At 37.3% G+C, this 72,089-nt stretch overlaps 1 long non-coding RNA gene across 1 annotated transcript; it reads right to left on the bottom strand.

Annotated features, from left to right (window-relative positions):
• Positions 1–30,369: 30,369 nt before the first annotated feature.
• LOC122439212 lies at positions 30,370–60,011 on the bottom strand. Its single transcript, XR_006268827.1, has 3 exons — positions 59,904–60,011; positions 45,244–45,330; positions 30,370–30,417 (listed from the first exon to the last, which is right to left on the bottom strand). It is a non-coding gene; the product is annotated as an uncharacterized LOC122439212 (long non-coding RNA).
• Between the last annotated feature and the right edge of the window lie 12,078 nt (positions 60,012–72,089).

Here is a 72,089-nt window from a genome sequence, read left to right as displayed (position 1 = left end):
CTTAATTTCTGTGAGTTCTTTCTCACCCAATGAAGACTACTGTATCACACCTAAACATACACTAAAAATATCTATCCACAGACATGACAGAACTTCCTAAAGAATGTGGGAAAATGTGGTAAGAAGTCTGAACAACAAAGCTAATATTTTATTTTAAATGAAATAAGTGCATTTATATTTTGAATTGTTAAAATATACAATAAGTAATTTTATTTCAATTTAAAATAGCAATTTTGTCTCCCTAAAATGTGGTTATCAAGCCCCTTACCTCTCCAAAGAAAGGCTTCTTAAATGGTCACATGCTTAATTAAATGCATAATCTTTTAGCTGAGACCCATCTATGTATAAGAAAAGAGGAACAGAAAGGTTAGCTAAACCAGGAAAGAAGGCTTTAAAGAAAAAAAAAAAAAGGAAAATTAATCTCATTAAAAATAAACAAAAACTGATTTCAAATAGTTTTTTAACCTAAAGAGAATTTTTCCCTATAAGAAAATTACCCAAAGAAAGTGAGTATACATACTGAAATCGTATTAATTACTGCATAGAATTTTGATTTTGCAAGGTTTGTTCTTGTTATTAACCTTATCTTCAGGCACCTCATGTAACATCAGCCAGTTCTTCTGTCACAAACTAAACATAAGTTTACTTCTTATGTGCTAAATTAATTCAGTTGTTCTTTGTCGTTTAGTCACTAAGGCATGTCAAACTCTCTTGCGACCTCATGGACTACAGCCTGCCAGGCTCCTCTATATATGGGATTTCCCAGGCAAGAATACTGGAGTGGGTTGCTATTTCCTTCTCCAGGGGATCTTCCCGACTCAAGGATCAAACCTTAGCCTCCTGCATTGCAAGGGGCTTCTTTACCGCTGAGCCGCCAGAGAAACCCAGGGAAATTGTTGTTTCTTAAATCCTATAGGAAAAGCTGTCCTAAAAGTCTTAATCATTAGAAATGGCTTTGCCACTATACGTAGCATTATTTTCTCTTATGTAGTTGATAATCTTATCCATTGGTTAATTTTAAGCACAATAATATACATGACAGCATATCAATGATGGTTCTAAAATGAGCTAAATTTTTTTTTGGCTTGTGCACTAAAATGCTTTTATTTCAGAGAAGAGGAGCTATTTTTTTATTGAAATGTATAAATCAAAATCTCTATGTCAATTGATGCAGATAAATCAATGAACAAAATTCTATAGGAAAATGTCCCTGTAAAGAGTAAATGGGACAAAGGGGAGCATCTCTCTTAGACAGTGATTGAATGAAACATTAGAGAAAACTAGGAAGTTAGTAAGACTATATTAAGTGGAGCAGAGGTAGAAATATTCCCCAACCCCTAAACTCATCATAAGAATAGATCATAAAGGGAAAGATTATTTCAAGGAATCAAAATAGATTTGTAATAAACTTCTATTACTAAATCATAAGTTGTTTTCTAGAGTTTATATAGTAACTGAAGGCTAAACTATTTAGTAGAGACAATTTCCCAAAATTTCTGCTTGAGCATACATATCAAAGATCATGATATTAATCAACATTAAATGTATGATTAGCTTAAGGAATGTTATGAAGATAAATCTGGGAACAAATATAAAGCTAACTTTGGGTTAAAGCTGAGTTTCCTAAAAATTCTTATCAATTTTTTGAAAAAAATTTTACATCCTTACCAAAGATATCGATTAGGTATCAAAAATCAGGAAAGGAATACGTCAAAGCTGTATATTGTCACTCTGCTTATTTAACTTATATGCAGAGTACATCAAGAGAAATGCTGGACTGGATGAAGCACAAGCTGGAATCAAGATTGCTGGGAGAAATATCAATAACCTCAGATATGCAGATGATACCACATTGATGGCAGAAAGCAAAGAAGAACTAAAGACCTTCTTAATGAAAGTGAAAGAGGAGAGTGAAAAATTGGCATAGAAGTCAACATTCAGAAAAGATCATGGCATCTGGTCTCATCACTTCATGGCAAATAGATGGGGAAACAATGAAAACAGTGACAGACTTTATTTTGGGGGGCTCCAAAATCACTGCAGCCATGAAACTAAAAGACACTCACTCCTTGGAATAAAAGTTATGACCATCCTAGACAGCATATTAAAAAACAGAGATGTTACTTTGCCAACAAAGGTCCATCTAGTCAAAGCTATGGTTTTTCCAGTAGTCAAGTATGGTTGTGAGAATTGGCATATAAAGAAAGCTGAGCACCGAAGAATTGATGCTTTTGAACTGTGGTATTGAAGAAGACTCTTGAGAGTCCATTGGACTGCAAGGAGATCCAGCCAGTCATTCCTAAAGTAAATCAGTCCTGAGTATTCATTGGAATGAGTGATACTGAAGCTGAAACTCCAATACTTTGGCCACTTAATGAGAAGAACTGACCCCTTGGAAAAGACCCTGATGCTAGAAAAGATTGAAAGCAGGAGGAGAAGGGGACAACAGAGGATGAGATGATTGAATGGCATCACCGAGTCAATGGACATGAGTTTGAGTAAGCTCTGGGATTTGGTGATAGACAGGGAAGCCTGGCATGCTGCAATCCATGGGATTGTAAAGAGTTGGATGCGACTGAGCAACTGAATGGAACTGACTGAACTGAAGTATATGATAATACACTAGGTTTAAAAATCTAGTTTCTCAGAAAAAAAAAAAAATGTGAGATAAATACCACAATTATAATGAACTTCTATTATATTAAAACTTAAAACATTTTAAAAAGTAACCTAATAGGTAGCAAAATTGTTAGTATTGTGGCTTTTTAATATTACTTTGTTGCATTCAGATCTTTTTCTTACACGTTAGATAAACTTAATATTTCATATTTTCAACCCGAATTTTAGGACACTTAGCCCTACTGACAACAGAATCCCCCAAGGATTAAGGTTGACCTTTTGCTAGTATTTCAAAAGGAATGCAACTTCCTAAATTCAAAGTATCAGCAATGAGTCAGACACAAATCAGTAGAGTCAGTATGTTTAAAGCAGAAGTTGCAAAATTTGCTTTGTTGAAAGATTGTCTGTTATGTGTGAACAAGTATATTCCACTTTGCTTCATTTTTATAAAAATAGTATCCAGAAGCTTAGAGAATGCTAAATTTTTAATTTTAAATCTTGCAAATAATGTCTGTCATTTTGAAAAAGCTGCTGAAGCAGGGTTTTTTTTGTTTTGGTTTGTTGTATTTATATAATTCTGCTTTGGTTTGTGTCCTCATAGATTTTCAGAATAATAGAAAGGGGAAGTAGAAAATATTAGTTTTATACAGAAGACACACATTCAAATGGAAAATAATTACTGACCATAAATAAAAGATAAATAAAAAAGGAATAACAGGAAAACTAAATAATTTTATTTTTTTGCTATATTCTCTTTTTTGCCAAAGCCACTGTTCCTATTTCTGCATTCTGGTTGTACGAGAAATGTTAGTAAATGTTAGGGAGGCTTTGAGGATGTGATAGCACCAAATTTAGACTTTCCCCTTGATATAATTGCCAGGGGGTTAGAAGAGAATTACATAAAGGTATGAACTCTTTGATTAGAAGTTCATTTGTATAACAATTAATTCACCCAGTGAACAACCAGGAAACATTGCCCCCACTCTGACAACCAGTGATCAAGTCCTCTCTCTTCTTTTTAATTTCTACAACTATATTGTCATATATATATCACATGTGTTTTGTACGCAAAATGTATCTTTGGTGTTATTTCTTGTTATTCTGGTCTTTTTAACTGAGTTTGAAGACTGCTTAAGAGAAAAGACCATAAACATTTTTTAGAATTCCAAATTGCCAATCAGAGTGTGTTGCACATAAAGTATTCCTCATTAGTATTTGTTCATCAAGTGGCTATAAATCTGCCTTGCCAGCGTGCACAGATGCCATGAAGATATATTATTAGTTATGCTTGAAGCAGTCTATATCATAAGTAGATTTATTTTTTAAGATTATTATTTTTTATTTTTTAATTATATTTATTATTATTTTTTTATAGATTAGTCTTTATCATAAGTAGATTTACTTTTTAAGAGAGATCCAAAAGACCCTAAAATACATGCATTTGCTCAAATAGAGCTGACAGATTTGATATATATATATGTGTGTGTGTGTGTGTGTGTGTGTGTGTATGTGTATGCATTTGTTTGTGTATATCTACATATACATATATATGTATATGTGTATATGCATATATTATGCATTTGCATGTATTCATATATATTAATATATATGTATAAATATACATATTATAAATGTTATATAAGTATGTTACATCTATATACAGTATTATTTATATACAATAAAAAGTATCATAAATTCAATATATAGAGCATTCCCAGTAATCAAAAAAATTCCCTCTTAACTCCTTGTAGTCATTGATCCTATCCTATCCCTAACCCTATGAAACTGGGCTTCCCTGGTGGGTCAGTAGTAAAGTACCCACCTGCTGATGCAGGAGACATGAGTTCAATCCCTGGGTTGGGAAGATCCCCTGGAGAAGGAAATGGCAACCCACTCCAGTATTCTTGCCTTGGAAACCCCTTGGTCAGAAGGAATCTGGAAGGCCCAATCCATGGGGTCTCAAAGAGAACTGGACATGAATTAGCAAATAAACAACAGCAACAACCCTGTGAAATTACTGATACACTTTCTGTTTTTCTTAACTAGTTAAGTCTTTTTCTAGAATTTCAAGTGAGGGGAACCATATATTGTATACTTTTTCATTTCTGGTTTCTTCTACAAAAAATGTTGCTTTAAAGATTTATTGGTATTTTATGTGTCTCAAGTTCATTCCTTTTGTTATTAATATTACATTGAATGGATGCAATACATTTTGTTCATTTATCACTTGTTAAGTATTTGGTTTGTTGTTTTGTTTTTTACCTTTTATCTTCTATGAACATTTGTGCTCATCTTTATATGTATATGTCCATGGATGTATGTATTTATATCTCTTGAATGTATATATATAAGAGTGAACTTCCTGAGTAATGTAACAAACATCTGTTTAACCATGTAAGGGATTGTCAAGCTGTTTTCCACAGTGGTTGTGCCATTCCACATTCCCATCAGCAAGGTAGGAAAGATTCAGTTGTGTGACTTTACTACTTCTCAGACCAATAACATTGTCAGTCTTTTTAATTTTAGCATTCTGATATGGTATCTATTATATATTGGTATCTATCTCATTGTGGTTTTAATCTGAATTTCTCTGATGACCAGTAATATGGAGTATCTGTTTATGTGCTTACTCATCATTTTTATATCCTCTTTTGGTAACGCTCAAGGACAAAGAAGAAGCCCAACCAAGATGGTAGGAGGGGCGAAATCACATTTAGATTCAAACCCCATACCCAGCAGAGACCCTTCAGTTCAGTTCAGTTCAGTTGCTCAGTCGTGTCCAACTCTTTGCAGCCCCACGAACCGCAGTACACCAGGCCTCCCTGTTCATCACCAACTCCCAGAGTCTACTCAAACCCATGTCCATTGAGTTGGTGATGCCATCCATCTCATCCTCTGTCATTCCCTTCTCCTCCTGTCCTCAATCTTTCCCAGCATCAGGGTCTTTTCAAATGAGTCAGCTCTATGCATCAGGTGGCCAAAGTATTGGAGTTTCAGCTTCAACATCAGTCCTTCCAATGAATATTCAGGATTAATTTCCTTTAGGATGGACTTGTTGGGTCTCCTTGCAGTCCAAGGGACTCTCAAGAGTGTTCTCCAACACCACAGCTCAAAAGCTTCAATTCTTTGGTGCTCAGCTTTCTTTATAGTCCAACTCTCACATCCATACATGACTACTGGAAAAACCATAGCCTTGATTATGTGGACCTATGTTGGCAAAGTAATGTCTCTGCTTTTTAATATGCTGTCTAGGTTGGTCATAACTTTCCTTCCAAGGAGTAAGCATCTTTTAATTTCATGGCTGCAGTCACCATCTGCAGTGATCTTGGACCCTTGTAGGGCTCAAAAAAACCCTGGGCACACCAGGATCCAGACACCCCACAGAGACTAAGACAGAACTGTGTTTGAGTGTCTCCTGTGGGGCATGGGTCAGCAGTAGACTCCTGCAGGGTCAGGGGCTCTGGGTGCAGTAGACCTTGGTATGGCATAAGCCCTCTGAAGGAGGTCACCATTATCCCCACCATAGAGCTGCCAGAACTTACACAGGACTGGGGAAACAGACTCTTGTAGGGCACAAACAGAAACCTGTGTGTACTAGGACCCAGGAGAAAGGAGCAATGACCACATAAGAGACTGACCTAGTCATGCCCGTGAGTGTCCACAAGTCTCTAGCAGAGGCATAGATCAGCGGCGGACTGCTGCAGGGCTGGGGGCACTGCGTGCAGCAGTGTGTGCATGGGACCTTTTGAAGGAGGTCACCATTATCTTCATTACCCCCACCATAGTTTGGCCTCAGATCAAATAATAGTAAGGAAACACAGCCATGCCATCAACAGACAATTGGATTAAAGGTTTACTGAGCATGGCCCCACCCATCAGAACAAGACCCAGTTTCCCCCTCAGTCACTCTCTCCCATCAGGTAGCTTCCATAAGCCTCTTATCCTTCTCCATCAGAGGGCAGACAGGATGAAAACCACAATCACAGGAAACTAACCAATCTGATCACATGGACCACAGCCTTGTCTAACTCAATGAAACTATGAGCCATGCTGTGTACGGCCACCCAAGATGGACAGGTAATGGTGGAGAGTTCTGACTAAACATGGTCCACTAGAGAAGGGAATGGCAAACCACTTCAGTATTCTTGCCTTGAGAACCCCGTAAACAGTATGAAAGGGCAAAAAATAGGACACTGAAAGATAAACTCTCCAGGTCAGTAGGTGCCCAATATGGTACTGGAGATCAGTGGAGAAATAACTCCAGAAAGAATGAAGAGATGAAGCCAAAGAAAAACAACACCCAGTTGCATATGTGACTGGTGATAGAAGTAAAGTCCGATACTGTGAAGAGCACTATTGCATAGGAACCTGGAATGTTAGGTCCATGAATCAAGGCAAATTGTGAACATCAACATTTTAGGACTCAGCGAACTAAAATGGACTGGAATGGGTGAATTTAACTCAGATGACCACTATATCTACTACTGTAGGCAAGAATCCCTTGGAAGAAATGGAGTAGCCATCATAGTCAACAAAAGAGTCTGAAATGCAGTACTTGGATGCAGTCTCAAAAATGACAGAATGATCTCTGTTCGTTTCCAAGGCAAACCATTCAAATTCACAGTAATCCAAGTCTATGCCCTGAACAGTAGTGCTGAACAAGCTGAAATTGAATGGTTCTTTGAAGACCTACAAGACCTTCTAAAACTAACACCCCCCCAAAAAAGTAGAAAGTCAGGAAATACCTGGAGTAACAGGCAAATTTGGCCTTGGAGTACAGAATGAAGCAGGGCAAAGGCTAATAGAGTTTTGCCAAGAGAACACACTGGTCATAGCAGATACCCTCTTCCAACAACACAAGAGAAGACTCTACACATGGACATCACCAGATGGTCAACATTGAAAGCAGATTGATTATATTCTTTGCAGTCAAAGATGGAGAAGTTCTATACAGTCAGCAAAAACAAGACCAGGAGCTGACTGTGGCTCAGATCATGAACTCCTTATTGCCAAATTCAGACTTAAATTGAAGAAAGTGGGGAAAACCACTAGACCATTCAGGTATGACCTAAATCAAATCCCTCACAATTATACAGTGGAAGTGACAAATAGATTCAAGGGATTAGATCTGATAGAGTGCCTGAAGAATTATGGATCGAGGTTCATGACACTGTGTGCCAGAGGCGGTGATCAAGACCATCCCCAAGAAAAAGAAATGCAAAAAAGCAAAATGGTTGTCTGAGGAGGCCTTACAAATAGCTGTGAAAATAAGAGAAGTTAAAAGCAAAGGAGAAAAGGAAGGATATACCCATTTGAATACAGAGTTCCAAAGAATAGCAAGGAGAGATAAGAAAGCCTTCCTCAGTGATCAATGAAAAGAAATAGAGGAAAACAATAGAATGGGAAAGACTAGAGATCTCTTCAAGAAAATTAGAGATACCAAGGGAATGTTTCATGCAAAGATGGGCACAATAAAGGACAGAAATGGTATGGACCTAACAGAAGCAGAAGATATTAAGAAGAGGTGACAAGAATACACAGAAGAACTATACAAAAAAAAAAAAAAAATCTTAATGACCCAGATAACCACGATGGTGTGATCACTCACCTAGAGCCAGACATTCTGGAATGTGAAGTGGGTCTTAGGAAGCATCACTACAAACAAAACTAATGGAGGTGATGGAATTCCAATTGAGCTAGTTCACATCCTAATATTTGATGCTGTGAAAGTGCTGCCTGCAATATGCCAGTAAGTTTGGAAAACTCAGCAGTGTCCAGTGGCCACAGGATTGGAAAAGGTCAGTTTTCATTCCAATCCCAAAAATAGGCAAGGCCAAAGAATGCTCAAACTACGTCACAATTGCACTCGTCTCACAAGCTAGCAAAGTAAAGCTCAAAATTCTCCAAGCCAGGATTCAAAATTACGTGAACCGTGAACTTTCAAATGTGCAAGCTGGATTTAGAAAAGGCAGAACAACCAGAGATCAAATTGCCAACATCCATTGGATCCTCAACAAAGCAAGAGAGTTCCAGAAAAACATCTACTTCTGCTTTATTGACTATGCCAAAGCCTCTGACTGTATGGAGCACAACAAACTGTGGAAAATTCTGAAAGATATGGGAATACCAGACCACCTGACCTGCCTCCTGAGAAATCTGTATGCAGGTCAAGAAGCAACAGTTAGAACTGGACATGGAATAACAGACTGCTTCCAAATCAGAAAAGAGTGTGTCAAGGCTGTATATTGTCACCCTGCTTGTTTAACTTGTATACAGAGTACATCATGAGAAATGCTGGACTGGATGAAGCACAGCCTGAAATCAAGATTGCTGGGAGAAATATCAATAACCTCAGATATGCAGATGACACCACCCTAATGGAAGAAAAGTGAAGAAGAACTGAAGAGCCTCTTGATAAAAGTGAAAGAGGAGAGTGAAAAAGTTGGCTTAAAGCTCAACATTCAAAAAACTAAGATCATGGCATCTGGTCCCATCATTTCATGGTGAATAGATGGGGAAACAATGGAGATGGGGACAGAGTTTATTTTTGGGTGCTCCAAAATCACTGCCCATGGTAACTGCAGCCATGAAATTAAAAGATGTCTGCTCCTTGGAAGAAAAGTTATGACCAACCTAGACAGCATATTAAAAAGCAGAGACAATACTTTGCCAACAAAGGTCCATCTAGTCAAAGCTTTGGTTTTTCCAGTAGTCATGTATGGATGTGAGAGTTGGATTATAAAGAAAGCTGAGCTCTGAAGAATTGATTCTTTTGAACTGCAGTGTTGGTTCAACTGAAGAGAACTGAACTTGAAAACTCTCAAATCTTTCCCCATATTTTAAAAGCATTGTTTTTCTTCCTACTGTTGGGTCTTGTATATATCTTCACATAACTCTTTTGAAAATGGGTATATATTTTGTGAATATTCTCTTCCATCTTCTTAAAGGTGTCTTTGTAAAAGCAAAAAGTTTAATGAAATCCAATTTATTGATTCTTTTCGCTTACAGGTCATTTTTTAAATATGCTATCTAAAAATCTTTTTTAACGTAAGGTCAAAATGATTTTCTCCTGTATTTTTTTCTAAAAGATTTGTAGCTTTAACCTTTACCTTTAGGTGTATAATCCATTTTAACTTTACTTGTATGTGTGGTAAGAAGTAAAGATTAAATTCAAATGCCCATACCATCTGGTGAAAGACTAACTTGTCCTCATGGAATTATTTTGCCATCTTTGCCAAAAATCAAATAAATATGTATGTAGAGTTTATATTTAGACTATTAACTCTATACCTTGGCCTATATAACTATACTTTGCCAATGTCATATTATTTTCATTACTGTAGTTTCAATGTAACACTCAAAATCAAGTACCCTAAATCTCCCAAATTTGTCGATCTTTTTCGAAAGTTCTTCTTGTGTCACCATACAATTTTTAAATAATCATGTCAATTTCTACCAAAAACACAGTGAACTTTTGATTGAGATTATTTTAAATCAGTTGATTAATTTGGAGAGAATTATAATCTCAACAATATTGAGATTTCCAATCCCTGATTAAGATGTATCTCTCTCCAATTTTAATTAGCCTTACTTTTTCTCATCAATATTTTATATTTTTCAATGTACATGTCTCAAATACATTTTATCCCATTTATCCCTCTGTATTTCATGATTTTAGATGCTATTTTAAATGCTACAGGAAATCTCATTTTATTTTTCAATTGTTCATTGCTATTATATGTAAATACAATTGGTTTTTTATATTGATTTTGTCCTGCAACCTTGCTAAACTCACCCATTAGGTCTGGAAGATTCTTGTAGATTCCTTAGGATTTTCAATATCCTAAGGATATTGAAAACTAAATATTTTTTAGGACCAGGACCATGGCGTCTAAGAATAAAGACAATTTTACTTTTCCATTCCAATCTGTGTGTTTCATCTTTTTCTCTTTCTTTCTTCCTTTGTTTTTCTTCTTTTGTGACTTTATCACACAAGCTTGTTTGGAACCTCAATACAATGCTAAATAGAAGTGGTGAGAGTAGTTATCCTTGTTTTGTTCCTGATGTAACGGAGAAAGCATCCTGTCTTCTATTATTAGTTATATGATGGATGGATGGATGGATGGATGGATAGATAGATAGATAGATAGCTATCTTTCATACTGTAAAAGTTTTCTTCTACTATATGTCTGGTTTTTACAGAGTTTTTTGTTTTTTGTTTTATTCATGAATGGGTGTTGAAGTCTGACAAATTCTCCACAGTTACTAAAATTAGATGTTTTCTCTTTTGTTCAGTTACATTTGTTTTTGAATGTTAATCAGCTCTGCAATTCTAGGATATATTTCACTTTGCCATGATGTATTTTCCATTCTTTCAGTTGTACAAATTGCTGCACTCAATTTGACAATGTTTGTTATGAATTTTGAATATATGTTCATAGTCATCTTTAGTTTTCTTTTCCTGTGATATTTTGTCTGGTTTTTGCTCTCAAGGTAAGATTGAACTTGTAAAAATGAGTTTTGAAGTAGTCCCTATTCCTTTATTATCAGAAAGCATTTGCATAGGATTGGTATTATTTCTTCCTAAAAGTTTCGTAGAGTTCATCCATGATGCTATTTCAGCCTGGTTAGAATATTTAGTTTCTTTAATTAAATAAAGCTATTTAGAGTTTCAATTTCTTCTTGAATTGGTTTTGGTCAGTTATGTTCTTCAAGGAAATTGCCCATATAGTCTACACTGTAAATTTATTGACATATAATTATTCTTAACATTACCTTGTTATCCTTTTAAGATCTGTAGAGTTTCGAGCAGTGTTCCAACTTTTACTACTGATATTGTCAATGTAGTTCCTTTTGGAATTTTCATGAGCAATATAGGTAGAGATGTCAAATTCATTGATTATTTGGGGGAAAAACAGGTTTGAAGTTCATTGATTTTTCTCTGTTTTTTTTCTGATGTTAATTTCTTTGATTTTTTTAAATTTATTTTTTTTATTTGCTTTCTTTTTCCTTGGATTTAATTTGTCACTTTGTGATTTCTACAGTCAAATTTGAATCAATAATTTTTAGACAGTTTTTCTTTTTAATACAATCATTTAAAGCTATACATTTTCCTCAAATAACTATTTTAGCTTTATCTCATTTATATATGTATATGAAATGTAGTTTAATTATCATTCAATTCAAAACTTTTTCTAATTTCTCTTGTACTATGTTCTTTGTCTCATGGAATGTTTAGGTCATTTACATTTAATGTAATACTGCACAATATAATATTAATATGTTTAAATCTACCATCTTTTTCTTTGTTTTCCATTTGTCCCATCTGATCTTATTCTTTTTTTCTTATCTTTATTTTGGGTTGAGTATCTTACTAGTACTCCATTTTTATTTTCACAATGACTTATTACCATGCCTACTGTAATTTTTTAGTATTTTTGCTAATAATGTTATCAAAATACACCTTTAGTTTATGATAGTGTATCTTCAGATAATATTATACTACTTCATATGTAAGAAACTAACAGTAATATACTTCCATTTTCCTTTGTTCTTTATGCTGTTGTCATTTTGCATTTACTTCTACATACATTTTACTTCCACAAGTGTTGCAAAACCCACACATATTGTCACTGTTATGTTTTGGGAAACGAAATATCTTCTGAAGGATTTAAAGGTAAGAAAACTCTATCTTTTCTATTCACCCATCTGTTTTCCTTTCCCAGTGACACACAGATCTCTATCAAGATCTGAGATTCCATCTCATATAATTTTTCTTCTGCCCAAAGAACTTATTAGGACATTTCTTATAATGCAGCTCTGCTGTCAAATGATTTTCTAAGCTTTGTTTTTGTCTAAAAATTCTTTATTTTATATTCATTATGAAAATTATTTTCACTGGATGTCTTAGTCCATTTGGGCTGCTATGTAAAAAATAATAATAATAGTAGATCAGATGTCTTTTAAACAACATAATTTTATTCCCCGCAGTTTGGGGAACTGAAATCCAAGATCAGCGTAACAGCATGATAGAGTTCTGGTGAAAGTCCTCTCCAGGTTGCAGACTGCCAACTTCTCTTTGTATCTGCACAAGGTAGAAGAAGTGAGGCTCTCTCTAGAGCATCTTTTCAGTTCAGTTCAGTCACTCAGTCTTCTTTGACTCTTTGTGACCCCATGAACCACAGCATGCCAGGCCTCCCTCTCCATCACCAACTCCCGGAGTCCACCCAAACCCATGTCCACTGAGTTAGTGATGCCATCCAACCATCTCATCCTCTGTCATCCCCTTCTCCTCCTGCCCTCAATCTTTCCCAGCATCAGGGTCTTTTCAAATGAGTCAGCTCTTCGCATCAGGTGGCCAAGTATTGGAGTTTCAGCTTCAACATCAGTCTTTCCAATGAACATCGAGGACTGATCAGCTTTAGGATGGACTGGTTGGATCTCCTTGCAGTCCAAGGAACTCTCAAGAGTCGTCTCCAATACCACAGTTCAAAAGCATCAATTCTTCAGTGCTCAGCTTTCTTTATAGTCCAACTCTCACATCCATTCATGACCACTGGAAAAACCATAGCCTTGACTAGATGAACCTTTGTTGACAAAGTAATGTCTCTGCTTTTTAATATGCTGTCTAGGTTGCTCATAACTTTCCTTCCAAAGAGTAAGCGTCTTTTAATTTCATGGCTGCAGTCACCATCTGCAGTGATTTTGGAGCCCAAAAAAATAAAGTCAGCCACTGTTTCCACTGTCTCCCCATCTATTTGCCATTAAGTCATGGGACCGGATGCCGTGATCTTAGTTTTCTGAATGTTGAGCTTTAAGCCAACTTTTTCACTCTCCTCTTTCACTTTCAACAAGAGGCTCTTTAGTTCTTCTTCACTTTCTGCCATAAGGGTGGTGTCATCTGCATATCTGAGGTTATTGATATTTCTCCTGGCAATCTTGATTCCAGCTTGTGCTTCTCCAGCCCAGCATTTCTCATGATGTACTCTGCATGTAAGTTAAATAAGCAGAGTGACAATATACAACCTTGACATACTCCTTTTCCTATTTGGAACCAGTCTGTTGTTCCATGTCCAGTTCTAACAGTTGCTTTCTGACCTGCATACAAGTTTCTCAAGAGGCAGGTCAGGTGGTCTGGTATTCCCATCTGTTGAGGAATTTTCTACATTTAATTGTGATCCACACAGTCAAAGGCTTTGGCATAGTCAATAAAACAGAAATAGATGTTTTTCTGGAACTCTCTTGCTTTTTCAATGACCCAGCAGATGTTGGCAATTTGATCTCTGGTTCCTCTGCCTTTTCTAAAACCAGCTTGAACATCTGGAAGTTCACGGTTCACGTATTGCTGAAGCCTGGCTAACTAAGCCATGCCGTGTGGGGCCACCCAAGACGGACGGGTCATGGTGGAGAGGTGTGAAAGAATGTGGTCCACTGGAGAAGGGAATGGCAAACCACTCAGTGTTCTTGCCTTAAGAACCCCATGAGCAATATGAACAGTATGAAAAGGATATCTTTTACAAGGGCACTAATACTATTCATGACATCTCTGCCTCCTTGGATGTTATGTTTTCAACATGTGAATAGAAGGGACACTAACTTTCAATCACAATATGTATCACAAACAGTATTGGATATAAAATTCTGTACCCTCTTCTTCAGCAATTATATGTCATTCCAGCTTGGTTAGCTTCTAATAAGAATCATGTAGTCATCCTTTTTAATTCCTCTGTGCATAATGTGACTCTAGTTTTTCTTCCAGTTTTCTTTAAGACTTTATCACTAGGTTACAACAATTTATGATGTGTCTTGGTGTGTTTTTCTTTGTGTTTATCATGCTTGGGTTTGTTTGAGCTTCTTGGATCTGCAGGTTTAATTATATCTATTGTTTAATTGCTAAGTCAGGTCTGATGTTTTGCCATGCCATGAACTGCAGCACACCAGGCTTCCCTCTCCTTTTCAGTTTCCTGGAGTTTGCTCAAACTCATGTTTGTTGAGTTGGTGATGCTATCCAACCATCTCATCCTATGCCACCCTCTTCTCCTCCTGCCCTCAATCTTTCTCAGCACTGGGGTCTTTTCCACTGCGCTGGCTCTTCAAATCAGGTGACCAAAGTATTGGAGCTTCAATTTCAGCATCAGTCCTGCCAGTGAATATTCAGTGTGGGTATCCTATATGATTGACTGGTTTGACCTTCTTGCTATCCAAGGGACTGTTAAGAGTCTTCTCCAACACTACAGTTCAAAAGCATCAATTCTTTGGCACTCAACCTTCTTTATGGTCCAGCTCTCACTTCATACATGACTACTGGAATAACCATAGCTTTGACTATGTGGACCTTTGTCGGCAAAGTGATGTCTCTGCTTTTTAATATACTGTCTAGGATTGTCATAGCTTTCCTTCCAATAAACAAGTATCTTTTCATTTCATGGCTTCAGTCACCATCCACAGTGATTTTGGAGCCCAAGAAAATTAAAATCTCTCACCGTTCCTCTTTTTCCCCTTCTACTTGTCGTGAAGTGATGGGACAAGATGACATGATCTTTGTTTTTAGAAAGTTGAGTTTTAAGCCAGCTTTTTCACTCTCCTCTTTCACCTTTATCAAAGAGGCTCTTTAGTTCCTCTTTGCTTTCTGCCATTAGAGTGGTATTATCTGCATATCTGAGGTTGTTGATATTTCTCCCAGCAATCTTGATTCCAGCTTGTGATTCATCCAGCCTGTCATTTCACATTATGTACTCTGCATATAAGTTAAATAAGCAGGGCGACAATTCACAGCCTTGACATAGTCTTTTCTCAATTTTGAACCAATCTGTTGTTCCCTGTCTAACTTTCACCAATTTTGCAAGTATTTGGCTACTATTTACATTTTTTTCTGTTCCACTTTCTTTGTAGGATTTGAACTGTGTATGTGTCTATGGCTCTGTGTTAGGTTGCTTTTGGTCACTGAGACTGTTAACTTTTATTTTCAGTCTTTCTTTTCTGTGTTTCATTTAGAATATTTATATTACTATCACTTCAGAATCTTTAATCTTTTCTTCTGCTGTGTCCAGTTTGTAGGTCATTCTATCTTATGAAAGTTTTCTGTTTAAAAGTTCCATTTTGTTCACTTTTAATAATTTCTTTTTTCTCATGTTATTCCTGTTTTCCTTTAGATCATTAAATATATTTAATACCCACACACACATATGTATGAGTATGTGTGTGTATAAAATTATTTTAAAGTCATGTGTGTAAATTCCATAATTATTGCTATTCCTGTGTCTGCTTTAATTGACCAAAGTTCCTCCTGGTTAAGGATCATATTTTCCTGCTTTTATTAAATGTTTAGTAATTATTCTTTGGATGTCAGATGTTATTAATTTGATGTTGCTGAGTGCTGGATTTCACTGCATGAAATTTTAAAGAATGTTTAAAGAATGTTAGGCTTTGTTTTTGTAGGCCATTAGATTACTTCAGATCAGCATGATATTTTTCAAGGTTGTTTTCAAATGTTTTTAGAGCAGGTCTAGAATTACCTTTGCTTTTGGTCTAGCTTAGCCCTCACTACTAACGTAACTTCTGGATTTCTTTTGAATGTTCCATGTACTCAACGAGATCTCTACTCTGGCTAGTAGGAACTCAAATCATTCCTTGCCTTGTGTAAATTCTGAGAGTTGTTCACCTTATAGTTCTCCATTAATTATTCCTTCCCTGACAGTTTTACTTTACCTCACCTGATAAAGTTCCAAATTTATATGCACAGATATGTGTTTGGCCAAAAACTCTAAGGGGGCTCATTTACAGATTTCGGCAGCAATCTCTTCTCTGTGAATCTTACCAGGAGATTCTAGTCACCTTGACTTTCTAATATCTAGACTTGATCCCTTCAACCCATTAACCTGTTAGGACTCTCCACTTTCTGCCTCCAAATGGAAAGATGAAGGCAACCATGGAGTTCATCTCGTTTGCTTTCTTCCTATCAGGATTCATGGTGCTGTGCTGTCTGTTAACCAATATTTGAAAACAGCTGTTTTCACGTATTTTTCCTATTTTCTAGTGTTTGTCAAGAGGGCAAATTCCATAGTGGTTTTCCATTCACAGTGGAAAAGCATATTCCTGTTGTAACCTAATTGTCTTGTATAGGATACTGTGTATGACTTTTATTAAGGAGACATTTGAGGGGGGAGTAATTTTGTTGTCAACTCCCTTTAGGGTTAAAGTATTCACTGGATTCAGAGCAGATTTCACATTAGTTTCTTGGCTTAGTTTCCACAAAAATCATAAAGGCTCAAGGTTTTGCGATTACATTTCCATGCACAGTCCAGGATTAATGACTATAATCTACATCCCTTCCTTGGATAAGAAGGAAGAGTATTTCCAAGAGGACTGTATATTTGCAGCACCTGGTTTTATGCTGCTGAGGCACTGAGGACTAGCCTCCTCTATCCATTATCTACAACCTTGAATCCTGCTGCTGCGTTGCCATTAAAGCCCCAGCTTCTAAAATATTCACCCTTGTGGACCACACAGCTTCAACTCCCTCCTTTCACCGATCATTTCCACTTGCTTTCTAGCACTTGAAAATGTAACTTTTTTCTCCTGAAACTCAGCTATGTAATTTTACATGACTTTAGCAATTCTGTATATTTGTGCTGAAGAAGTATTCTTTCCAACATCAGCTAACCCTGCCATTTTGACTATAAGTGCTCCAAAATTTTTACATGCTGAAACTGCAGGTCAAGAGATTACAGTATCTGAGCAGGATAGAAACTGATTACTAGGAAAGTAGGAAAGTGATGCTTTATAAATCAAGAAATATTTTGTTGCACTTCAGATAATCTTGAATTAAAATTTTTCATTTGCTGCCTCCAAGCAGAAAGTAAGTCTAGCTTGAGTGCAGCAGGCATATAGCCCATAGTACTTAGTACATAATAACTGTTCATAAATTTTTTGGATCATTGTAAACAGCAGAAGTACATTGAAAAATCCCTTTTTTCAAATAAATACTGGAGACAAGTAGCAGAAATTTAAAATATAGCTGAGACATTTAATACTATTGCTTTCAAGTGTGTAGAGGATTAGTTATGAGACTTAAAGAAAACTATGGCTTTTTAATGATTGGATTTTTAAAAATTATTGGCATATAGAGTTTTATATTAAAAATTATTTGCTAATATGTTTGTTCTATAAAACTATATACCTTCACCCTCCCTGCATCAAGTTAAGAAAGAGCATTTAATTAAAAAAAAATTCTGAGTAAAACTTTAGTCCGTATCCAAATTTTACTTACTATAATTTTAACCACTGTTGAAGTTGCCATCTTTTATGATACTTTTTCCTCATTTCTCAAGAGAACATTTATTTTTAAAGGATGTTTATAAAACAAAATTCAACATCCTTGACAAAAATGTGGGATTTAAATAGTATTTCCTTTTAATTTTTGTTAAATATATGTAACTTGTTCAAAGTGTGGACTGTGTCAATCATTTTCTCCTCCAGATTAGCCAGATGATACTTTAAAATAATCCAACTTTTAAAAACATTTGGGATCATTACTGCTGCATCTGTTTCCACATTCCTGGCCAAATACAGAAATAAATAGATGTTACAAGTGTAGTTAGCCAATATGCATGTGTAAATGTCTAATCCATTTATATCAGTTCAAATATGTCTTCCTTATTTAAATTTAAGCCTAAGTGCCTTGAGTCAGTATAATCAAAACAGGAAAAACATAAAACAGCATTATTTACAGACACTGAAACAATGAATAAATAATCAGGACCAATAGGTTAAATTTTGATTAACTGATCAATTAAAAACAAACAGTGGCTAAAGGAAAAGAATCTAAAAAAAAAAAAATAGATAAATAAGTATGTACAACTGAATCACTTTGTTATACACCTGAAACTAACACAACATTGTAGATTGACTGTATTTCAATAAAAATTAATTAATTTTGAAAAAACAAAGGGTGGCTATACACTTAGCCTCAGTCATAGAGAAAGTGAAAGTCTCTCAATCGTGTCTGACTCTTTGCGACCCCATAGACTATACAGTCCATGGAATTCTCCAGGCCAGAATACTGGAGTGGGTAGCCTTTCCCTTCTCCGGGGGATCTTCCCAACCCAGGGATCAAACCCAGGTCTCCCACATTGCAGGCAGATTCTTTACCAGCTGAGCCACAAGGGAAGCTATAAACTAATTCATATAAATAATACAAAGTTACTAATAAAATGAAGTCTGTTGAATTATAAATTGCTACTGGGTGATTTTGCAGTAGGTTTAAATGTATCATCTGCCACATTTGTCCAAATTGAATACATGTCATATGGTGAAATAAAATATGAAGAACCCCTTTAAGTGTGAAAATTACAGGCTCAATATTACTGATCTACTTAGCATTCTACATTATAATTCCTGAAAATCCAATTTCTCTTCAAGTTTTTCTTTCTCTTCTATTAGTAGCATTAATAGACTACTAAATTAGTGGGTTGATCTTTAAAAATTAAAAAAAAAACTATGAAGCAAAATTAATGAATTTCCCATATATTCATTCATAAAACATTAAGCCATTTTCAGCATTAATTTTTTAAGCATCAAATTCTGAACATGTTTTCTAAAATTATTTTTGATAAATAATTATTTTTAGGGAGTAAGCATCTTGAGTTTGTGATTTCAGAAAGACTTTTAATAAATTTTAAATATATTCCTCAACAAAGTGGAAATAGGAATAAACATTGGAAGGCAACAATCTCGCAGGAAAAAATCATCCTTTAAAACTCCTTTGTCATAAAATTTTCCTGAGACAAAGGCTTATCCCTTTATGGCATTCAGCAATTTTTAGTATTATATAAATTATATGTAATCAAAACATTAGTTTCAAAATGCCCTAATATAATTTGGTTGTACTTGGCAATAATTTAGAGATAGCCTAATTATCATTGGGAAAGGAGTCTGGTATTCACAATATGATGAAGCTTTTCAAAAAGTAAGTCACCATGTGTGGTCCTTATGGAATTTCAATCCCATGTCTCCTGCACTGCAGGCAGACTCTTTACCACTGAGCCACTAGAGATGGCCAGACCACTTCATAAATGGGCATTATTCCATTTCATATATTCTGTTTATACTTTTCTAATTTTTATGGGATTGGCTAAAAAGTGGTACATAAGCAAGTGTATCCACACACCCAGTAGTGTTTGGTCACTTTCTGGGATTAGGGTGCAGTACCTGTGGGTAAGTGAAAGAAGTACTTCATCTTCTACACAGGCCACCAGAGCAGATGTTGGAACAAGACATGGATGACTGGGGAAAGAGCAAGTTGGGAGTTAAATTAGGTAAAAGGTGAAAATACTTAGAGCTACATGCATGAGTTGCATACATGCTAAGTTGCATGACAAAAGTTAGCTGCTGAAAAACAGAGCAACCATCCAGCTCATAGGAAGCAGTAGAGAGGAAAGCCAGTCCAGCAGCATGGCAGGAGAGACTAATCAGTTGTCACTTTAGAATCCACAGAAGCGAAAATGAGCTCATCCGGGCAGTTTCTCACCACAAATTCATTTCTGACCAGACTTCCAAAAAAAAGTATACTCTTAAAGCAAGCAGTTTTGGTTACACCATCTGTGCCATGTATTAACGTATTGCATCCCCACAACAAATTCACCCTTCACTGCCTGTTCTGTGATAACAGATCTGGGTCTTCGATGTACTTTTCCTTTGCCAGCAGATATCATGTTAAGTCTTTTCAGTGTTAGAGAGACATTGAAGAAGGAAGGATTTTTTTCCTGGTTCCAGTGGCTTGTTTTCCAAGTTCTTGCAATGCATGTGGCTTTTATGGTGCTGGTTGCTTACTCTGGGCTGGCTTCTGAAGCAATCCAACTTCTCCAGTGTTTGGCTTCCACAGTGCATAGCAGCCAGCAGATTTCCTTGGCATCCTCTAGGGGTAATTTTGTAGCAGAGTATTTCTGGCATGAACTGCACTCCCTAGCACCTTAGAAGGCAGATTTCAGTCAATTCCCAAGGGTGAGTTTCCAGCCAGTCCCGTTTGGTTTGGCATCACAGTAAGTCTCTGCCATTCAGTAGCCACATCCGTGCCTTCTCCAATATCTGGACCTCAGCCTTGAGGCCTCTCCTTGAACGCTCCAGGTACCCTACCTTAGTCCTGTGGGTAGTGTTTGCCCCTTATACCTGCCATTGCTGTATTTCTTAGAGGAATCTTGACTTCTTCTTAACCAATCTCTCATTAGTCCAATCCACTGTTATAATTAATCATTCAACTTTCCCTATTCAAATTATTATGTGGTTTCTCTTTCCTAATTGGACCCAGATTCATATAACACTGAACTCCTAAAATAAACATTCACTCTCCTCTGCCCTTAGAGGCACTTCTGGGGAAAGGACTGAAAAGCACTTACAGAAGAGTTTCCTCTCAAATATTTTTAGCCATGATTCAAATAGGCAGCTATTTAATGCACTTGATTTTTAGAGCAGTTTCATATTCAAAGCAAAATTAAAGGGAAAACATGGGTAGTTTCCATACACTCCCTGCCCTACACACGTATGTGTAACTATTTTCTGGATGTATTTTTTTTTTTTTTTTTTTTGCTGTGCCAGGCCTTAACTGTGGCACGTGAACTCTTTACTGTGACACGTGAGATCTAGTTTCCTGACCAGGGATCAAGACCGGGCCCGCTGCCTTGGGGGCTCAGAGTGTTAGCCACTGGTCCATCAGGGAAATCCCTGTGTAACTATTTTAAACTGGATCTTAATAATAATGGTCACTTGTCTACTTTTTTATCCATTAAATCTTTTTCACAAATTTGTTGATAAAAAGCAAGAAATAACTCCCAAGGTCTTTAGACCTTCTAAACTTGTATTCTCAAACCCAAACAATGATTTTCCTAAGATTTTTATGGAAACAGTGAACAATAATGCATTCAACTTTAAAATCAAGTTAGTAAAATATGAACCCTACTACTTATCTGGCAACTAAGATGACTGTGGATAAGAATGCTGATATGAGTTTGATCCTAAATTAACTGCTGTCCGTATAACTTTAATGTAAATTAGTTAACTTTTATGCCTTTCAATTTTTCTCAAAAGTAAAATGGAAATAATGATTTTGCTTGTTTTATAGGATTTTAGTGATGCTTAAATGAGATGATCCATGTAAAGATCTAAATTAGAACAGTTTGGCTTTCTGGGTGGCTCAGATGGTAAAGAATCTGTCTGCAATGCAAGAGACTGGGTTTGATCCCTGGGTCTGGAAGATCCCCTGGGGAAGGGAATGGCAACGCACTCCAATATTCTTGCCTGGAGAATTCCATGGACAGAGGAATTTGGCTAGCTACAGTCCATGGGGTTGCAAAGAGTCAGACACGACTGAGCACAAGCACATAACAAGCTATAGCTAACACCATACACAGTTTTTTCACTATCAACACAATTTGGCAAATATTAAGTTCTCAACAACGCTAGTTTTAGAAATAATACCATTTAAAACTTTAGTAAAATTTTGGAGTTAAGAATAGTAAAAATTAAAACAGAATAATTTACAAACAAATCATTAGGGCAAGAAAATCTAGAAAAACTATTACTATGAATCATTTTAAGTGTTGGCATGTTTGGCGACTCAGCTAGTTTTCTAATCAGAAATTGCAATTTTAAATAGAAGATATGGTCTATGTATCATATAGCAAAATAAACTCCACTTGGCTTTTATTAATTGCTTATATTACCATTCAGGCTGAAATGCAATCTGGTAGTAAACTGACATCAGGTCAGTTCTGTTGCTTAAAAGTAAATTTAACTTTGTTGTCCTTTAGTCCTATTCTGATTGACATATGGTTGATACCCTTCTAAAGAATATTAGTTCAAATGTGAGAAAAATTATTATTCACATCCTAAAAATTAAATTTAGAATGGCATTCTAATGGCTAATCTTTCTTTTAAAATGACTGATACAGATTATAAGAAGGTAGCGTTTTGACCAGTGATGGTGAGTCCTTAGACAATTTGGAGAAATATATAGATGACATACTAAATTTGGATGATTTTGGAAATCCATTCAGAACAGTGGTTAGTAACCTAAGCAGCAGTTAGGAGAGGAAAAAGTGATCAGGCCCAACTTTAGATTTTGGATGCATTTTAACCATAAATGAATTGAACAGACCACAAAACTGATAACAAAGCATCTAGGTTGTTTTCTTCAGCTTAGCATAGACCATAATTTTAAAAATTGGTCAGCAAAGACCAAGCATCTCCATGTAAGTAATAGGCTGGTATACTCTGGTCTCTTTCCCACTTCTCCACAAACTCCAACTTCTACTTCATGCTGAGCTTTTCTGACTAAAGTTTCCCAAAAAGTACAGATTTTATACATATTTCTTGTCTTATTTGGTGGAATCACTTCCTATTTTGACAATTCAAGGAGTAAATGATAATGTATTCCATTTCCGTGAAATCAAGGCCTCCATTTTGCATAAAACAATGAAGTTTTTAAACAGGAAAAGGAAAAGGAAGAATTTAATTAGTGGGGAAGTTTGAAAATATACTTTAAAGAATATCCAGGAAAGGAATAAGAGCATTTGACATCCTCTAGAGATCTTTTCTATATCACTAAAGCTTATGAGAAAAGCAGATGTTACCAATGAAAAGTGCAAAACTGAAATGCCCCCGCAGTTGCTCACCAACACCAAAGAAAATGGCTCAGAAGGGCCAGGATAGTCTTCTGTCAGGAGAGGCCTCTGGAAATCCACGTGCATGTAGATAATCCTTTAGTACAAAGGTGGCACTATCAGGGGATTGCTTTCTTTGCAAGAGAGGTATGGGTGATGTTAGGACTCTGGAATAAGCCCAAGTCAATGGGTAGAGTAAACGCAGATTTATTTTCATTATTTGAATCTCTAATTTACTTCAGAGCCTGTAGTCTTGAAATGACCAGGACTCAGCTAATCCAAGATTCTTTAGACCACTTCAGCCCCTTGTCTGATTCTACACTAACCTCTTGTCAGACAAAAGAATATCGATCTAGTCGTTGTTTCCTCATCACTGGTAAATTATCGATATGGAGAAAAAAGGACATATGTGACTACAGCACATTAATACTCTATAGCTGTTATTTCCATACAGGCTGTTCCCAAAGGTGAAGGGTGAAAGCAGAAAATAATACTTGAAATGTCAGAAACTGAGTATAGCATGGAGAGATTAACTCCTGACACGTATGAAAAAGTGTTGTTGTAATAGATGAGGTTTTAGCGAGTTATAGAAAATACTAAAAAAGTAAAAAAAAGAAATGTCATACTTACTTACATTTCTTTTTCCTCACCTAAATAAGTAGAAATTAAAGAATTATTTGACATGTTTCTTAATATAGCATTTTTAAAACATACAAGCTTACATGGAATGTAACACTATTAACAGCTTTTCCCCTAGTGTCGAAAGTAGTCGTCTTTGCTCACACCTTGAAAACAGCTTTTTAAAGTGTGAAACAATTATGAACATTTGCTCAAATTGTTTAAATATGAATAATTATGAAAAACCATCATTCTATGATATTGTTTATTGGTCAATACTCCATAATGCTGGAAATAGCCCGATGGATTGAGACTAGTCATTCCTAGAACAGGAGAAAATAAGTTAAGGTTTATATTAATCATTCCTGTTTGCACTGTTGTAATGCTGACTGCTGAATATTTGCTGGTACTAGACATTGTTATAGGTACTTGCAAGTTTTATGCTTTTTAAAAAAAATTTTTTAATGTTACTTTTTTATTAATTTTTGGCTGTGGTGTGTCTTCCTCGCTGCATGGACTTTTCTCTGTAACTTGTGGCGAGCAGGGGCTACTCTCTAGTTGCAGTACATGAGCTTCCCCTTGGGTGGGCTCTGGGGCACACAGACTTCAGTGACTGTAGCCTGTGGTTTAGCAGTGGTTGTGGCTCCCGCGTTCTAGATCACAGTCTCAAAAGTTGTGGTACACAGGCTTAATTGCTTCAGGGCATGTGAGGTCTTCCCAGATGAGGGTTGAAATCTGTGTCTCCTGCCTTGGCAGGCAGATTCTTTACCACTGAGCCACCCTTACAAGTTTTATCTTGTTCAATATTCAAAACTGGGACATTGAATAACTTGCCAAAAATTACCAGCTAGTGTGTAGAGAAGCCCAGATTCAAAGCCCTATAGCCTTTCTCCTAAACTACACTGCCATCTGAAATGACTTGTTTGACAAATGCTCAGAGGACTAGCTTCTCTTTTGTATATATGTTTCTAACATCTTATAAATAATGGGAACCTCCAGTGTTTTGTAGTAATAGTCACTAAAAACATATTTCCTGGATGAATGAACGGAAGGTCAAATAACTCCAGAATCAAGCCCAGATAGACAGTATATGTTTAAACATCGTCAAAGAAGGACTATCCACAGTCTCACTTGGTAACCAACTTACGTTAATTTTTAACAATTATTATCAGAATCTTAAAAACATAAATAGCTGAGTACACGGTATAATTTCAAAATGGGTGAAGCCTATCAGTTTCATATGGAAAAAAACAACTAGCGAACACAATTTATTTGGAATTTTAAAAGTAAAGTTGTATAAAAGAAGTTGTATCATGAAAGAGTTGTTAGAAATAAGAAATTTAAATTTGACTCTCTTTTTCATAAAAGCATACTTAAAATCATTTGTATTTTTATTTTTATTAAATGCAATGATCTCCACCCCTGAAATTGTAAAGCAAACTATTTTCTGAATATATTTAGCCCTTCTGATGATACAGAACTCTGGAGGTGGGCTGTGTCAGGAAGCATTCTGTTATGCTCACCCTTGAAAGTATGCTAAGATGATTCCTCCTTAGGGGATCTCCCTGACCACCTCTCACCCACCCTCCAAGTAGAGCAGCCACCCCATTTCTCTATTCCAAAGGACTCCACCAGGGCTTGCTTCATTATGTTGTAACAAGTATATGTTTTCTTCATTCTACTGTGAAATTTTTGGCTGGGGAAAGGTTATCTTAGTCATTCCTCAAATATTTGAAGCTAGAATTTTCTTCCTTTCTTCTCCAAAGTAAACATGTATAATATGTCTTGCCACTTCCCAAAGTTTTCCAAGTTCCTTAAACAATCTGCTCACCCTCCTCTACATGCTCTTTGTTTAGCAAATGCCCCCTAGGCCTCAAAAATAGCATCAAATATTGAAGTCAAATCTATTTATTTGAGGCTTGCCTGCAAAAGCCTCCAGAGTTTATTATAATCTCTTGGGTGTAAAACCATCTTATAAAAATGTTTGTCTAAATAACTGAGCATCTTGGATAGTATATAAGATAGATTAAGTTATTCAACAGGCACATATTTAGTAACTCCTATGTTCTAGGCACTATGCTAAGAATTGAAGATTCTGCCATTGACACCACCAAGGAGGCTCTTCTTGTGTAGCCTACTGGAATGAATTAACATGTATCACATGTAAATAAGGGTTTCATAAACAAATACTTTAGGGTCACTCTGAGTTATATCTTTTCCTTAGGACTTTTTGAAACTTCTAATATTCAGATGTAATCTGCGACTCTCCAAGACTCAAAATATATTGTGTATTATTTCCCAAACTTCCCTGATCACACCAAACTGTTTTCACCGTGCAATTTAAAGAAGCAGTAGTTGAGAATACTTTGCAAAATACCCTCCAGAGCAAGGCTCCCCAACTTCTGGGCTGTGTACCAGTACCTCCTGTCAGATCACTGGTGGTATTAGATTATAAATAAAGTGCACAGTAAGTGTACTCTATTTGAATCATCCCAAAATCATGCCCTTCAACCCCAGTCTGTAGGAAAATTGTCTTCCATGAAATTGGTCCCTGGTACCATAAAGGTTGGGGACTGCTGCTCTAGAATTTGTAGACAAACAGATAATTGTGGTTTAAGAAAATAAGACCTATGGTAGCATCACAGGGTGGGATACAGCTACAAACAAAGGTTTCAAGGACTGAGAGTGTATGTTATTAAATCCAAGCTCATACTACTGCAGGCCAATAATTTAGAGATGTGTTGTTGGAGCAAAGAATAGTGACTTTATTTGGAGAGCCAGCAGACCAGGAAGAGGTGGACTAGTGTCCCAAAGAACCATCTAACCCGAGTTAGGCTACCCAATTAGGTTACGCAATTCAATTTGTATCAATACTGAAAGGGGAGGGGGTGTATGGTTAGTTACTGCAAACTTCTTGGTGCCAGAATCCTTTGTTCTTGTAGCTGTCACAGTGTTTCCTATAAAGTTCCAACAAGACCAATGTTATTCTCTGTTTATCTCAGAGAAGACAATTTTTTGTCTCAATATGAATGGAAAAGTGTTTCGCTTTAGAGGTCAGAACTTGATAATGGACTAACCTGTATATTTCAGTCTATAGGCAATATTCTTCCAGTTATTAACTTAGAGCAAAAGTAAGAGAATACAAAGATTAAAGTAAAAGAAATAGTCAATATAGAGTCAGATTCATTCTTCCTTATTACATGAGGGAAAGCTTCTACAAAGAAGTGATACATCAAATGATCTCCAAGAATGAGTCTGAGTAAGCCAAGTGGAAAGGGAGAAGTCAGTGGTGGAGTTTTCAGAAAGGCTTTTCAGTCATGGGCAAAGTTCAAAGAGGCTTACTGTGCACAGTGACTTTCTGTGGTCAGAACTGCAAACATGTTATGTTAGCTAGGAGAGGCACATGAAAAAGGCAACACAAGCCCTTTTAAGTGAGAAAAAGGCTAAAAAAGTCTGAAATCCTTTCTCATCCTCCTCTTTAAGAAGTACACAAAATCAATAAGAATAAAAAATGAAAACTTAATAAAAAATCTTTTAAAATAAAGTAGGAAAGAAAACCTGACTATAACTATGAATTGACAAATACAATTATGATTAGTCAGAAGCATTACCAAAGTTCATGATAAGAGAAATTATAGAAATTGTAGCATGCCTGATGTTGGAGGTTATCCCCAAAAGTACCAACTAAAATACAACTTTCTGAAAATGAAAGGTCCATTCTGAAATCCAAAACTGTAATCCTTGTTTGCGACAAGGGTGCAGGAACCGTGTTGAGCAATACGGGTAGCAATTTGATTCAGAGTAGCGGAACATGAGCAACTCTGAAGAAGGATCACACTGATTAATACTATTTGCAAGAGCAGTCTGCTTCAGTGGCAGCAAACAAGCAGAAGTATTCTAAGTGGTGACCCCTCCCTCTGTTTAACCATAATGAAATCTATGGAAAATATCTGGTCTAGGAAAATTCAACCCATTTGATAATAACTAATAAAAGGAGTAAGTACAGAATCAATAAAAGGTAGTATAAGAAAAAAAAAATGTCAAAAACAAAATCTCACCAGAAAAATGCAGCCAACAAGAATAAAAAACAGAAAAAAAAGAGTAACTCCCACAACACTATAAATCATATCATAAATTTTTAATAATTAAAACAGTGTGGAAGTGACACATGAACTGACAGATCAATGAACAAATTGGTAAATTCAGAAGCTGACCCTAATACACACATGAATCTAGTATATGGCAAAGATGGCATCTCAAGTCAGGGAAAAAGACAGACTTTTTAAACAAAAGATGTGAAAGCAGCTGTGTAAACTTTTGAAATATATTTTTTTAAGTAAAATCCATACTTCATACTGCACACCAACATAAATTTCAAATACAGAAAATGTTTAAATGTTACCAAACACTGCTAAAGGGACTTTAATTCATACTCCCATTATTGGGCTTCTCTGATAGCTCAGTGGGTAAAGAATCCACCTTCAATGCAGGAGACCTGGGTTTGACTCCTGGGTCAGGAAGATTCCCCTGGAGACGGGATAGGCTACTCACTCCAGTATTCTTGGGCTTCCCTTGTGGTTCAGCTGGTAAAGAATCTGCCTGCCAAAAAAAAAGGAGACCTAGGTTTGATCCATGGGACCTGAGTTCAATCCCTGGGTTGGAAAATCCTCTGGAGAAGGGAAAGGCTACCCACCACAGTATCCATTATTAGATATCTATAAAGATGATTCCCTAGTACTTGATATTTTCAAACTTTCTGATCTTTGTCCATCTAATGGTAGAAACATAACATCTTATTGTTTTAAGTTAGCATTTCGCTGATTTTTGCAGCTGAAATATCATCTTATGTGTTTAAGGACCATTGGGATTTCCTCTTCTGTGAAATTACTGTTTTAATCTTTTACCTACTTTTTAAAAAAATTTTATTGTTTGTCTTTTTCATATTGATTAACTTTAGTGTTTCTTTTTACTTCCTAGAAAACAATCTATCATTTGCTTTATGTGAGACAATATTTTCTTCTATATCATGACTTATCTTTTAATTTTATTTGTGGCTTTTTCTGATGTGTACCTGTTTTCTCTTTATCTTCTTTTTTTGACGGCATCAAATTGTCATTCTTCTTCTTTGTGATTTTTGCTTTTGTGTTTTTATTGACATATTTGTCTACTGAATCTCTGGAAGAATGCACAATTAAATATTGTATTTACCAATGTATGTATAAGGCGGAGAGGAGGAAAATGCAAAAAAGAGATAATAGAAGTCAGGCTTTGCACAATACACATAATTCTATGTTTTTTTTATTTTGAAAGATGATCTTATTACCTATTCAATGGATTAAATTTAAAAATCAATTTATTTTAGATTAAGTGAAATTAATATTAATTTAGTTTAAAAAATAGAAACCAAGCAATAAAAATGACGCTTTTGGCTATCTTTCTGCCTATCTGAGTTTGAAAAGTCACACTTTCAAAGATACGGTGGGAAGTGGTGCCCAGTTCTAGTATTCTGCTATTTTTGTTTGTCAAAATGAATGAAGTTTCCTGAGATATTTCAGGTCAGGAATTATAAATTTTAACATTTTTTTTCTAAAAGAGACTATGAAGGGATGAAACAAATTATAGGAAGCTAAAGTAGTGAAAATAATCCATGCAGTGCAAAAATATCAACTTTAAAATTAATCTGAATATCATCTGTCTAAAAAAAACAGGCTGATCATTAAATGATCAACTGACAGCTTGAAGCAGAATATACTGAAATGTATAACATTTTATTATCATATCTATTTCTTGCAATTCAGAAAACCCACATAGAATATCATCTAAATCTGTAATTTAATGCCTAACACTGTAACACATTTCTGAAGCAAGTTGTAAAATGAGTCAGCCTTATGAGACTGAGTGACATTTTGTCACTGATTTAAAGGAAAATACTGTCTCTGTTAAGATCTTATAAAAGATATAATGAAGAAAAATACAGTATAGGTTTAGACAAATTTGAGAATTTTATCACCTTAACATCAGAGTGTTAATGCACAAATGTTTGAGCTATTCCATTCATTATATCAGATGACAAGAAGGTGTCTGAAAATGGTCTTATTTGTTCAGGTAAATTAAATAATGTCAGACCCATGAGTGATGTATTTGTCATTATAGGATCTAGATGTTCAGAGTATCATGGACTAAAACAACATTTGTAATGGCATGAAAATGAAATATTTCAACATTAATATTTTCTGTAAAAGGATTTATTTTCATGGTTACTTTTTTTATTGATCTAGCTGGCTTATAGTGTTTTCTACAGAAAAACAACCTAAAAAACAAGTGTCAGTTTAATTTAGCACAACAAGGGTAAAGGGAGTATTAAAAATGGATGAAGATAGATGTTAGATGCTATCTCATGTTAAGTCACCTGCAATTATAAAGGCTATTTACAATTTGGGTGGTTCTCACTGAAGACATAGAGAGTGCGCATGAATGAATGACCACAGGATGGGGCCAAAGGCAAGGACAGCTGAAACGCAATGAGCTCCAAGAGCATAAAAGAAAAGAAAAAGAAAAGGACATCCTCAAACGTTTTTACTTCTGTTTTAACTTTGGCATTTTTACTTATTAAAAAACATATCCTTAATTTCAAGAGGTGAGGGGAGAACAGAAATGCCCTGTCCCGAGTGCCCCCATTAGTACAAGTTCTGCTCCATAAAGGTTCTTGGCATTAAAGTGCTGTGACCCACCCAGGACTGCAAGGGTGGAAGTCAACTTGAACGGGAGAAGCAGGACCAGGAGTGGGAAGGGCTATAGCCACTGCTACCATATGGCCAGTTTTGTTTTTTTTGGTCAAGAGAAAGTAAAAAATTCTGTATCATTCTTCTGATATTTAAATGTGGAAAAAAGTTGTAAACAGCCTGCAGGAAACTAGTTTGCACTAATAATGATAACAAACCCTTACTGAAACTCCCTATGTGCCAGGGATATGCTCCAAGTACTTTACATAACCTTGTTTCATCTTCCTGACAACCGCTTGAGGTTTGTTCTATTTTATCTCCGTTTTCAAGATGAGTAAACTGAGACATAAGCAAGTCCATAACTTGTTCAAGTTCACACAGTTGTCAATGGCAGAGGTGACTTGAAAGGAGAAGGTTTGTTCCACAGTTCACACTCTCACACACTGAAGTGTCCCAATAAGAAAATTTCCCCTTCACAGAGCTGCTTATAAGTATTTCATTAATTATAGCACTGAATTAGCGGTTTCTGGCTCTATACTGATGTATTTCCATATAATTATTTTTCTAAAGTCATTTTTTAAAATTTAGAAAATTTCATAAGCCATTATTGTTTCTAAAGATTCCAGTTTGGAAGAGGGGAAAATTTAAGATTGTATTGCTTATTGAATATTCTAAAAGTAAAATTTTGAAAAAATGTATATTTTTTTATGTTTCAGCTATCACTTCCCATTTGGCTTTTGATTAACTTTTTCAATGTGAAATACTGAACTGAAACTAGAAGCCTACCTAAATAATGACTTCTAAGTTTCATTAGAAGAATAAATTCATACTCTTTAAAAAATGCGTTTGTTTCTAAAACATCTCACCATATATTATGCTTGAACTCTTTGAATTTTATGCTTTATTATCTTATCCTATATTCATATAAGGATCTATAACTGTCAGTTAATTAAATTATGAAAAAGCAAAGGGGTTAGAGAGTGTTTATTTCTTGTGTAGAAAATGCAGATATTTTTGGTATATACCATATGTACCTCAGAATTTCTGCTTATTTCAGCTTCATCTACTTCTTTAAGAAATGGAATTTCAGATCACTCTTTGGAGAGGGTTTAACGTCAAGTGGTCTTAAAATTTATACTCATTTAGCAACCCCAAACCACCAAGTCAATCTTCAAAAATTCTAATATATAAATGTCTTCATTTCTGGACATTCCTCTAATTCCCAATTTGTTAAAATATAAAATATCATCTGAGAAGGGTTTATTGTGGATGTTTGCTCTTGTGGTAAAACACTGCCTAATAAAGATATATACATGTATGCTTGGTTATTTAATTCTCTCTTTATTTTTGGCTGCGCTGGGTCTTTGTTGCTGGGTGTAGGCTTTCTCTAGTCGCAGCAAGTGTGACCTACTGTTTGTCGCAGTGCATGAGCGTCTTGTTGCAGTGGTTTCTCCTGTTTGAAGCATGGGTTCCAGGCACGTGGGCTTCAGTAGGTCAGCACGTGGGCTCATTAGCTGTGGCACACAGGCTCAGCTGCTCTGCGGTGTTTGGGTCTTCCCAGACCAGTGATTGAACCCGCGTCCCCTGCATTGGCAGGTGGATCCTTAGCCATTGGATCATCAGAGAAGTCCTATATATGTATGTCTATACCCATTGATACATAATTATAGTTGGAGGGCTGCTTCCCTGGGTGGCTCAAATGGTAAAAATACTGCCTGCAATGCAGGAGACCTGGGTTCAATACCTGGGTCGGAAAGATCCCCTGGAAAAGGGCCTGGGAATCCACTCCAGTGTTCTTGCCTGGAGAATCCCATGGCAGAGAAGCCTGGTGGGCTACAGTCCACAGGGTCACACAGGATCAGGCATATGACTAAAGCAACTTAGAACACATATATGATTATCTATGACATGTACATTAAATAACTCATAATAGTGGTGTATGTGTGTATGTAGTGACAAAGCAAAAGTAAAGAAGTAGCACTCTGACAGTGACCTCAGTCAAGACACCCAGAAGTAACTCAGCTTGGTTTTCTCCAGCTGTATTGGGATGTACTTGATATATTAATTTGTATAAGTTTAAGGTATAGAATGTGATGACTTGATACAACTATATATTGCAAATGTTTGTCAGAATAAGGTTCACTAATATTCTTTACCTCACGTAACTGCCATTTTGTTATTATTGTTATGGTGAGAACATTAAAGTTTCACTCACGGCAACTTTCAAGCGTACAATACAGCACCATTAACTATAGTCACAGTACATTAGGTTTCTGAAACTTATTTATAACCAAAAGTTTGTACACTTTGACCACTATCTTCCCATTTTCCTCATCCCTCAGTCCATACTAACCACCACTCTACTTTCTGTTTCTGTGAGTTTCCTATTTTTAGATTCCACATGCAAGTGAATTCATACAATATTTATCTTTCTCTGTCTTATTCATTTCATTTTGCATAATCCCCTGAAAGTCCAGCCATACTGTCACAAATAGCAAGATTGCCTTCTTTTTTTATGGCTGAATAATATACCAATTATATATATACCACATCTTTCTCTTATCCCTTTATCTGTCAGTGGACAATTGTTTCCATGTCCTGACTATTGTAAATAATATTTCATTTAACAAGGGAATGTAGATATTTCTTTGAGATAGTGATCTTATACTCTTCAGATTTATACTTAGCAGTGGGATTGCTAGATCATATGGCAGGTCTATTTTTTTATTTTATATTAGAGTATGGTTAATTCACAATGTTGTATTTTCAGGTGTACAACAAAGCAATTTAGTCATACATATTCATATATCTATTCTTTTTCAGTCTATTTTCCTGTATAGGTCATTACAGAGTAGTCAGTAGAGTTTCCTGTGCTATATAGTAGGTCTTTATTGATTATCTATTTTTATGTGTTAATCCCAACCTCCTAATTTATCCCCTCCACCATTACCCTGGTAGCTCTATTTTTAATTTTTTTAGGAAACCCCATACTGTTTACCTTAGTAACTGTGCCAATTTACAGATTGATGGAGACTCTCTAAGCTTTCATTCCTAGGTCTATGGTAAATCTCAGAGAATTCACAGATGTGGGTTACTCACAAGTGGTTTTTGTTTGCCCTTGGGTGATGTGTGCTGTTTTTAGAGAGTTGATTACTCACCCTAAAATTGGATGGAATAAGCCTGTCCCATCATATCTATGGCCGTGTCTCTGGAATTCACATCCAGGCTTTTCAGAGATGTCATTGCAAGGAAGACACCTGAAAAGTCCCTCCTGCTAGAATAGTCCACCCTTACCCCAGGTTTAACTCTTTCCAAAGAAACTTCTCTTGCAGACTCTACTTTTGTTTGGAAAAGAAATATTCATATTCATTATATAGGAAATAGGTCCTGCATATCTCTTCTAGGATGACTATTCATTTTTCACTATTAAACCTCTGCCTGTCCCTAATATTGACTGTGGACTCACCAATATCCTTTTTAAATCCAGACTTTTGACTTGCACCAGCTCCAAAATCATCCTACTTCTCCTTAGAGTAAGTAGGAGTGATTTACCCAAGCACCACCATGAAAGGATGTCAAATTCTTATTGTTCCTCACCAACAGAAGGTACTAGAAATATTATTAAACCCAAACACATACACACAATATAAACTAGTGCTTTGCCCTAAAATTTCCATTCCCTTCCTTACCCCATGCAGTTTCAGCCAGCAGAATGCTTAGCATTTTTACTGTGCTAAAATTTAAGTCACCCCTAGTACTTTCTCCTCTGACCTGGCTGTTGCCAGCACTGAAGGTAAGTGAGAAGTTTGAGGAAGGCCTCAAACACTCAGCAGACTTTCAGACCCTCTTTCAAGTTTCTTCCAGCTGAGCTGGGACCATGGACAGGAAGCCAGGCTTAGCTAGGTAGCAGAGAGGTCTTAGGTAAAGCAACAAACCAGGGCTTTGAGAGGTGACAGAAAGGAAATGAACAAAGTCACACCCTCAGCCCATCAACCAGCAGTCTAACAGTCTAGTGAGCAGGAAGCAAAAGCCACAAGACCAATGGCCCCCAATGGTGAGAATATACTGCTCAGGTGATCAGGAGGGAGCTAGAAATAGGTTCTGTCCTTTCAGACACTTGGATGTATTTTAATTGCCCAGAGCTCTGCTTGAAGAAAACGAGGGAAGAGCCTTCTTGTTTTTGAACTAACAGTAAACATAGTATTGTTTAGTTGCCCAGTCATGTCCGATTCCTTTGCAGCCCCATAGATTGGGATTTTCCAGGCAAGAATACTGGAATGGGTTGCCATTTCCTTTCTCCAGGGGAGCTTCTTGACCCAGGGAACATAGTATATGACTTCCTAAAAGCTATTTTATAAAATAGCATGAATCTGATTTTACAAAATATTGTCTGATATGAACAATCTTAAATTGCTGCTAAAAACACTATTTATTTTAGAAGCAGAAAAAGTGAAAGACAATTTACAACTTGAAGATTTAGCATTATGTCTAGAATATATTTATCCCTCAGCAAAGAGAAATCCAAGCCTTTAGAAGTTGACTACTTTTTTCCCTGTTCTCAAAATACAGAAGACCTTTGTTGATAATGAAGACCATGATGGAATTTTGAACCAAGATGTTTCTTAAACATTTAATAATATCTAAACAATAAGAAAATTATATTTAATCTAGACATTAAGGACATTACATTTTAATGTTAAAACAAACAATAATTTACAAACCATTAAAAGTTAAATTACAGAATAAATATCTTTGCCTTGAACATTTGGGAGAGATAGTTATGTGTGTGTGTTTAAAAATAAATTGAATGTTTAGATAATGTTTCATGAAGGACACAGGAAAATCTAATTGGAGTGTAAGCAAAGGATAGTAACCAAGACATCCTCAATCCTCAGAAGCAACTTAATTAAAGAAAAGAGATAGGAATGAGTATAATGCATGTGGAAAGAGAACGGATAAAATCAGTTGGGGCAAAATAGACTGAATATATTATGGAGCAATGAGAAAAATTATACAGTCAGGTAGTCTGAGACTTAAATATATGGCTGAAGAACTTGAAATTGATACATTAGAAGGACATTATAGTTTCTATAACTGGGGGGTGACATATGAACAGAATGTTTTAATAAGTTAGGTAGGTTGGGTCTATGGAGAGATGAGCTAATTTTTCCATATTAGCCATAAGACTAAATCCATTAATTCAGGCATGATATGCTAAAAATCTGACTAATAGTGGGGCACTTGAAAAGGGAACAAAAGGATAAATTTGAGAAATGGTGAAAGAGGAGGAAACCCAAGTCCGTAATAGACTGGATGTAGAAGAATAAGACACATATCAAGTGTAACTACATCAATCCTTTTATAAGTACACAGGCCTATAGAATACTACTAGAAAACTCCTGGGAGAAATGGAGAGGCTGAGAAATGAGGTCTAAAGTGGGGGCTGGGGGTGCACTCTCATTTATTTTTCGTATCTACTACCATTCAAAGCAGTAACTATTGGCATTCAACATTTGTCCTTGGCTGGCATTAAGGAAAGGAACATTCTAACTTTGAGAATATAGTTAGGCAAAAAACGCAAGGCAGACTGCTGTAGGAAACAACACAGAACTAAATGTAAAATTTATGATAATGAATAAATGATATTTTTATCACGGACAGAACTGAAAATAAAGGGATAACACAGGAAGTGGGGGCAGTGGATTAAAATGTCACAACTGGGAAGCAGGATGCCCAATCTTGAGTTATGCGTGGAGAGATTAGAGATCCAGGAGGAGGAACTGAGGTCGAGCCAGCCAAGGCGGGAATCTGCTGAGCTGTCAGAACGCGGCCCTGAGGCTGCGAGGCTGCAGAAGTAAAAGTGATACTAAGTAACAAGAACAGTTGCAAGAAGCCTGCCTTAAAGGGAGGTTTGCAACGTGCATGCAAACTGCAAGTTACAAGTTACAGTTACCAACTACTGAATAAAACCGAGGTGACCGACAGTCATTTCTCCTGATCTCATACGCACGTGTTTGCTCCGTAGAGATGGAGACTGTGTCCACACTCTCTGTTCTATTAAGAAGAAATGTTAATAATTGTAACAAACACTTCTTGAAAAATGCCACGTTTAAATTGCTATAGAAAGTTTTATACTTGAAAAAAAAAGTTAATGGATTGTAAACAGGTGCAATTTTGCTTTTTAATCTATACAGTTCCTGGTGTGTTGGTGGGGGGGGCGGGGAGGGAGGAGGAGACAAAGAGTAGGAAAGTGGCAGAAAAACAAAGCAATAAAGACAAAAATTAAGCTACTGTGCCAACCAGCACAGAAACGGGATTCTGTTAAGAAGTAAAGGGAATGAACTCAGGCTTAATCAGTGATGAGTCGGCCAAGCACAGGATGGAGCTTCAGTGTTGTTAATCTCAAAGTTGACAACAGCTACTAACCAGAACATATAAACTAACTTTGAAGTAGTTGTAAGTGCCTTCAACATTTACTGCTTCAAAGGTAGGACTATCCTTATCTACCTCATCCAGTCATTGTTAGGGTGAATTAAGATACCATCTGTAAGTCACTTAGCACTCTGAGTGGCAAATAGCAAGAGCTTTTGAGGTGTTCCATAATTACTGTTTGGAGAATTTCTTCCTACTTGCTTAAATAAAGGACTATTGGCAAATACCCTCCTTCCCAGTTTCCCAATCTGAAATGAGGACCCTATATGTGATAATGAGCACTTTAGTTCCCTTTGGATGACCTTTGAGAAAAGATTTTGACATTTTGACATTTTTAGGCTCTCTCCAGTTTCCTCTTTTGCTCTCCTGGAAGCAGATTTCTAGGCCTAATGAATACTTAATATTTCCTTATAGATAATATTTCCTGCACACTATGTGTTGTTTAGCTATAATACATTCCACAGTAGTTGAGTAACTGCCATGTTCCAGGACTGAAGCAGTGATACAGTTTCACATATGATTTCTCTACATGTATCACAACAACCGATACCTAGTTAAGAAACTGGAAGCAATTAAAAATTCACAGCAATGGTTTGAAGAACACCATTAAAAACAATGAAACTAACTTTGTTCAATATTAACTAGTATTTCTTTCACTGTCAAAACACCAATTTACCTATCTAGATTTTTTGTAACATGTATGGAATTTCAAGTTATTACATCATAGTACCAACAAGTAGATTGTTCCATTCATGTGTCCTGAACAACCACTAATACTGTATTGTGTCAAGGAATTTTGCATATATGGAAATATAAGCCACATAGATCCGTAATATAAAAAAGATCTAGACATTTGTCAGTGCCCTTTTCCACCACTGTACACACTGTAATATTGTTTGTATTTAAAATTACCACCCACTAACTCTTGGGAAAGCCGTTTGAGTTGTTTCCAACAACATATTTCACTAAAAAAGAAATGCAAAGAATTTTCAGGTATATTGAATAGTAAGTTGAAGGAATGAAAGTGTTGATGCCCTATATAATATTTCCTTATTAATTTCTATCACTCATATTACCCAAGAATTCTCTCAAACTTAATCACAAAACATATCCTGACCTTTAACAACTAGCAAGGCTGAAATGTTAACCTTCAACATTTTGCAAAATTCTTCTTTAAACACTTCCTCTGGAAAACACACAGCTCAAAGTGCTAAAATTGTCTCCTATAATAACCACAGCAGGATCCTAACAAACCCTCTTTTAAAAACCAAATAAAGTCTTCCGTGGGGGCGGTTCACCACTTCCCCTTTTTTAACATGCAGGAACTAATTTAGCTGAGAAGATAAAAGCAAAAGCTGCCTACAGATGTACAAGGAAACTAGATCCTAAAACAAAACACCTCAGTGGCAAGAGGGTCTGGTCCTTTTCTGTAGAAAAAGCCTTCTCTGACTTAGAAGGTCACACCTGAAAAGCAGAGTCTGAAATCTGTATATATTAATACAAATGGTAGACAGAAGAAAGAAGAGAAAAGGCACACAAATTACTTTCAATTATATTTATGTATTTTCCAATTAAGTAATTATATACCCATTTTCAATTTAATACCATTATAAAGATATCAAGAACTCAGAACTAAGACAAAAGGCCTGAACTTTTTGTGGTAAGCATTTAAGAATATATGCATATATCAAATCATTATGTTTTACACTATATATATATAATTACATGTCAATTATATCTCAATAAAACTGAAAAAGATATGCTAAAAAATAATCATTAAGAAAGACTACTTTCAAACTACCAACAACACCTGAAGAGTTAAGAGCCTAGAGTATTATCAGATGACCAAACTCTCCCCTTTCTTTCATAGAAAAAACTCATGAAATACCATCTCTTCTATAAACCCTTGCCTCTTTCAGAACGATGGCCATTTGATCCCATCCCAGGTGGTCTAAACATGCACATAGTGTGTGACTTTGTCACTGAGAATCCCATTAAATATACTTAGTTCATTACTCATTTATAAATTCCCAACTTCATCCGTTCAATTTTCAGATTATCTACTTGGCCATATATCTGTGGGATGTGTTGTGTGAACTCTGATAGATTATGAACTGCAAGATTATTGGCCACAAACCTTATTAACATATACATTTTCTAATCATCATTTAGTAAGTGTTCTGAAGTTTTTAATATAATGACAGAGTAGAGGGAAATACAAATACATAAAAATGCAGACTCTGGCCATACTTCCAAGGCTCTTTGTGATAAGTTTTACTGGACTACTTATCAATAAGAATATATCACATTCAGTTTTCTATGAATTTTTCCTTTAAAAACATGTGAGAGACAAACACAGTAAATCTTATCCTTTAAATAAAAGAAGAAACATGGTTTAAAAAATGTTTCATTCAGGAAGCTTTCATACTAGAATGCAATTTGGAAACATTTTTTACTCTATTGTTACAAACTATTTTTTTTAAGTGGGACTTGAATACCATATTAGGAGAAAATGTGCATGTGGGGTTTGATTAGAATATGAAGTATCCCCGGCTGCATCTTCTTTCTGAAATCCGTATGAATCCAGCACCCCAGGCTACTTCCTGACTTCTCAGGACATCCCAGTGGAATATATCATTATATTTTCCTTCTACCTCCCTCATAAAATATTTTATCTGCTGAATTACATTGTGTCAAAGTTTGTTCTCTATCTATATACTTCATTTCTCCAGGCATCACTTTCTAGAACTACATTTGCCTTTTAGTAGGTGTTTTAGGATATAACTTCTTAAACCAAGGGGTTTTGAAATCTTTCAAATTGTGTCAACTTTCTAAGTTACTGATGTACCTACTTGGCTAAAGATCTATGGCTTGTGGAGATATTTTCAAGCAAGTTAAAAATTAGAAAAACAGCAGCTACAAAAACAAGCAGTTATTTTACATAGTTAATTAGTAACTTAAGGTTTCCTGTACACCACCTCCACAGTTTAAAACATGACCATATCAGTCTTCCATTTTTACTGTCTCTAGAGTGGGCTTTATCAATGCCAATGGCAAAAGGAAAAATTGGATAACTCCTGTCTTCCCCCAAACCTCATCCTTTCTCCATTTTATGTGGAGGGGGACTTCAGGAGAAGTGAAGGACTGTCAACTTGAACTCCTTCTTAGGCTAGAGAAGGAGCCAGTCATTACAACATAATGTAGTTTCTTTCTCATTCTGGTAGACTTCAAGCAGGAAAAAAACAATTCCTACTCTACACAAAAATAGGTCTTACGGATTTTTAACATAGCCTCCAGTTCTTTCCCTCCCCACATCCACAACTTTGCCACATAACTTTGTAGACCTTCCCGAGAGTAGATAGGACGCAGTTCTCTGCCCCTTAAATCTGGATGAGTCACTGACTTGCACTGCTCGATGCTACTTTAGCAAATGTGATGCAGCACAAGGTCGACAGGGCTTTGCCCTTTGGGACCTGACTTCCTGATGCTCTGGGAACACTTTAGCTGCCATGTGAAGGAGGCCCTGTCTTTGCAATGATGTGAAATGAGCAGGTTTGCTGGATGTTGTGAGCGAATGTCCCAGATGACGCGACACACACAGTCCAGGCAGTCCTGTCATCCCAGTTAACACTGAGCTAACCCCTGGGCATGTGCAAGATGCCACATCAGGGGTACCCTAGCTGGGTTATCAGCAAACAGCAGACACAAGAGTGAGACACAATCAGCTACAATCAGGAGCAAAATGATCTTAGAACCCCGGCCCAAATCACCATCGTGACTGTGGAAACAAAAAGCTAAATAAACAGTTGCTGTGAAGCCATTAAATTTTGTTTTGGTTTATGACTCAGTGAAATCTTACAGATATACTGACTGCATGGGAAGGGAAATGGAACTTGTTAATTAAGGAAACATTTCATTTTTCAGTATGAGTTTGGACTTTTTGCTGTTCCTGAAAATTAACATTGGTCTCTCAGAGAGATGCCTATATTTGCCCTTAGCATGTCATAGTTTAAAAACTGCTATCTGCAGTTCATGTCGGCTCAATTGTCCAAGGAATAAGAAAACAAGAGACAAAAAGCATCAATGGTTGGTGTGTCTCTGGCATCCTAATGGCCCTAATGGCTCTTCTCCAGATGAAGACCTTGGACTGAACAAATGGAGGGAGGAGTTGGAGGCAGAGAGTAGGAGCATTCCTGTAAGTAGGATGGCAGTTAAGGAGAGGTGTGGTTGGAGATTCTCATAGAGAAGTGAAGAAGATGCTAGAATGAGAGCCAGAATCTCAGAAAAGTTGAATTCCAATAGGGCCGTGTTGGGAAGGGCCTAACTTACTGCAGTACTGTCTCTCTGGTATGCTAGGTAAGTTCTAGTTATCAAGTCCTATCCTACCTTACCATTTCCCTTTTAAAATGACTCCATACGTATACTAACACAAATTTTGTAGATTTTCTCTGGCTGGTGTGGTAACCTTAGGGAGACTACAAGGAGCAGCTGTGGAAAAAAACATGTAGCCCTAAAGAGGACTGAAGAGAGACACCCAAACTGAGTCTTTTCCGCCTCCTCCCCCATATGGTGGAGGAAGCTGACTTCTGAAAGAAGAAGACAGGAAGAAATCTGAGTTTCAATACCTAGAAATAGAAAAACGTGCCTGAGGTCCAGAATTATTCAGAAGATGCTAGATGAAAAAAGTCTCTTTTAAGCAGGTTCCGTTTGTGCATCTTTCCCTCCTAAAACAATCTGTTTGAAATGATTCTTGGTTACTAGATGGAGAGGTTAGTGCAAATGAAATACTAAACCAATATGTAGCTAATTTCATCTTTTGAATTATCTTAAGTAGCAATCCTGTCTTCTCCAGAGGCATCATTCTCTTTCTTGTATTACACTTATTTTTGAATACATATTACATCTTCTGGTGCATTGCAAGCTATTCAAAAGAAAGAGTCAGGTGCTGGTCATTAATGAAAACCACAAGCACCCAGGACTAAACATTATTTTGAGTAGGTGTTCAGTATCCTTTTGGTTTACTGTAATAAATAGATGAATAAATAAATTCCTGAATATTTACACATTCAACAAATACCTAAAGGAATGAGTTCAATTAACAAGTGAAGTGATTTTACTTCAAGAGTGAAGAGAACTCTTGAGAGGTCCTGGAGTTTCAAGATGGTAGAGTAGAAGGACATGCGCTCATCTTCTGTGAAAAATCCAAACTTACAACTTTCTGCTGAACAACCATCAACCAGAAAATGTTGGATCACCATTTTTTGGTGGATCCCACCAAAAAGACACCCTACGTCCAAGGGCAAAGTAGAAGCCCCAGCAAGATGGTAGGAGGGGCAAAATCATGTTTGGAGACAAATTACATACCCTCCACAGACGCTCAGAGGGTTCAAACAAAACCTTGTGCGCACCAGGAGACCCCAGAGACACTGAGTCAGACCTGCCTTTGTGTGTTTGAGTATCTCCTGAGGAGGTACGGGTCAGCAGTGGCCTGCTGTGGGGGCAGGGGCTCTGGGTAGAGCAGACCTGGGTATGGCATAAGCCCTCCTGGAGGAGATTACCATTAACCCCACCATAGAGCCACCAGAACTTACACAGGACTGGGGAAACAGACTCTTGGAGGGCACAAACAAAACCTTGTGTGCACAGGGACCCAGGAGAAAGGAGCGGTGACCCCACAAGACACTGACCCAGACTTGCCTGTGAGTCCAGGAGTCTCTGGCAGTGGTGTGGGTCAGTGGTGGACTGCTGCAGGGTCAGGGGCACTGAGTGTGGCAATGTTTGCATGGGACCTTTTGAAGGAGGTCGCCATTATCTTCATTACCTCCACCGTAGTTTCACCACAGGTCAAACAACAGAGGGGGAACACAGCCTCGCCCATCAGCAGAAAATTGGATTAAAGATTTAAGGAGTATGGCCCTGCCCATCAGAAAAAGACCCAGTTTCCACAGTTAGTCTCTTCCATCAGGAAGCTTCCACGAGCCTCTTATCCTTATCCATCAAGAGGGAAGATAGAATGAAAACCACAATTACAGAAAACTAATCAAACTGATCACATGATCCAGACATCCTGGAATGCGAAGTCAGGTGGGCATTAAGAAGCATCACTATGAACAAAGCTAATGGAGGTGGTGGAATTCCAGTTGAGCTATTTCAAATCCTAAAAGAATATGTTGTGAAAGTGCTGCACTTAATATGCCAGCAAACTTGGAAAACACAGCAGTGGCCACGGGACTGGATAAGGTGAGTTTTCATCCCAATCCCAAAGAAAGGCAGTGCCAAAGAATGTTCAAACTACTGCACAATTGCACTCATTTCACACGCTGGTAAAGTAATGCTCAAATTTCTCCAAGCCAGGCTTCAACAGTGTGTGAACCATGAATTTCCAGATGTTCAAGCTGGATTTAGAAAGGGCAGAGGAACCAGAGATCAAATTGCCAACATCCACTGGATCCTCGAAAAAGCAAGAGAGTTCCAAAAAAACATCTACTTCTGCTTTATTGACTATGCCAAAGCCTTTGACTGTGTGGATCACAACAAACTGTGAAAAATTCAAGAGATGGGAACACCAGATCACCTGACCTGCCTCCTGAGAAATCTGAATGCAGATCAAGAAGCAACAGTTAGAACTGGACATGGAACAACAGACTGATTCCAAATCAGGAAAGGAGTACATCAAGGCTGTATATTGTCACCCTGTTTATTTAACTTATATGCAGAGTACATCATGAGAAATGCTGGGCTGGATGAAGCACAAGCTGGAATCAAGATTGCCAGGAGAAATACCAATAACCCCAGATATGCAGATGACACCAACCTTATGGCAGAAAGTGAAAAAGAACTAAAGAGCCTCTTGATGAAAGTGAAAGAGAAGAGTGAAAAAGTTGGCTTAAAATTCAACATTCAGAAAAGTAAGATCATGACATCTGGTCCCATCACTTCATGAAAAATAGATGGGGAAACAGTGGAAACAGTAAGAGACTTTAACTTCTTGGGCCCAAAAACACTGCATATGTTGACTGCAGTCATGAAAATAAAATACGCTTACTCCTTGGAAGAAAAGCTATGACCAACCTAGACAGCATGTTAAAAAGCTGAGACACTACTTTGCCAAAAAAGGTCCATCTAGTCAAAGCTATGGTTTTTCTGGTAATCATGTATGGATGTGAGAGTTGGACTATAAAGAAAGCTGAGCACCAAAGAATTGATGCTTTTGAACTGCGGTGTTGGAGAAGACTCTTGAGAATCCTTTGGACTGCAGGGAGATCCAACCAGTCCATCCTAAATGCAATCAGTCTTGAATATTCATTGGAAGGGCTGATGCTGAAGCTGAAACTCCAACACTCTGGCCACCTGATTCAAAGAACTGACTCACTGAAAAAGACCCTGATGCTGGGAAACAGTGAAGGTGAGAGAAGGTGCCAACAGAGGATGAGATTGTTGGATGGTATCACCGACTCGATGGACATGAGTTTGAGTAGGCTCCAGGAGTTGGTGACAGACAGGGAAGTCTGGTGTGCTGCAGTCCATGGGGTCGCAAAGATTCAGACATTACTGAGGGACTGAACTGACAGATATAGTGAGGGCCTCCCTGGTGGCTCAGTGGTAAAGAATTTGCCCGCCAGTGTAGGAGACGCAAGTTTTATCCCTTGGCTGGTAAGATGCCCAAGAGAAGGGAATGGCTACCCACTCCAGTATTCTTGCCTAGGAAATCCATGGACAGAAGAGTCTGGTGGGCTACAGACCATGGAGTCACAAAAGAGCTGGCACAACTTAGTGACTAAACAATAACAACAGCAAAGATACAGTGAGTAAAATCCAGAAAAAAAGGAGGTTAAGAGGTACCATGTTAAAAACAGATCTCAAACAATATGCTTAGTTGGGTGACCTAAGTTCAGGAAAGAATCACAGAGACATCTAGCTGAATAGCTTATAGATTTATGAACTTTTTTCACGTTAGGAAGGAGAAAAAAAATCCATTTTAAAAACAATAGTTTTAAAATATCTCTCCCATGTTAATTTGAAGGCAGTTATACATATATAATTTTCTACACGCATTTTCTATTTCCAAGACAGAGTAGAACTATAGAGCACTAAGTTGAGAGACAATTCTAGGCTATTTTAAAGGATAATGGCAAATAGTTTCCACATAGATGTCAATATAATTTGCTTGATAGGCAGTGTGCTACTTTAATTCTCACCTCTCCTCCTCCTTGGACATTCTCGCTCCATCCTCCTTCATACTTTGTGGAAAATCCAAGCATATCACAAGGTTGCTAGAAAGAGTTCTGAAAAATCACACATCTAAACAAGTCAGGGAGAGAATCTTTCATAGTCAATATGTGGAATCTGAATTAAGTCATTTAAAAATACATACATAGCAGTTACTTGATTGTTCCATAGAATAATAGCAGAAGCTAAATTATCCCTCAAACAGTCCATAAGCAGAATACATGAATTGGTTGGTGCTTATGTATTTCCCTGTGTCTCTGAACTTGTGACCCCAAACCTTCTGATTTTGTCCCAGTAAGATAAATTCAAAGACTTTGTCTCTTGCCTTTGGCATTAATTTGAGAAATTACTCAGATACCTTCTCAAATGTATAGATCTTTCTAAAATGGCACAAGGCAGATTTAAATGAGTATAATTTCAAAGCTGAGCAGAAAAGATTAAATGTTCATCCTACAGATTGAACGTCTGAAGAGATTTTAGGGTAAGTCCCTTTTGAAAATCCTGCCCTTGAGAGATAGCTCACTTTTCATCACACATTTAGATTTTCATTTCATTTTTGCCACTTTCACAGAACATTCTGAAACTGTTTCTCCTCTTGTGGTTGCACTTTAACGCTGGATCTAATAGCAGAAACCACTTTCATTCCTTTTATCTTAAACATAAGCACAATCTGAATAAGTTAATTTTATTTCTCTCCTGTTGTGGAAGATCAGTCCAAATGTCTACAAAAATATTTCCAAGTTCTGTCTCCCATATTTAGATTTGAAAAGTTCATCCTTCACAAATACAGATTTGAAAATTATTTCCACAAATCCTCTAAAGAAGCCTACTACATTTCATTTTGAATGACTGCAATTTGTTGGAACAGCAAGCAATAAGACTACACATATTTGCATACACACTGAAAAGTTATATAATCTGAATATTCTCTTTTACTAGAATTTTAGTAACACATTATCACATCTTTCATGATGGAACCACAAATGTAGCCTTTTAGAAAATGCTTCATTTTTTTCTGAAATAATGTTTTTAGGTAATGGCTTTTAAATTTTGAATAACACTAGCCGTAGTCTAACACCTAGCCCTTTGCTATTTAAATAAAGACCATAATTTTTCTTGGAGAGTCTTTAGTGAACTGAGAAAAATCTGCTGCAAAATAGAGAAAAGGAAAGAAAAATGAAGGAAACAGGGAAAGAAGATAAGAAATAAAATAACAGAATATTGCAAAAGAAATATAAAGAATTCTCTCCTGGCTTTATGGTATAAGGACAGTACTGAATTTACAGCTAAGGCTTCCCTAAAAGTGAACATATAGCAAAGAAGCAAAAACCTTTTATGTACAAACATCTCTTAAATTTATGTCTCTAAAGTGAAAAGTAGAGGTCCCACACTTGGAAATATAACTATGACCAATCACAGAGTCACAGACTGCCTCACCTATATTAAAAGCATTTATTGAGCATATTATAGACTTGAAATTGCCTTAAGATATATCTATAAGAGTATCATTTCAGGATGGTTTATGATGAACAAATTCCAGTTAACTGATTGGAGTTATTTTGCACAGGAAAAATCATATAGTAAAGCTGTAGACATTAAAGGGCTTCCCTAGTGTCTCAAATGGTAAAGAATCTGCCTGAGATGCAGGACACCCAGGTTCGATCCCTGGGTCAGGAAAATCCTCTGGAGAAGGAAGTGGTTACCCACACCAGTATTCTTGCCTGGAGAATTCCATGGAGTCTGGAGGGCTACAGTCCATGGGGTCTCAGAGAGTTGGACATGACTGAGCCACTAACTGTAGACATTAAAAGTCAACAGAATCATCTATAACAAAAATGCTCTGAAATGTCAGATGTTAAAATAAGACTTATATCCTTGTGATTTATGAGGCAAGAAAAAAGAATTTAAATTTAAGGAATAAACCTTAACAAAATACACAACAGCTTGAATCTCAACTGAAAGAATGGCAATTTTTGTACAGTTCCCTGAAGGGCATTTAGTTGATCCATGGCTTTTGATGTATGACCTTGAAATTTGTTTTTAGCCATGGAACCACTTATTCAAATAGGAAAAGAAAAAATAAAGGTTAGTTCTGATCGCTAGAGCTGAGCTAGTATCTGATAATTTTCCAGTTTTAGTTCACATGCACCCTTACAAGAAAATCCCTAATTAAAGTCTCACCAGAGTAGATGAAGAAAAAGGGAAGGGTGGGGGGGGTGGTGGCAGAAAGAAGGTGCTGGCAAACTTGTACATCTCTGGGGAAAATTTCACCCAAACCCCAACCCACTTTGGGACCTTAAGAAAAAGAGTAAGAATCGTAGAGACTTCTGTTCTGATGTTTTTGAGCCAGTGAACCAGCAGCTACCTACCTCCAAACTTCTAATTACAAAAGAAAAATAAGTCCTAATGTGTTTAAGTCACTATGACTAATAGTCATATTAGTTATATTAGTCATATACCTAACTGATAGAATAGCCAACTACCTGACATTATTCAAAGCATTTCGCAGTGCCCCTATTGCCTACATCCCTGCTCCCCACATTCCTACTGCAACCCTTAACACACACAGTGACACAGCCCAGCACATGTCCACATGCAGACACACATGCCTCATTCATCAGCTGGCCTCAGCCTGAAATTCCACAATTTGAGACTCATTTCTTTCATGGAAGTCCTTGATTTCATTCACACTACAAATACTTCTAGAATTAGTAACACTTAAGCCTTAAACCTTCATCCTTTCAACAATCCTTTATAGCTTATTTATTGTGTTGCTCACGGTATTGTGATTCCTTTTACAAGGGATCTAAAAATAAATAAGAAGCAATCACTGCCTTGAGTGTGCTACACTGCAATGATAAAGTCAGCCCTGAAAAAACTCACAGTATTTTAAAAATAGAGTCTAGGTGCTCAGAAAGATGTGTGGGCTTGTGTTACTGAGACTTGAGGAAGGTAAACCAAATTCATTATGGTGAGTAAAGGAAGGTTTCCCAGAGAAACCTCCATTTCAGTGGCAGGGTCAGGACCAGTAAGAGTTAGTGTGTGCAAATACGTGTGTGGGTGTTGTGGGGGTAGTGTGGGTAAAGAGAAGGATGCAGGGTTACGAGTGAAGAGGTCAGCAGAAGGTAAATTCTAGGCCTCTAGGTGTGGAAAGGGCCTCCCAGGCCACTCCCGCCTGCCAATGCAGGAGACACGGGTTCGATCCCTGGCTCAGGAAAATCCCCTGGAAAAGGAAAATCCCATGGACAGAGGAACCTGGTGGGCTATAGTCCATATGGTCAAAAAGAGTCGGGCATGACTTAGCAACTAAACAACAACAAAGAGAGGAAAATAATGAATGTTTCCATCTAACTGGTCCACGGGGGATCCATAAGTGTCTTGTCAGAGAGGAAGGGCAGAGTCTTGGGTACAATTTTATGAGTTTAAAGTTTATGCTGGAAGTTAAAACCACTAAAGCCTTCTAATACATGTTATGATGTGAATAGATTTGAGTTTTATAAAATTATATTTTTTCAGTAATTTGGAGAAAGAATTATAAGGGAATAAGGCAGGAGGCAGGAGTCCAAAATAGACGTTATCTCGGGAACCTGAGCAAGCAGTGATAAAGGCCCATGGCGGTCGCAGAGGCTGTGGCAATATTGCTGGTTAGGATATGATTACTGGAAAATACTTATGAGATCAGTTGGTCAGGATTTGGTAACCAAGCAGATTTGAAAAGTGTATAAGCAGAAAGGTAACAAATGCTGCCTAGATTCCTCACTTGAGCCGTAATAATATTTATAACTCTCCATATTAAACTTTTAATGGATTCCACACAAGTGGAAAAGTTGAGTTTTAAACACAAGCCACTATAATGCCAAAGCCTAATAAACAATCACTGCCTCCCACTGCTTAGCAGCCGACACTGACATGTACCAATATTAGGAGAAGGCATTTTGGTGGGAGATGACAGAAAGAATAGATTCGCCTCATTTATTTTTTCCTTTTTGCGTCTTCTATAAAAAGCCAGAAACTTAACATAAAAATTCTCACAGTATTTCTAAAATCTTTTCCACTCACTATAAGTGAAAATACTTTCTGACGGACATGTTAGAGGCCTATAAACAGCATATGGCCAGATGGAATATCCCATAACAGAGACCTAGACATGCCTGTAGGGGGTTAAATGTAAGTGCTCAACTTCAAATGTTCTTCTGAAAAATGACAAGTATTCTGGTGTCAGTGCTATTTCATTGTGCTCACTTCTCTCTCTTTCCTCATCAAATCTGAATTTCCAGTCATTAGTCACTGTGGAATGTGGGATTCTCTCAAATGAGGTTTCACCCTGACACCATCACAGTGTCACCTTTCCATAGCTGAAATAACTAGAGGCATTCATATAATAACCAACCCTAGAGATGTGTAAATAATCTGCCACAGGCCGTCAGTGATTAGGACTGTTTGTCTAAAAATGTCCTTAGGTCAACTAGCAGGATGCTGTTCTTCTAACCTCTTCCCATTCTGGTTTGGTTTTGTTTTGTTTTTTCCATTTGCTGACTTCTCACAGGATATGAAATTGAGTGCAGTGACACAGAACCATGAAGAACCTTTCAGAATTAATGAAGACTGTACAGCATAGCCCATGTTTCATTCATCCTTAATTTGCAAATGAAGTCTGCTGATGATATTTATAAATGATGTCTTCATGGCTACTAATGCTCCCTTGTTCCTCAAAAGATGACTTCTCGGTCATAGACCGTCTTAATTTTTTTCTTAATATCTCTTCAAAGTAGCACTACTCTTAAGAAAAGAACACCTGTGTTTTTATCCCATGAAGAACGTGTCCTAATCCCAAGAAGAATGGAGGGTATCCTTGACTGTCTAAATTTGCTAATCTCCTGATATGAAATATTTGAAATTGCTTTAGCTGATCCCCAATCCATCACGCCTATGCAGACAAAAATCACTGACATTGAAAATTAAAATCCTGCACTATTTTATAAGGCATGTTTTGTTCACTAGGCTGATAATGAGTTCTTTTTTAAGGTATCACTGATTCAGCCACTTGTCACTGACTGTCAAAAATGGCAGATTGCTCTTCTGATAAAGTGACACAGCATGATATACATCTCTGAACACAGACTGCTGTTTAAATTGTGGAGCTCACACCTAAGCAAGCAATACCATTAATTGGAAAATGTCTTAAGAAAGATCACAATGTGTTGCAACAATAGACTACCCAGTTATGTTTTTTAATATAAAGAATAAGAGAAAACAATGCTAATTTTCTATTCAGTCCATACAAATCATTAAGTATGTCTCCTAGTATGGATAAATATTTATTTTCCAGTCCTAGATATAGCAGAAATGCTGCCACTCTGAAACCACATCTATTTTAGTAACATTCTTCTTTCTTAAAGTTCTCTTACTTAGTTCTAACACTATCATATTCTCATATTAAATTACTTAAAAATAATAATTACTAATCTTCCAAACATACCCTGATGCCTGCCCTGCCTAGAGGACCATGAAGGTGTGATTTGCTTTGGGCAAGAGAGGCCTGGGCTCTTCTCCAGGTGAACTCACTATCTTACATGTCCTATGTGACAAATGGCCTCCTGCTGTAACTATAGATTCACTCTTTCCCCAGATTGCTTGTTCGGGTTTTTTCATCAGTCGCAGAAGAGGAGCACTGGATGTGTTATCCTAAAAGTCAAATTGAAGTTGAAGTAAAGACAAATGAGCCAGACCAGTTGAATCCACCCTAGAAATCAATGAAAAGTTAGTGTTGTAGCCAAACTACTTCACATCTCTCTGTTCAGTCATCTCCAAAATCAATGCCTTAGGACTTACCAACTCTAATTTGAAATCAATCTTATTCTCTTGCCAGAGGAAGCTGGACATGTAGAGGTATCCAACTGGAAAATCAATTTTGGTGACGATGGCTAGATAGCATGTGATTTATATGCTTATCACAGTGGCAATACTACTAAAACCCCACATAAATTAAAGAGATTCCCACTTAAAAAATAGAAATATTAAATGTGTTCTAGTTAACAACAGTCTCCATGTTTTGAATTTCAAATTGATCTTCCCTAATTTCATAACTGAATCCCCTAATCTTTTGCAAAGATGAAGATTACCCATGGAATGTCCTCCCAAGAAGGGATCGAAAATTAATATGAGTAGACGTGGTGTGTATATCTCCTCAGCTTCATCTTGTGGCAAAGACCTGGCTAGCTGCAAACTTTCCTTTTCCCTTTCCCCCATTCCAGTACCTCCTGAACCGCCAAGTACTCAGTCCAAAGTATCTGGTTCAAGAGAAATCTTAAAACATTTATTCGGAGCCAAGATGAATTTATCAAGTTGGATTTCTACTACATGGGCATTCAATGCATGCAACATTTGTTGAGGCAGCCAACAGGCAAGGTCCTGTGTAGGATCTTATAGAGGAGATAAAAATGAATATGCATATAGGAACTTAGATCTAGCAGGGGGAAAACCCAAGTATGTAAATGACTGCAGTAAAAAGATACTCATTCTTCAGTTTTCAGCTTAAATGTTACTTCAGAAAGGCTCTCCCACTGGTATGATTTGGTTTTCCTTCATAACACTTGCCATAATATGCAATTATATTGTCTCATATTAATTTGTTTAATATTTGTCTCTGCCACTTACTCTGCCTCTAACTATAAGTTAGAGGAAGGCAGGAATGGTTCTTCCTGTTTGTTTGTTTTTCCTTTTTCTCACTGTTAGAACTTTGCATAAATGCTTAGCACAGTGAAAGCAGGGAGTGAGGAATGGATGCTTACAAACCTTTACTCAGTAACCAAAAGTGAAGTGTAAAGAAAGTACAATTAATTAATTTGGAGAGACTTGAGAAAAGTCCACAGAGGAAAAGAAATTTAGATAACTAGGGTTTCAATATGCCAAAGTGGAGGGAACAACTAACTATATCCCCACGGGTTGTATGGAAAATGTGAGCAAATACGGAAACAGTGGAGAATGCAAGGCATAATTCTAGAATAGTGTGTTAGATTAGAATGTCTCATTTATGAGAAAGGAAGTAAAAAATCTGAAGAGAGGTGAGGGAAGTATAATTGTAGAAGTTCTGGTTGACAAACTAGAAATTTTGGCACTTGATATTATAGCACTTAGTCATAAAGTTTTTTGTTTCTATATATATCTCTGTTTTTCTTCATCTCAAGAATAGAAATAGCAATGCTAAATAAACTTTAACAAATTTGGGGAATAATATGAAGATTTTTTTTCTACTTAAAAGGTAATCAAAATTCTTGATATTGTTCATGGCACCTACAAAATCAATCTAATATTTAAATGATGAGTGATAGAGCACAGTGCTTGATTTGTGCTTTCTTCTTGGTCACTGTTTTCTTTACCTGAGATTTTATGAACAGTTGGACTTTAGCACAGCATGTGGTACCCCAAGGGTCGAACTGTGTGCCACAAACTTCCCTGGTTGAGTTCAGATGTGTAAGCACTGAAATTAGCATTTGGGAAGTAGGTGTTTCCTTTGATGAGATTTTCAATAGCACACTTTGTGCCATTGGGTAAGGATCTGCTCTCATTTTCACTTTAATGAACATCACTCCTGCCCCCATGGGTTAAGTGCTGGGACAGTCTCCTGTGCCAGATGGAAGCAAATGGAAAATTCCTGAATCAAACCTAATGGTACATCAAATCCAGCTTTTCCCATCCTGGTTATTAGAATGTGTTGCCCTGACTACCTGGCTCTGCTGCTTTCTGTCCCCGTGGCTTTTTGATCTTAAATTTGGATTTGTCCTTTATTGGTTTTGACTTTTGGTATCCAAACTGTTCTTTTACTTCTTGCCTGTCCTGATCTTCAAATTCTATATATTCACTGAACTTTTTACTTCCTTAATTATTTCTTTGGCCTGATAATAATCATAAATTACAGTAAAGACTAACATTACAAGGAATTTACTGTCTGCCAAGATTGCCAGGAGAAATATCAATAACCTCAGATATGCAGATGACACTGCCCTTATGGCAGAAAGCAAAGAACTAAAGAGCCTCTTGATGAAAGTGAAAGAGGGGAGTGAAAAAGTTGGCTTAAAACTCAACATTCAGAAAACTAAGATCATGGCATCTGGTCTCATCACTTCATGGAAAATAAATGGGGAAACAATGGAAACAGTGACAGACTTTTTATTTTGGGGGGCTCCAAAATCACTGCAGATGGTAACTGCAGCCATAAAATAAAAAGACGCTTGTTCCTTGGAAGAAAAGTTATGACCAACCTAGACAGCATATTAAAAAGCTGAGACATTACTTTGCCAACAAAGGTCCATCTAGTCAAGGCTTTGGTTTTTCCAGTGGTCATGTATGGATGTGAGAGTTGGACTATAAAGAAAGCTGAGCACCAAAGAATTGATGCTATTGAACTGTGGTGTTGAAGAAGACTCTTAAGAGTCCCTTGGACTGCAAGGAGATCCACCCAGTCCATCCTAAAGGAAATCAGTCCTGAATATTCATTGGAAGGACTGATGCTGAAGCTGAAATTCCAATATGTTGGCCACCTGATGTGAAGAACTGATTCATTTGGGAAAAAAAAAAAAAAACAAAACCCTGATGCTGGGGAAGATTGAGGGAGGGAGGAGAAGGGGCCAACAGAGGGTTAGATGGTTGGATGGCATCACCAACTCAATGACCATGAGTTTGAGTAAACTCCGGGAGTTGGTGATAGACAAGGAGGCCTGGTGTGCTGCAGTCCATGGGGTTGCAAAGAGTTGGACACGACTGAGTGACTAAACTGAACTGAAGTTGAGATACACTCATTATTGCATTTTTGAAATAATCCTCCAGTGTGGGTATCATTATTCCTATCTCATAGATAAGAAAATGAGATGTCTAAAATGATAAATAACTTGTCTAGTTCACACATCCAGTAGATGGCAGAGATAGAATTTATACCAGTTCTGTTTGATTCAACCTCCATTTTCTTTCCTCCACTACCACACTAACTTTCAAACTCCTGCTTTTTAACTCCTATGCATCCAAACTCCTCACTTCCTATCAATTTTATGACTCACAGCCTGACTATGCCTATGTCCTGCCTTTCTCCAACTACCACTGATTTATGGAACTGTGGAAATAAAAGCAGTTTGCATTTTTCACTTAGCTGGAAAAACATTGAGTATGGAGTCAGAGACATTGATTAGAATCCAAAATTGTGAATTTCATACACCTTGCAAGTCTTTTAGAAAGCTGTTAATCTGTTCTGAAACCAGAGGCCTTACCTATCAAATTAGAGAGCTTCACTAGACAGTACATAGCAACACTTTCTCCCTCTCTGGGATGTGTCCTCAGCCCCTCTGTGCTGGCACAATGACAAGCTCCATATCTACCCATTTCTGACGTCCCACCATATTTGAAATCATGTCTCAGATATTCCATGTGATTTCTTTACAAACCAATGTTGGTTCTTCTTTTTAAGGATTTACAGTGTCCCACTTATAAGAATCCACTGGAAAAGCCTTTCAGATTTCAATACCATGCAAGCCTTGAATTCGCTTAAATAATTTTTCATATGTTAGGTCTATAGACACTGGTGAACTTGTGAATTATCACATTGTTTCTTTGTTTTGGTTGTTAGAAAACTCAGAACCTAAAAACTCAAAACTAACCTACCTCTAGGAACTATTAAGAATTTATGGTGTGGTTTTGTATATTACATTTGCACTCCATTTCCCTTACTATTCACTATTTACTTCTGTTCTTCTTGTCATAATCATTCATTTGTTCTCTTTATCCTGTATAGGATATGTATTGCTGTAAGTACATTTAGAACTATTTTCTGAATTGGAGAATAGGGCAGAAATGTTTACTAATGGATGACTAGATAGGTGAATAGATAGATTCATAAATAAACAAATAAATAAATATAGTATGGCAAGACTTGATTTTCTACAACTACTAATCAAACAGTAAATTTTAGTTTTAATATGTTTATGTCTTGATTATTCCACACAAATTTATGCAAGTGTCCAAAAGCAGCATTGTCTTTACCAAACTGAAAACACCTTTAATAGTAGAATCATTAAAATTGAGATCATCAACAGAATAAAGTCTGTCTAATATTCATTAGGATATTGCTTAGAACAAAAAGTGATATGCCAATTTTGTCTGCAAAGTAAGAAATTCCTTATGTCTTTGTTAATACCAGCCAAACCAAAGGGATTCACAGTATTGTCAAATCAAGCAAACAATTGGACCTTATTAGCACTGTGATTCAAAAAGATATATGCTTCCATATATGAAAGACCATTTTGTCAAGAATGGGGACACCACAGTGTTTTAGGAATAATCCATTTGGATTTATAAAAGTCTTGATCCAGCATAGAACTCTGAATCTCATAGAATTAAAATTCTTTTTCTCACCCTCCTCTCAAACAAATTTAAATACCTGTATTTCCCGTGGATTGGGAAAAAAATAAGGGTCTTTCCGTGAGGTCTGGTGTTTGAAAAACTCAGAGTATGAGAACGCTATGTGTGCCGTCACTCGAGCTGTATTTGAGATCTGCAGAAATTCATCCAGACTTATTTTATTCAGTAAATATTCATCTGGCAACAACAATATGCCTGGTACTGTGCTGGCTACTGAGAGGACAGTGATAAACAAGACAAAGTGTCTGTCCGCTTGGCTTTTACATTCTGTTAACGTAAACCAGTAACAGTGCGGTGAAGTACAGACAGCACAGAGTAACAAGACTAATTGCAGACACTGATAAGGACTTCTAAGAAAATAAAGCACTAAGAATAAATTAGCATACAATCAAGGAAATACTCTAAAACAAAGGTAATAAATTACTGATAGAGCTGAAGCATCAAATAGGACATACTTTCCAGAGATTAGCAAGAGAGCACTTGTCATTACCACTCCTAGACGGGAAGAATGAAGGAGGGAGGTGGTGCTAACCAGATTCTAAGGACTGGGGTCATCTGGATGAAGCTGAAACTACAGTGTACCTGGAGTGACCTGGAGCCACAGAGAGAAAAATAGGCACTGCTTGGAGACATGGAGACACACTCCAGACAGAGGAGGGCGGAGGGATTCCGTCTCTGCATCAGCGCCACTCACTGGCCAAATGCAACAGGAAGCCCGCTGACAGGCCAGACTGGAAAATATAGCCCTGCCATAGCCAGTCCCAGGACTTCCCCGGTGGCTGAGATGGTAAAGCATCTGCCTACAATGCGGGAGACCCGGGTTTGATCCCTGGGTCGGGAAGACCCTCTGGAGGAGGCAAAGGCAACCCACTCCAGTACTCTTGCCTGGAAACACCCATGGACGGAGGAGCGTGGTGGGCTACGGTCCATGGGGTCGCAAGAGTCGGACACGACTGAGAGACTTCACTTTCACTTCTTTCATAGCCAGTCCTAGTGTCCCACAGTCCAGTGGGAAATGGACAAAGATGGGATCTGAGGGCAAACCTGGGTTTGCACGAGAATAGAGAGTGACCAGAAAGCAGAGGAGCTACTTTAAATAGCAGTTGGGGATGGTCATACTGGGTGATGTTTGAGCAGGAACCTGAAGATAAGGAGGCCGCCATGGGGAGCTCTGAGGAGAGCATTCCAAGCAGAGAATCAGCAAGGGTAAATGTGCTAATTTCATCAGAATGAATCCGTTTCTGTGACAGTTGACGTCTAATAACAAGAAAAGTACATTCAAACACCAAGCAAGCAGGTTTAAATAGAAAACTGACTTTATTCAGTTAAGATATAATTGTTAAGGCTAACAATGGTATGTGAAAACTGGTACATCAGTAAGAAAATGATAGAGAAATTTTTTTAAAAATTAAAGTGTTGGAAAAGAAAAAAGGAAAGATGAAAGGAAGGAAGGAAGAGAAGAAGGAGAAAGGGAAGGATGGAAAGGAACACCTAAACTGACTTCCCCAGCAAGAGGGAAGAATTAGCAATGACTGGGGGAGAAATAAAAAATAGTACAACTGATAATCCAATAACCCAGTACTTGCTAAAACCCTTATATAAACTATTGCCCTTTTAAGTTGTATGATTTAAAGCTGAAGCAAATTAGCATAGTGTATAGAATTGAGTGGGGCTTCCCCGGTGGCTCAGACAGTAAAGAATCTGCCTGCAATATAGGAGATGGAGGTTCAATCGCTGGGTTGGGAAGATCCCTTGGAGAATGGAGTGGCTACCCACTCCTGTATTCTTGCCTGGATAAATCCATGGACAGAGGAGACAGGCAGATTAAAGTCCATAGGGTGCAGAGTCTGACACTACTGAGAGACTAACACTTTCACTTTTTCATAGAATAAAATGGATAATGCCAATTATTTGCAAAACTTCTCTGAAAAATTATACCTGAAGTTCACTTAATGGGAACAAATTAGATGTGTGAATATATTAAAGATCAAGTTTTTGCTATCTAATAATATATTTTTCCTCATTTATCTAATTCTTACAACATTTCATACCTGTAAAAAATGTCTAGCAACATAAATGACAGGTATATAGTCAGAGAAAAAGTAAAAATCTATCATCATCTACTGTATTATCAATAAGCTAATTAACCTAACAGTAATGCATACTGTAATAATCTGTGAATGTCTTGAAACCTAGAATTCTCTGAATGCTTGATGATATAAATATTAAAACATTACTTTTTTTTTTTTAAGAGAACCAAGCCAAGATCAATTAAGGAATACCTAAATGAATGGGAGTTCTTATGTCAACTTTGTGCTGGAACTAGAGAATATTATATAAATAATACCTTAAAAGTGATGAAGAATTCATTTTCCATCATTTTGCATAATTAAACTATAGGCTGAAATAATTTTGTTAACTCACCAAGAGAGAAATATTCTACCAAATCTGGCCAAGGATCTGCTTTTCTAAAGAAATAAAATGAGTTCATTGTATCCAGATTTAGGGTAAATCTGTTCCTGTAAGGAGGGGCATCTGTTGTTACTAGCATTTTTTCGTGTATGTGTGAATGTGAATCAAATAAGAATTTCACTTTCTTAAGCTTCTTTCTCCATCTAATTTCCAAACTCAAAAGTTCTGGAAAGATTTAAAGGGAAGTAGTTCCTTCCCAAACTCTAAGGACTATAACTAGAAAGAAGAATAAATGTGAATGTTGAGAAATAATGTGCTTCTATGCTTGTTTAGCCCAGTTTTAATAAATAACCTAGTCTTGTGTTTGTGAAAACCCAAAGAGCATTAGAGCTCTTGGATAGCAGGAATATACCAGCTAAACCTGAATCATCTGCAGGCCTTGCAAGGACTGAATGGAGGGGAAGTTCAGGGAATGTTTTTCTTCCCTTAAAACTAAGTGAACATATACCCAAGGAAAATGACTGCTGTGATGGTTGACTATCACAGTTGAAATGTCCAGGCTCTTAGACTGGGCTTAGCTTCTGTATGTATCAGTGTGATATTTGCATACACATCACCAGGTTTCATGTCTACAACTAAAGCTTTGGCAGAGACGTTAAGGATGCTAATAATCAGAGGCAATCAGAACTGGGCTGCAGGCCCAACTATGCATCTTCCTAGATGCGTGACCCTAGCTAAGTGGTTCACCTTGCAAACCTCATCAGCTTCATGGGATGGTGAGAACTGTAGGAGACAAAACTTATCTCCTTGCTACTGAGCGTTTTTTCAGGTCCAAAGACCTTCACTGGCCTCTCTACATGTTCCATTTGCTCTGCCTCTGGGGAAAGACTTCTGATTAGTAAATCTGGAAAGGATAACCCTTTACACTGAGCTTCAAGGAGCAAGCATGGCCACCAAAGTTCTGGAGAACAAAAGTGTGTTGTGCTCTCCCATGCCTTCAGTGTTACACGGGAGGCTTGGCCCAGCTCAGCGTTGTCATGACTGGTGAATAAGACTTAAAGCCATGTCTTCTAACATGGCCTCTACTATTAATCAGGATGACACTTACCCCTCTGTTTCTCTCACTTATTTCTTAACAAGTTTGGAAGCCCAGTGGGGAAGAGGAAGTGCCCCTTAGGAGATCTCAATATTTTTTAGATTCTTACTACTATGATTGGTCATTCAGTGGTTGGGGAAAGAGGAAAGGGTTGAAATTGTTGAGTACTTTTCATCACCATTCCTCAGGATTTTATTAACATTTGTTGGATAAATTATGATACACTGGAACAGTGTGGAACCTTAAAGACCATCTAATCCAATGCCATCTGTATACACATAGGAACCTTCAGACTTAAGTGCATCCTAGTCCCTCTAGGGACTGAATCAAGACACAGTCCAAATTTTCAGACTCCCAATCTGATGTTCTCCTGGATCCCTGCTGTACCGTTGTACCACTCTAAATCAGGGATCCATTCTCAGTTTTTCTTCTCTCTTTTTAAATTAATACATTTCCCTTTTGTTCTCAGTTCAGAGTTAGGATTTTGGAGAGAAACTGAGCACCCCAGAAATAAAGAGGAGAGAGGGGAAAAAAGCTTACATCACATAATTTGACTCAAATAGGAAGTACCATCTTCACATTAATAGTTAATTTTAGTTTTCGAGACAAGCCAAAGATTTGCCAGCTCAGAAAATGTGGTTCTCAGACCAGCCGCATCAGCAGCATCTGGGAACTTGTTAGAAAGGCAAATTCTTGAGCCCAGCCCAAACTTACTGTGTTAGTCAGCGAGGGCCGCCATGACAAAACAACATAGACTGAGTGGCTTGAACATAAGAAATTTGTCGACTTGCAGTCCTGGAGACTTAGAAGTCTAAGGTCAAGGTACCCACAGATCTGGTTTCTCCTGAGGTCTCTCTCTCTCTGTCTCTCTGGTTTGCAGATGGCCGACTTCCTGCTGTGTCCTCCTGTGGCCTTTCCCCTGTGTGTGGGCAACCCTGCAGTCTCTTCCTCTTTTTATAAGGAAAATTAGTCATGTTGGATTAGGATCCCACCCTTTTGACCTCATTTAAACTTTTTTAAAAAGTATTTATTTATTTGGCAGCACTGGGTCTTAGCTGCAGCATGCAAACTCAGTTGTGACATTCTAGTCCCCTGACTAGGGATCAAATACGTGCCCCTGGCATTGGGAGCACAGAATCTTAGCCACTGGACCACCAGGGAAGTCCCTCATTAAACTTAATTGCCTTTTTAAAGGCCCTGTCTCTAAATATAAGTCATGTTCTAAGGTACTAGGGTTAGGGCTTCAACATATAAATTTTGGGGAGACAAAACTCAATCCATAAATGTATTGAGTAAAGAACTGGGAGGTGGAGGCCCAGCCATCTGTGTTTTAATAAATTCTCAAGGTGACTTTAATGCAAGTTAACATTTGAGACCTACTTTGCTAACCAGAAAGGACACCATCTTACCATAAGGAAAGGGTAGTCTGGGCTGAGGTGATAGCTTATCATGAGAATCTACAGATTTTTGAGAGAGGATTATATCTGGTGCATGAAGGCAAACACATACACCCACACTCACAGAAACATTAATCTAGAAGATCTTAGAAGTGGTGTTGTTTCTTAAGCATGTGAGTATTAAATCAAGAGAGTTCTGATCAGAAAGCCTAACTGTGGAGCTTGGGTATAGGCAAGGATCTCCCCACCAAGGTCATGACTGCAAGCATCCATTAATACTGTGAATACCGGAAGCACATGCAGTAGTGAACATATTCCACCATTTGGTATTCTGTCCAGCTGGCCTTGGGAAGTGGATAGAACCTTTTGGACTAAGTAAACCACCCCCCAGAAATATCTTGATTCTCAGAAAATTCTGGAAGAGGTGGAATCTCCAAAGAGAATTGATGCTCTGTTTTAAAACATTGAAACATATCTTGAAATGCAAATATAAGAAGGTGTAATACATTAATGATACAATTATTGAGATCAATTAATCTCAAAGAAAAGATTACTCAACTTCCTCCCTGAGGTGGGAAGGGGTGGGAAGCAAATGACACATTTAAGGATTTAAAATCCTAGCTGACTGTCAGAATCACCTGAAAATATTGTCAAAAAATGGATTTCACAGACCCATCCCTATCTGGCTGAAAAAGGAAGATAGGGCTGAATTCTTAACGATTCCTGGCCCTCTGAGTAAGTAATGAAAGTAGGAATAACATGCAGAATGAACTGAATTAGTAGCTCATCATTATTAAGCCTCAGAGATCAAAAATAGGACTCATGCTTTTTGTCATATATTTTATAAGAACTGGAAAAAACAGAGAATAAAGTGAAAGAAGTTTATCACAAAATAACTCCAGATCAGAATTTAGATGTCATGACACAATAACACTGAGATGGCAAATGGAGTCAAAATTACTTCCCCCCCTCTCTTTTACTTCACCCTACTGTAGCTCTCCACCCAAGGTCTGGCCCTGACCCATTCACTACAACCAGATGTCATGGTGGATGCCAGCACTTGAGCACCAGTAGCTTGAAACCACACTCATTTCTTAATTACTTACTCTCCTTTGCCATTTCATATCAAAATAATTGCTCAAGAATATAGATATGAGAGCAATTATCCTCCAATAAAAAAAAAATGTAAAAGTGTGAAAGAATAATATAGACACAGCTTTGTCAAAATTTAGAATGAACTTTAAAATCCTCTTTTTTCATAGGGTGAGGATCTCAACAAGCCCATATGATAGTTATAAAAGAGATTCTAAAAATTCATTCAGCCCTTCATCTCCCCCAAATCTGAAACAAGTTTGGCTGATTTCAAAACAAATTAAGTAAAATAATCTCCTGTTGAAATCTTGGAATGATATTATGCTGTCTTCTTGTCATGCATCTGTGTTTCTAAAAATTCCCTTTCCTTTTATACCAAACTTAGTTTGCCTTTATATAAAGGCCTTGCTTCTGTTATTCATTTTTGAAAAGCTGCCTACTTGTTTTTAAAAAATTAGCCTCTCGATGTATGCAAAATGGGATTATGTGTTTTATCTTCCTAACATCAACAGTAATGACCAGAAACTCTGTTACAGTTACTAATTTTACCTGTAACACAGACCTGAAGATACAGTTCCACACAAATCAGAAGAGATTTATGTGATCTATGGAATAAGTCAGTAAGGTCCTTTCACAGGTTTAATTAGACCATGAAATCAAAATTACATTGCCTTCTTTATCAAACAGCCTCTTCTCTATTACTGGTTTCTCCATTAGTTTTCACTTTTGTCCTTCTTTTTGCAATCTTTTCTGCAATTTTCTACCGTATTACCTATGTGAATTATATTTTATAAAAGGTCATCAGTAACAATTCATTGGTATAATTTTCACATTCATCTGTGGTTTCAACTGTGTGGCAGCTGGCAAACCCAACCCACTTGATATACTTCCCATAATATCACAAGAAGATTGCCTTTAAGTATATCTCTTCCATCTGCCTATATACCAATGGTGAAGAGATTTCAAATTAATTTTCATAGTTGTAGTTAAGAATGTTAATGAGCTTGTTTATATCATATTTGTCTCCCACACATGAATGTGAAAACAGTATAATTACTCTTTAGAATCTTCCCCTGTGTCTCCGTATAAATTTTGCACCTGTCCCAGATCATTCTTTGGAGCTTTGTGGTCTGTTGGCAACATTATACAGCTACCTCTGTTGGACTTGGAGAACCAGTGGGACTGTTTCATGTGATTCCTGTGGTCTGTCTGAACACAGCATCTCTTTCCTTGAAAGCACTAAGAAAAACAGGCATGTAAGACAAAATGTAGCATCTGCATACAATTCCCATTGATTTATGGGACAGTTGTTTATTGGGTTCTTCTGAAGACTAAAGAATTGAACCGGTGCTGGGAGTTATGAATGAGATATTGCTACAGGACCTCAAGGAGGTTACAGTAACAAATGAAAAAGCATAGTATCACAACATAATTCCTTCCCTTGAGTACCAATGTTAAGCAAAATGTTATACAGGAGATGAGAGAAATGAATGTGGAGTCTGTCTTTTAGGAGTGCATAGTCAAATAGGAGAGAGGAAGCAAAAAGGTAAAGAAAGCTAAAAATGACAAACTGCATCAGCGAGGTAATACAAGGCACTAGGGATTGAAGGAGAGCTCAATGTGATCAGGAATGACTAGAACTGAGCCTCTGCTATTGTAATAAACAATAATTATAAAAGGTCATCAGAGACATTTCTTTTTATGAGAAGAATCCATGTAAAAATTCCTAAAATGAATATTAAAATTATTTTCCGATGTGTTTCAAAATAACAGGATACAATGTACTTGATCACGTATGCTAAACAGAAGCATATTTGCGTAGCATCTGATGTGCAGTTTTTAAGAGTGCTTTTATTGGAAGTTGACAGAAGCCTTCCAGGCATCAGTGTTTTCCCCAGAAAGACATTTTCCATCCCCACATCTCTACACATAGTGAGCATGACATTAAATGCTAAAAGGACACTGTTGAATTTTAGCTTAAAAAAGATCCTTATGAATCTGCCAAATATTTTTTAATTCCAGATATAACTTTCATCCGCAAATGTAACATGAAAAATAAATATGCAGCTGGCTTTCAGGGTCCATGTGTTGAGCATTTGGGAAAATTAATCTTCTAGAGAGTGCCACATTATTGTTCTTCCACAGCTAAATCATGGACATTGTACTCTAAAATATTCAAAGGATAGGATTTAGTGGATAATTAAATCACAATATTAAAAGGGAGAGATGTTACATGATAAAATCGAATTGTTGTTTAGTCGCTAAGTCATGTCCAACTCTTTTGCGACCCCATGGACTGTAGCCTGCAAGTCTTTTCTGTCCATGGGATTCTTCATACAAGAACACTGGAATGGGTTGCCATTTCCTTCTCCAAGGGATCTTTCCAACCCAGGGATCAAACTCACATCTCCCTCATCTCCTGCATTGGTAGGAGGACTCTAGTCTAATGTATTTCATGTTTCACATCTTACAGTTTAGGTCGGTTTTATTTTCTGTGTTTGATTTTATCCACCAAGACTCCAGATCCCTTAAATGTTGTATCAGATTGCCTTTGACTTCTCTTCTAAAAGGTCTTCTTCCCCACCTTTTCACTCATCTTATTTGACATAGGACTAAATAAAAATGAAACCCAGAGGAATGCAGGGTCAATACTAAGTATTTTATGAGCAAAGGTGGATGTAGGCTATTATCTGAAGAACAGATTTGTATATTAAAAGCTGCTAATCGTTCTCAAGACCCTGAAAGCAAGGGAACAAGGAAGTTCAAAAGCTCTCATCCTGGGAGGTATCCAAAATTGGAAGCAGGAAATATACAGAGATATTCGGAAATGAGAAGGAGCGTTCAGATGAAGGGCAGTTTGACACATTCTGCCAAGCACTTCCACCTCACCCCACACTGTTCTCTGTGGGTCACCAGCTGCTTTCACTCCAGCATTACAAAGGTGTCATTGCACCTCGGACACACCTCATCCTTTAAGGCCTTGCTAAGAGCTCACCTCTAGCCTGATTCCTCACCTTCAGTTCAGTTCAGTTTAGTCGCTCAGTTGTGTCCGACTCTTTGTGATCCCATGAATCGCAGCACGCCAGGCATCCCTGTTCATTACCAACTCCCGGAGTTTACTCAAACTCATGACCATAAAGTCAGTGATGTTATTCAGCCATCTCATCCTCTGTCGTCCCCTTCTCCCCCTGACCCCAATCCCTCCCAGCATCAGGGTCTTTTCACGAGTCAACTCTTCGCATGAGGTGGCCAAAGTACTGGAGTTTCAGCTTCAGCATCAGTCCTTCCAATGAACACCCAGGACTGATCTCCTTTAGGATGGAGTGGTTGGATCTCCTTGCAGTCCAAGGGACTCTCAAGAGTCTTCTCCAACACCACAGTTCAAAAGCATCAATTCTTCTGCACTCAGCTTTCTTTATAGTCCAACTCTCACATCCAAACATGATCACTGGAAAAACCATAGCCTTGACTAGATGAACCTTTGTTGGCAAAGTAATGTCTCTGCTTTTTAATATGCTGTCTAGGTTGATCATAACTTTCCTTCCAAGGAGTAAGCGTCTTTTAATTTCATGGCTGCAGTCAATTCCCAATAATCTTTCTAGTCTGATTTCCCATACCATTTTCAGGGCTCTTCTGCTCAACTAAATTGACTGTCTGACTACTTGTGCTGCTAACATAGCAGTTTATAAAAAGAGGATGAAAATCAGACTCAGAAAACCTGAGACAAGGCTGGGATAGCAAATAAAGCTTAGGCAACTGAGTGGTTCAGCTCTGGTAGAAATGCAGATACAGGTGATCACCAGGTGGAGCCTGGAACTAATGAATCATTCTAGAAAGGAGTGAAGTGAGTGAAGTCGCTCAGTCGTGTCCGATGCTTTGCGACCCCATGGACTGTAGCCTACCAGGCTTCTCCATCCATGGGATTTTCCAGGCAAGAATACTGGAGTGGGTTGCCATTCCCTTCTCCAGGAGATCTTCCCAACCCAGGGATTGAACCCAGGTCTCCCACATTGTAGGCAGACACTTTACTGTCTGAGCAACTAGGGAAGTGGCTAGAAAGGAAACACTTGCTAAACAGTTGGACCAAAGACTGAGGTCAAAGTGGTAGTTCAGAACCATCAATCAGACAAGGCCAAGAGGACAGGAAAGTATTGTATATTAGAGCCGGCAACAAACTTTGGAATCCAGAGAGATTCTAAAAGGGGTAGATTGTGTTGTAAATATTAAGTGACACCGTGTATCTAAAGTAGTTCCCCATTCTTTTCCCTTAACAGCCCCTACTCTTTTCAGTCTCTCCCAAGAGGACATAGAAGGTCCCGTGACTTTGTCACACCCATGGTGGGGCAGTAAGCCCCTAAAAGCAGGGATTATAGCAGAGCACTTTTATGTTTCTACTTCTGATTCACAAGCCCAATCTGAAGAAAAAAAAAAGAATGTGGGAAATTGTAATATTTTTGTACATATTTAAAATCATATTATTTTTAATGTACTATTAAGGTATTATTTGGCACACTATTTATAAAGGAACACTTCCCAAATGGCACTGTGATAAAGAATCTGCCTGCCTATACAGGAGATGCAAGAGAGCTGAGTTTGATCCCTGGGTTGGGAAGATTTCCTGGAGTAGGAAATGGGAACCCACTCCAGTATTCTGGCCGGGGAAATTCCATGGACGGAGGAGCCTGGCAAGCTACAGTTCATGGAGTCACAAAGAGTCGGACGTGACTGAGTGCACACACATTTATGAAAGAGTGGATATCTCCAGCTTTTCAACTCTGGATGCTTGTGTACTCCCTACGCTTCGCTGTGTCTGATTGCCTTTATTTCAATTAGATGCCTGCCCTACCAGGACCTCCTGCAGAATTATCACACAACTATTTTTAAAACAGTTAAATAAATTATAAAAGTATGTTTCACACTTTCCACACTTATCCCCCACCTGCAGCCACTAGCTGGCATTTCTTTCTGCTTTGAAATAGCAATTTTTGATCACCAGAGGCTTATCAGAGTGAAACACACTTTCCTTGCTAGTGTATCCGGAGGGCAAAATCAGCAATAACTACCCCCCCTTTCATTCAGAAAGTTATTGACACTATCTATACCCAATCAAACTATTAGTGGTCATTTAAAAGTAAAATGTAAAAAAATAATAATTTGAAGTTTTGCTTGTCTTTTAGTGAATTAGAAATTTAATACATTTAGTAAAAAAAAAAAAAAACACATACTAAATATAACAAATAAAATCAATCAGTTAAGTAAAATTGTAAATGAATGAAACTCAAAAACCCAGTCAGTACTAGAGGGAGAGGAGAACACAAGCCATGCTCATCTTTCAGGAGCTAGGATCCTGCTTGCTTCAAATTCTCCTATCAGGCCCCAGAAACCACAGGGTAATTGCTGCTCCTTTCTTTCTTTCTTTCTTTCTTTTAATTGAAGTAAAATTGCTTTACAGAATGTTGTTGTTTTCTATCAAACCTCAACATGAATCAACCATAGGTATACATATATCCCCTCCCTTTTGAACCTCCCTTCATCTCCCTCCCCATCCCACCCCTCTAGGTAGATACAGGGCCCCTGTCTGAGTTTCTTGAGCCATACAGCAAATTCCTGTTGGCTATCTATTTTACATACAGTAACGTAAGTTTCCATGTTACTCTTTCCATACATCTCACCCTCTCCTCCCCTCTCCCCATGTCCATAAGTCTATTCTCTATGTCTGTTTCTCCATTGCTGCCCTGTAAATAAATTCTTCAGTACCGTTTTTCAAGATTCCGTTTATATATGTGTTAGACTAGGATATTTATCTCTTTCTGACCACTTCAGTCTGTGTAATAGGTTCTAGGTTCATCTACCTCATCAGAACTGATTCAAATGCATTGATTTTTATGGCTGAGTAATATTCCATTGTGTATATGTACCACAACTTCTTTATCTATTCATCTCTCGATGGACATCTAGGTTGCTTCCATGTTCTAGCTATTGTAAATAGTGCTACAATGAACAATGGGCTATATGTGCTTTTTTCAACTTTAGTTTCCTCAGGGTATATGCCTAAGAGTGGGATTTCTGGGTCATATGGTAGTTTTATTCCTATTTTTTTAAGGAATCTCCATACTGTCTTCCATAGTGGCTGTACCAATTTACATTCCCACCAACAGTGCAAGAGCATTCCCTTTTCTCCACACCCTCTCCAGCATTTACTGTTTGTAGATTTTTTGATGATGGCCATTCTGACCAGTGTGAGATGATATCTCACTGTGGTTTTGATTTGCATTTCTGTAATAATGAGCGATGTTGAGCATCTTTTCATGTATTTGTTAGCCATCTGTACGTCTTCTTTGGAGAAATGTCTGTTATGGTTTTTTTTTCCCACTTTTTGATTGGGTTGTTTGCTTTCTGGAATTGAGTTATATGAGCTGCTTGTATATTTTGGAAATTAATCCTTTGTCAGTTATTTCATTTGCTATTATTTTCTCCCATTCTGAGGGTTGTCTTTTCACCTTGTCGTGCAAGTTTCCTTTGCCATGCAAAAGCTTTTAAGTTTAATCAGGTACCACTTGTCTACTTTTGGGTTTTTTTTTCCCATTACTCTAAGAGATGGATCATAGAATATCTTGCTTTGATTTATGTCATCGAGTGTTCTGCCTATATTTTCCTCTAAGAGTTTTATAGTTTCTGGTCTTACATTTAGGTCTTTAATCCATTTTGAGTTTATCTTTATGAATGGTGTTAGGAAGTGTTCTAATTTCATTCTTTTATGTGTAGCTGTCCAGTTTTCCCAGCACCATTTATTGAAGAGGCTGTCTTTGCCCCATTGTATAGTCTTGCCTCCTTTGTCAAAAACGAGGTACCCATAGGTGCATGGGTTTATTTCTGGGCTTTCAATCTTGTTCCATTGGTCTATAATTCTGTTGTTGTGCCAGTACCATACTGTCTTGATGACTGTAGCTTTGTAGTATAAACTGAAGTCAGGAAGCTTGATTCCTCCGGCTCCATTCTTCTTTCTCAAGACTGCTTTGGCTATTCGGGGTCTTTTGTGTTTCCATATGAATTGTGAAATTTTTTGTTCTATTTCTGTGAAAAATGCCATTAGTAATTTGATAGGGATCACACTTAATCTGTAGATTGCCTTTGGTAGCGTGGTCATTTTCACAATATTGATTCTTCCTACCCAGGAATATGGAATATCTCTCCATCTATTTATGTCATCTTTGATTTCTTTCATCAGTGACATAATTTTCTGTGTACAGCTCTTTTGTCTCCTTCAGTTCAGTCACTCAGTCGTGTCCGACTCTTTGCGACCCCATGAATCACAGCACGCCAGGTCTCCCTGTTCATCACCAACTCCCAGAGTCCACCCAAACTCATGTCCACCGAATCGGTGATGCCATTCAACCATCTCATCCTCTGTCGTCCCCTTCTCCTCCTGCCCCCAATCCCTCCCAGCATCAGGGTCTTTTCCAATGAGTCAGCTCTTCGCATGAGGTGGCCAAAGTACTGGAGTTTCAGCTTCAGCATCAGTCCTTCCAATGAACACCCAGGACAGATCTCCTTCAGGATGGACTGGTTGGATCTCCTTGCAGTCCAAGGGACTCTCAAGAGTCTTCTCCAACACCACAGTTCAACAGCATCAATTTTTCAGTGCTCAGCTTTCTTTATAGTCCAACTCTCACATCCATACATGACCACTACAAAAACCATAGCCTTGACTAGACGGCCCTTTGTTGGCAAAGTAATGTCTCTGCTTTTTAATATGCTGTCTAGGTTGGTCATCACTTTCCTTCCAGGGAGTAAGCGTCTTTTAATTTCATGGCTGCAGTCACCATCTGCAGTGATTTTGGAGCCCAGAAAAATAAAGTCAGCCATGGTTTCCACTGTTTCCCCATCTATTTTCCATGAAGTCATGGGACCGGATGCCATGATCTTAGTTTTCTGAATGTTAAGCTTTAAGCCAACCTTTTCACTCTCCTCTTTCACTTTCATCAAGAGGCTTTTTAGTTCCTCTTCACTTTCTGCCATAAGGGTGGTGTCATCTGCATATCTGAGGTTATTGATATTTCTCCTGGCAATCTTGATTCCAGCTTGTGCTTCTCCAGCCCAGCATTTCTCATGATGTACTCTGCATATAAGTTAAATAAGCAGAGTGACAATATACAGCCTTGACATACTCCTTTTCCTATTTGGAACCAGTGTGTTGTTCCATGTCCAGTTCTAACTGTTGCTTCCTGACCTGCATACAGATTTCTCAAGAGGCAGGTCAGGTGGTCTGGTATTCCCATCTCTTTAAAGAATTTTCCACAGTTTATTTGATCCACACAGTCAAAGGCTTTGGCATAGTCAATAAAAAAAGAAATAGATATTTTTCTGGAACTCTCTTGCTTTTTTGATGATCTAGCAGATGTTGGCAATTTGATCTCTGGTTCCTCTGCCTTTTCTAAAACCAGCTTGAACATCTGGAAGTTCACAGATCACATATTGCTGAAGCCTGGCTTGGAGAATTTTGAGTATTACTTTACTAGCGTGTGAGATGAGTGCAATTGTTTGGTAGTTTGAGCATTCTTCAGGATTGTCTTTCTCTGGGATTGGAATGAAAACTGACCTTTTCCAGTCCTGTGGCCACTGCTGAGTTTTCCAAATTTGCTGGCATATTGCATGCAGCACTTTCACAGCATCATCTTTTAGGATTTGAAATAGGTCAACTGGAATTCCATCACATCCACTAGCTCTGTTCATAGTGATGCTTCCTAAGGCTCACTTGACTTCACATTCCAGGATGTCTGGCTCTAGGTGAATGATCACATCATCGTGATTATCTGGGTCATGAAGATCTTTTTTGTACAGTTCTTCTGTGTATTCTTGCCACCTCTTCTTAATATCTTCTGCTTCTGTTAGGTCCATACCATTTCTGTCCTTTATTGAGCCCATCTTTGCGTTAAATGTTCCCTTGGTATCTCTGATTTTCTTGAAGAGATCTCTAGTCTTTCCCGTTCTATTTTTTTCCTCTATTTCTTTGCATTGATTGCTGAGGAAGGCTTTCTTATCTCTCCGTGCTATTCTTTGGAACTCTGCAATGTTCATTCCTAGATATTTAATTCTTTTTGTTGCAGTGGTGAATGGGATTTATTCCTTAATTTCTTTCTGATTTTTCATTGTTAGTATATAGAAATGCAAGTGATTTCTGTTTATTGATTTTGTATCCTGCAACTTTGCTAAATTCACTGATTAGCTCTAGTAATTTTCTGTTACTATATTTAGGGTTTTCTATGTACAGTATCATGTCACCTGCAAACAATGAGAGCTTTACTTCTTCTTTTCCGATCTGGATTCCTTTTATTTCTTTTTCTTCTCTGATTGCTGTTGCTATTACTTCCAGAACTATGTTGAATAATAGTAGTGAAAGTGGACACCTTTGTCTTGTTCCTGATCTTAGGGGGAGTGCTTTCAGTTTTTCACCATTGGGAATAATTTTTGCTGTAAGCTTATCATATATGGCCTTTACAATGTTGAGGTAGGTTCCTTCTATGCCCTTTTTTTGAAGAGTTTTAATCATAAGTGGGTGCTGAATGTTGTCAAAGACTTTTTCTGCATCTATTGAGATGATCGTATGGTTTTTATCTTTCAGTTTGTTAATATGGTATATCACACTGATTGATTTGCATGTATTGAAGAATGCTTACATTCCTGGAATAAACCCAACTTGACCATGGTGTATGAGTTTTTTGATGTGTTGCTCAATTCTGTCTACTAAAATTTTATTGAGGATTTTTGCATCTATGTTCATCAGTGATATTGGCGTATAGTTTTCTTTTCTGTATGTTGTCTTTCTTCGTCTGGTTTCAACATTAGGGTGATGGTGGCCTTGTAGAATGAGTTTGGAAGTGTTCCTTCCTCTGAAATTTTTTGAAAGAGTTTTAGAAGGATAGGTATTAGCTCTTCTCTAAATGTTTGATAGAATTCTCCTGTGAAGCCATCTAGTCCTGGGCTTTTGTTTTTTGGGAGATTTTTTTTTATCATAGCTTCAATTTCAGTGCTTGTAATTGGGTTGTTCATAATTGTATTTCTTCCTGGTTCAGTCTTGAAAGAATGAACTTACCTAAGAATCTGTCCCTTTCTTTCAGCTTATCCATTTTTTTGCCATGTAGTTGTTCATAATAATCTCCTTTAAACCTTTGCATTTCTTCATTGTCTGTTGTAACCTCCTGTTTTTCATATCTAATTTTGTTGATTTGATTCTTCTCTCTTTTGTTCTTGATGAATTTGGCTAAAGGTTTGTCAATTTAGTTTATCTTCTCAAAAAACAAGCTTTTAGTTTTATTAATCTTTATTATTGTTTCTTTCTCCCCCGCCCCCCCCCCCATTTATTTCTACTTGGATCTTTATTTCTTTCCTTCTACTAATTTTGGGGTTTTTT

This window comes from Cervus canadensis, chromosome 4 (genome assembly GCF_019320065.1).
Source record: "Cervus canadensis isolate Bull #8, Minnesota chromosome 4, ASM1932006v1, whole genome shotgun sequence".
NCBI classification, from domain to species: domain Eukaryota; kingdom Metazoa; phylum Chordata; class Mammalia; order Artiodactyla; family Cervidae; genus Cervus; species Cervus canadensis.
This window is presented reverse-complemented; position numbering and strand designations above follow the sequence as displayed.